This window comes from Enhydra lutris, unplaced genomic scaffold (assembly GCF_002288905.1).
Source record: "Enhydra lutris kenyoni isolate GAN:26980312 unplaced genomic scaffold, ASM228890v2 scaffoldscaffold10, whole genome shotgun sequence".
Lineage (NCBI taxonomy): Eukaryota > Metazoa > Chordata > Mammalia > Carnivora > Mustelidae > Enhydra > Enhydra lutris.
This window is the reverse complement of record NW_019154094.1, coordinates 10,878,591-10,938,494: the sequence shown is the minus strand read 5'-3', so window position 1 is coordinate 10,938,494 and position 59,904 is coordinate 10,878,591. Positions and strand designations below refer to the sequence as shown.

Genomic DNA, 59,904 nt, shown 5'->3' with positions numbered 1-59,904 from the left:
TCAGATTAGAATAATAATAACAACAGAATAATAGAATAGCATAAAAATAGAATAAGAGAATAATAATAACAGTAGTTCCAGCCCCCATGTATCAAGTGCCCATGACCTACCAGGCCCTGAGCTAACACTGGATGCTCTTTAAGTGACCAGCTTCTCACAAAGCCCTTACCACCTAGATACCGTCAGTACCCCCATTCCTCAGGAGGGGAAACTGAGGGCCAGGAAGGCTGAGTGACGTGTGCAGGACACAGCCAAGCTGAGCCTTACAGCCACTAGGCCAGGCTGCCCTAAAGCCACAGGAGTGAGAGTGGGACAGTTGGCCACTGGCCTGGGGGTGAACCAGACAAGAGATGGCGTGGAGGCACTGGCAGCTGGCCAGGGAAGGGCGGAGCTCCCCCTCCAGAAGGCTTCTTCTCCAGCTGCAAAGACTGGTGCAGATCTTGCCTACTTAGTCTCATGGGGCAGGTGTCCAAGGGGCCGCAGGGGGCTGGGAGAACAAGCACAGCACACTGGTCTGGGGCCTTCCTGTGGGCCCTGTGGTTCTGGCTACCACCCTTGGGGCCCACCGAGAGGGGCCATCCCGCCCAGCCCTGCCTGCTCTGGTCTTGCAAGATTCTCCCCCCACAACTTGGGAAGTTGTGTGAGGGCACCCGAATCCGAGTGCCCCTCAAACACCCTGGGCCCAGAGAGGATGCCCGGGTCTGTGAAACATAGAAGGTGTGGGCCTGCCCCTGGCAGCATAGGGCCCTGCTGCCTGAGCCCTTCCCTGGATTATCTCTGGAATTTGCCTTAGAAAACTCTTGGTTACAGCTGACTGGGGAGGGCATAGCCAGGCCTGCCAGGCCTGCCCTTGTCACTGGGCCCAGGGTCTCAGGCACACTATGGGGAAATACTGATGGGAATCGGACTGTCACTTGACCTCTGTTATTCTTTCCTGTTCTCTTCTCCCTACTCGCCTCTAGCTCTTGCAGATACACTGGTTAAGAGTATTTCCATCATATTTCCATCTCCACAAACAGTAACTCCAAACTGACCTTGTGGTTAATAGTCAACAAGGAACCTGCAACCCTTTATTTAGTCCTACTCAGTGCAGAGAGTCGTGGAGAGGTGAAAAGAGGAAGGGGCATATTCTGCGTGGGCTAGGACGCCCCACTCTGTGCTGGTGGCAGGTCTTACTAAATGATCACAGACCTTCTGGCTGAGCCTGGAGGGATACAGCTCAGAATCCTTCTTAACACAGTCTCAGGGAGCCATCAGCAACCAGTCACAATCGACATAACAAGTCGAAACTCATTGACCTTCCCTCCTGCAGCCCACCCCCTGCCAAGGATTGAGGCCAGGGTGAGGCCAGGGCTCCTGTGCAAAGCTATCCTTGTCCTGTCCCACCTTGCACTGCCTGTGCCCTGATTTCTTTGTCCTCATTCTGATGCCTAACACAGGACAGGGAGAGGGCAGACAGGATCGTCTGTCATCGCATCTCAGGTTCCTGTGAGGCACTGATGGCCTGGTTAGGGACTTGGCCCCACAGTGGTGCAGTGCCTTTAGACCGAAGATGTCTGGGTTGCTGATCCGAGCACCTTCAACATCTGTCTCCATCTGGAACCTGAGACCCTCCCCAGACACATGTCACATGTCTTCTCAGAGCTGCCCTGGGGCCTGGGGAACACAGATCCACTTGCCTGGCTTCCCACACCCCCAGGACTTCACTGTGCATTCCCTCCCAGGTTGAGGACAAGATCCTGACCACTAACTTGCTTTTTGTAGTCATTCAAACACGTGAATTAGCACCTACTGAATGCCAGAACCTGTGGCAGGGGCCAAGGGCTTCCTTGAGTGGAAACAGAGGGTCCCTGACTCAAGGAGCTTGAGGTCTGCAGGGGAAAGAGGTGTCTTCCAAGATGGTTTGTTGAGAAAGCATTAAACTCAGGATCAGACAGTTGGGAAGTCAGTCCCAGCACTGCCACTCAGGCCTCAGTTTCCTTGTCTGTGACATGAGGATTATAGTCATAACCCAGAAACACTTGCCTCACAGACTTATTAAAGGATTAAAGATAATTTATTCCATCTTTCAACATTGTTGAGAACTTCCTAGATGCCAAGCCTTGCGTTCAACTCAACGGATGTGATTGCTCTCTTAGAGCTGACAGAAGAAGTAGGAGCAGACAAATCACTAGGAAAAGACCACAAAGAGGGAGCAGAACCCAGATGGGGGAAGCCTAGGCACTGGGAGAGCCAGGAGAACCCCTAACCATTTTCAATCCAGAAAATCAAAGCAGCCTTCCTGGAGGAGGTGACTCCTGAAGGAGGAGAATGAATAGACAGGCTTAGGGAGAAAGGTGTTCCAGGTGGAGGGAGAAGCTTGGACAAAGGTTAAGCAGTGAAGATGGTGGACAGGAAAGTGCCTGGTAGTGGGCTTCGGCATTTGTTGAAAAAATGCAAGTCAGAAGGGACCAGACAGAGTGTCCTAGGTGCTGGATGTGGGACAGATGAACTGGGTCGGGTGTGTCCAGGGAGCTGCATTATTTATTGTCCCAGCTATAAAATATTTACACGGGCTTCCTGATGATTTATGGTGTTTGCTTTCCTACCTCTGGGCTTCTGGCAGGTAAACCACGTGCCCCAGAGCTCACCCCAGGAGGAGTCCTAAGGCACTGGCGCCAAGCCCCTAACTGGGCTAGGAGGAGGGCTCTGCTCCCTCCGGGCAAGCTGTTCAGCAGCTCTGAATTCTAATGAAGCGTGAGCCCCACAGGCCTGAAGCCCTCACCTGAGTCCCCAGGGCAGAACCAAGAATCCAGAGTGACAGAGATCCAGGCTGCGAGGCAAGGCAGGCCCAGACAGTGGCCTGGTGCTCACTGGCTATGTGGTCTTAGACAAGGTTCTGGACCTTTCTCCCCCTCTGTCCTCCCTCTGTAAAATGGAGTAAATAGTGCAGAGTTTTGAGGACACTGAGATCACATGGCACAGTATGTGATCTGGGTGACAGGAAGCTTTAAATTCCTACATGTTTCATTAAATGTCTGCAAAGGGTAATATTAGGACAACTTGTCTAATGTAGCACACCTCAACTCTTATAAAGTGATTCAAAATTGTCTTATGTGGGAAGTGGGTACGTTGTAACCTGCTTGGGTTGAGAGCTGTGCCTGCAGAAACCTTAGAAGGGCCTGACCTCTCTTTTCATGGGAGGGAGACCAGCCTCCTTTGCTCAACCCCTCTCTTGGATTCTTTCTAGAGAGCGGCCCAGTTTCCCATTCTTTTCTGGAAAGGAAGAAAGAACGAGCTCCAGACGGTGGGAGGTTAGTGGGGTAAGGGACTCAGGTGAACCTCTGTCCAGGCCAGGTTGATGCCTCCTCTTCCTCCAGGGAGAAGCAACCCCTCAGGCAGAAGGCAGAGCCCCCGACAGCGGGAATGGCTCCTGGCTGTGGGGGCGGGAGGTCTAGGCCATGGCTGATGGGCTCTCAGGTTCCTGCAGATCAGGCTACAGGGAAAAGTGGGCACATGACCAGGTGGGCTCTAGTCTGGGACAGCAGAATGGGCAGGACATCAGCTGAGCAGGGATGCTGAGGTCAGTAGGTTCCTGAGAGAGGCTCCTGGAGAATCATGGTCCAGTCATGGATGTGGACCAGGGTCTCCTTCCAGGGCTCACATGGACCAGCTTGATCAACCTCTCCACTGAGCAGACAGGCACACTGAGGAAAGAGAAAAGGGATCAGAGGCCACACCAGATCAGACTTGGGACAGGAACCCAGGGATATCATGCCCGTGTTCTAAGAGTCACAGATCTGTGGACTTTCAGAGAGCAAATGTCCTCAGGGACCACCTGGTCTGACCCGCCCCCCCCCCACCCCCCACCATCACAGTGCACAAAAGAGGAAAGTGCACATCCTGGACCTGTTTGCCTTTCCCAGCTCTGATCTGTGTCTGTGGAAGGGGGACAGTCTCTTCAGTCTGCCTTCTCTGCACTTTCCCTGTAGCTTGATTTAGCCTCTGGGGTTACTGCAGGGGAAAGTGGACAGGGACAAGAAGAGAGACGCTTTGGGCATGTCTCCAGCTGTGGCTGTGTCTTCTCCACAGCCTCAGGTCCCCCTGGACAGAGCCGATGAGGTTTTAGCTTCTTCTGGATGACATGGATATCAGTCAGTAATACTTTAGTGAGAATCAGCTAATGAGTTCCTTAAGCTGACTGCACAAAGCAGAGAAGCTAGCACAGAGCTAGGGTGAGGAATGCAGATCTCCAAATGGAGAGGGGGCTGAGGAAGAACATTGGGTTGTCCTAGGCACGCCCTTTCATCCTGGACAAGTGGCCTTACCTCTCTGGGCTTCAGGATCCAACAGGAAAAGAGAAGCCAACTAGGTATTTCAAATATATGGAATTGCAGGGAATCCACGACACAGGGGATGGAAGAGTGGAGATGTTATAGGGGCTAGGAAGCCCAGAGAGAAAGAGCCCAGAGAGGAGGACCAGCAGGAAGCCACCCCCATCCCCAGGCTAAAGGGACAAAGGGTAAGGGGGTGGTATGCGTGTGCTACCCCCCGGAGATCCCCTCCCCAGAGCTCCTCAGCCTGTTGGATTTTCCCCAGTACATTTCTCAACCCGGGTATTTGTAGCAGCAACTTCCCCATTTTGCAGATACTTCCCTCCCTCGGCCTCAGCTCTAGGACACACAGCTCTCTGGAGAATGGCTGCCTCTTCTGCCCAGCTTGTCTGAACCTGGAGAGGCTGGGACCTGTGCCTCACCCCTACCATGTCCAGAGGGAATGCAGGGGGCCTACTAGGCTGAAATGCCAGGAGCCTGTTGAGAGGGCTGAAGACTGATGCCCTCTGAGCAGGGCCCTGGAAACCCAGAAAGTTGAAATCTCCATCCCACTGTCTAAACTTCAAACAGCAGCAGCCCCTCAGGGTCTTGAGACCAATGCTCTATCAACCAGTGGACCTGTAAGTATTTACTGAGCACCTACTGTGAGCTGGGCATCATCATGTCACCTTGGTTTTACCTGACTCCAGACCTGTGATGTGAACATTCTGATATAAGTCCATTTTACAGATAGGAAATGGAGCCTTGGAAGGATCCTGGGTCCCTACACTAAGATGGGGCTGTGCTAGTTTACGTTTATTCCCTCACAGCTCTGAGGTATAGACGTGGAGAACACTTGGCATTCACCATTTCAACATCAAGGGTTTCAAGAATTCAAGAGTAACCCCAAAGGTCAGGGATTTTTCTGTCTTTTATAGCATGACTTGGAACCTTGCCTAGGTCAAAGCAGGTGGCGGGAGGCTGATTTGGAGGTTTAAGCAAAGCAAACCAGGCTGAGTTCCTCGGTAGCGCCCTGTGGGAAGGCATGAGGCGTATCAGGCCCTGGGATCAGGTTACCCTCCCCCCAACCATTACAGTTGCCTGACATTGAGCTGGTCCCTTTATCTCCTCAGTTGTAAGATGAGATTCATAATGCTGACCTTGATGAGTTCTTGCGAAGACTATAATCGCACATGTCAAGGTCCCGATGCTCCTGGCACATAGTAGGGGCTGTGAGGTCAGTGATGTTGACTGTGGCCTTGTAGATGGTGGACCCATAAACATTCATGGCTATACGACAAGCCATGAGGCTTAGTCAGAGGGAGCTCCAAGGTCAGGCAGGGTGATTCTAGGAGACCAGGGCAGTGAAATTGAAGGTCAGACAAGCAGGAGGGGCTGAGGTGTGTGCTCAGGGGCTCTGGCCTTTGGGATCCCAAGACGCCTGGGTACAAAGGGCAGCTCAGCCCCTTCCTGGGGGTATGATCTTAAACATGTTACTTCAATGGGTCCTTGCTTTCTTCTATAAATCAGAGGTATCATCAGTGCCCATTTCCTAAGGTATGTGGGGGTGGAGAAGTGCCTGGGATACCCCTGGCCCATGCTAAGTGCTCAGCCAAGTCCATAGACACTGTTCTCCAACATCCGTGTTTACTAGCACTTTCATGGCAGCGGGAAAGGAACTCCGGGGCGTGAGTAGAGGCTGATGGTCCTCTATGGTGCCAGCGATGTTTCCTGGGCCCTGAGCCCCACTTGCCTCTCAGCTCTGGCCTTCTCTGAGGGAGCATTCCTCTGGTTTCCCATCACTTCCCATCAGATTTGGGTAGGGCAGTGGCCAAGGCCTCCTGACCAGTGGCCTTCTGACAGTTTCATGCTCCCCTATGAGCTCGAATAGGAAATGGGTCTGGATCCCCCACTGGGAGTAGCTGGCTCCCTTGTCCTGGCCTCCGCACTAATGTCGCTCTGCACAGACTCTCCCTGACACCCCTCCACCACTGAAGCTGGCCTCCGATCCCACCACCCCGCCTTCCAGGGTCTGGAGTTATCTCACCCACTGGGTTATTCGCTTGCAGTCCCCCTCTCCACCCTGGGAGGAATGCTTCTTGAGACAGGGTCTTATCTGTACCTTAGCCCCCAGTGTGGTGTGTGGTCCTGAAGAGGTTCTTGGTAGACGATTGCTGAATGCATGAAGGAGGGATGCATGAAAGGGAAAGCTGAAGGTGTGTCTCTGTGGGAGGCACAGAAACCCGGACAGAGACGAGAAGGCCTGAGTTCCCAGCCTTGTTCCTCCCCAGCCATGTGACCCTGGGCCTGAGCCTCCCCACGCATACCATCAAGTCTTTGGGGAGAAGAGATCAGAGATCCTTTCGGGTTCCAACATTTTATGCCCCTGAGGGGTCCCCGCCAGGCTCCAGCTTGGGGAAGCCTCCCCTGCCAGGGGGTAACAGGAAGTTCCGATGACAAATGCAGCCTGGTCTATCATGAAACATGTTCTCGGATTGGCTATGTCTGAGCCATGAGTGACTAAGCCCAAAGAATTCTCCCTTTCCTCGGGGCCGCCTTCCAGAGCATGAGGCTTGGGGCACCCCTTACACAAGAGCATGTCCGTGCACACGCACACACACACACACACACACACACACACACACACGCATATGAATGCATACCAGTTCACACACGCACTCACACAATCTGCACACACAACTCTTACCTACACCTGCATATAAACACTCACGGGCACCTGTTCACACACACACGCCCCACAACACAGGTGAACACTCACCCACATATGTGCTCTGTACATTCTTACTTAGGCACATTCACGCTCAAACATACACATGCCTAGAGGCTTATTCACAAATTCATCCGTACCTACTCACACGTGCACACTCACACACACACACACACGCTCGCATTCACTGTCACACACACTTACTCATGCATCATGTACAAACTCATTCAGTCACACACATAGACACACACTCATACACAGTCACACACACCCTCTGTTGCACAAACCCAACCCCCACCTGTCTGGCAGCTTGTCCTTCTAGACCCACACAGACCTGGCCTCGTCTGGTGGCTGCGCCCTCCTCTTTTCCCTATTGGTTCTATTTATTTTCTTAGTCATGATGAGCATATTTGGAGAAGGATCTATTTTCACCCTATCTGGAAACATATTTCCCCTTGGCCATGAGCTCTGCCGAATAGTGAGAAGGCTACGGCTGCCGTGGTATAGGCCAGGAGGGCTGAGGCAAAGCCAGGGTGGAGACAAGAGAGCCACAGAGGCTGGAGGGTTTCCTGGGATGGTCTTACTGCCCACGCTGGGGCCGCACCTCTGAAGTTCTTTTTGGGTAGCTCTGAACTCAGGGCAGCTGCTCCCCACAGAGGCAACTGTGGCTGGGAGAGTCTGACATCCCTTTTTGCTGCTTCTGTCTGACCTGGGGGTGTCCCTTGATCCTTATCAACTTCTTTATTTCTTCCTTCTTTCCTTCCTTACTTCCTTTCTCCTTTCTCCTCCCTCCTTCCTTCCTTCCTTCCCTTAAGATTTTATTTATTTATTTACTTGACAGAGAGAGACAGAACACAAGTGGGAGGAGAGATGGAGGGAGGAACCTCAAGCAGACTCTGCTGAGCACGGAGCTCAGTGTGGGGCTCCATCCCAGGACCCTGAGATCATGACCTGAACCGAAGTCAGATGCTTTACCGACTGAGGCACCCAGGCGCCCCATCAACCTCTCCTTTCTATGAGGGAGTCAAGCCTTCAGAGATTATCTTGTCCCTCACAGTTTTCAGATGACAAAACAAAGAACATGAGTTGTACTTAGTGAACATTTCCTCTGCCTCAACCTCTGTATTATTTCATTTCAGCCTTATAATCACCTAGAGAATGTGCTAGTATTCTCCCGTTTCACAGATAAGGAAACTCAGACTCAAAGTGCTCAGTCTGAGTGGCTCAGTCGATTGAATGTCACACTCTTGATTTCATCTCTGGTCACGATCACAGGGTCATGAGATCGAACCCCGCATTGGGCTCTGCACTCCGCAGGGAGTCTGCTTGAGATTCTTTCCCTCTCCCTCTGCCTGTCCCTCCTGCTCATGCCCTCTCTCTTTTTCTCTCAGATAAATAAGTAAAATCTTAAAAAGAAAGAAAGAAAGAAAGAGAAAGAAAGAAAGAAAGAAAGAAAGAAAGAAAGAAAGAAAGAAAAAAAGAAAGAAAGAAAGGGGGCACCTGGTTGGTTCAGTGGATTAAGCCTCTGCCTTCAGGTCAGGTCATGATCTGAGGGTTCTGGGATCAAGCCCCACATCAGGCTCTCTGCTCGGCAGGGAGTCTGCTTCCCCCTCTCTCTCTGCCTGCCTCTCCTGCTTATGATCTCTCTCTGTCAAATAAATAAATAAAATCTTTAAAAAAAAAAGAACGAAAACTGAGGCTCAGAGAGGTCAAGGAATATGCAGAAGGCACACAGCAGTGGACGCAGAGCAAAGTCCTCCTATCTTCCTATCGCTCAGACCTCAGCAGAGCCCCACTGCTGCCAGCAGTCACCGTGCAGAGCTTCCTGAAGATGACCAGGGGTTATGTGGCTGGCCCTGGTTGGGTAGGAGTAGGTTTAAACTGAGAATCCCTGAGGGAGCATACTCAGGCAGTGCCTACCACTTGCAGTCAGCTTCGGGCTACATGGTATTGATCACACTGGTGTCAGGTGTGGTGGGGCAGCCAATGGGCAGGGTAGCCCCTGGGAGGGTGCATTACACAGACAGAGCCTCTGAAACCCGAGGCCCTTGTCCACTCTGTGCCTCCTCCCTTTTTTGGAGCCATGTCCCTTCCCCCACACACATGCTCCAATGTGATAGCCCTGGGAGGCTGGGCGGGGCAAGCTTTCATGCTCCAAGCAGAGTCCCTAAGTTTGCCAGCACATAGTAGGTGCTCCAGTAACTATTGGCTAAAATAAAAAAAGAATGTTAAAACGGGCAAAGGCTTTCAACAGACATGTGCCCCAAAAAAGACATGCAAATGGCCAATAAGCACACGAAAAGATGCTCAAGAACATTAGTCATTAGGGAAATGCAAATCGAAAGGGCATATTGCTTCATACCTGCTGGTGTGACTATGATTAAAACACGGACAATAGTAAGTATTGGTGAGGAAGGGGAGACATCGGAGCCCTTCTCTACTACTGATGGGGACATAAAATAGTGCAGTCACTGTGAAAATCAGATTAACACGGAGTTAGCACAACCTCACACCCAGATACCTACCCAAGAGAATGGAAAACATGTATGTCCGCACAAAAATCTTTATGCAAATGCTCATAGCAACAGTATCCTTACCAGCCAAAAAATGGAAACAACCCAGCTCTCCACCAGCAGCTAAGTGAATAAACAGAATGTGGTCAAGCTACACATAGAACAGGGTTCAGCCATAAAAATTACGAAGTACTGGACATTGCCCAACATGGACCATTCTTAAAAAACAAAACAAAACAAACCCCACTGGGGCACCTGGGTGGCTCAGTGGTTAGGCCTCTGCCTTCGGCTCAGGTCGTGGTCCCAGGGTCCTGGGATCGAGCCCCGCATCGGGCTCTCTTCTCGGTGGGGAGCCTGCTTCCTCCTCTCTCTCTGCCTGCCTCTCTGCCCACTTGTGATCTCTGTCTGTCAAATAAATAAAATCTTTAAAAAAAAAAAAAACAAAAACAAACCCCACTATGTTAAGGGAAAGAATCCTGGTGCAAAAGACCTGGCTCTGTACAATTCCATTTATATGAACTTCCCAGAATCAGCAAATCCAAAGACACAAAGTTGATTCTTGGTATCCAGGAGCTGCGTAGAAGCAAGAAAGGGGAGAGCCTGCTAGTGAGTAGGGGGCTTCTTTTGCGAGTGATGAAAACGCTCTGGATGAGATCCTAGTTGACCCTGGCACAACTCTGGCCATACGCTAATACCCCCTGACTTGTACACTTTAGAAGGGGTGAATTTAATGGTACGGAATTATGAAAATAAATTTTTAAATATTTCAATATATAACAACAGAAACAACCAGAAAAAAAAAAAAAGTCAAAAGAATCTCTACGGGGTGGGAGACGGAGGTCCAGAAAGATGGAATGTTTTGCCAGGGTCACAGGGAGAAATGAGGTCAGCCTTGCCGTTGCGAATCCGGTGGAAATGTCACTGACAGCGCCTGTGTGTGTCAGGCACGCTCATTCTGTGTGCCCAGCGGTGTGGAGAGCTCTGCACGTGTTACCTCATTTCATTCTCACTGTGACCCACGTGGTAGGGATTCTGGTTACCCCCGTTTTACAGATGAGGGTAGGAGACTCAGAGAAGTGAGCAAATGACTTCCCCAAAAGGCCTTTAACTTAGATCAGTCCATCTCCCAGTGGTAGGGAAAAGGACCCTGGGAGACCCTTTGTTTGTGGTCTGTTTTGTTTTTTAACATGGCAACCGGCACCCTGAACGCAACAAGAAAGACAGGGACACAAGGAGGGGTGCTGCTGCAGCCGACAGGCTGTTAGAGGGCAAGGAAGGGACGCTGGTCCCCAGTCTGGGATCCTGGCCTTCTGCTGCGAAGCAGCCTCCAAGAAACCAGCATAACAGAGTCTGGGGCAACTCTCCATGCTGGGCTGTTGTTCCAAAGAGCAGGACACAGCACATTGCTCAGGCTAGGGGCCTCTGCTGGCTCCAGTCCAAATTCTTTGGGGCTTGGGATAAACGAGGACTGCCCCATTTCACCTCTGTGTGACATTTCTACTTTGCAGCCCTGGGTCCCAAGGGCCAGGCCCCAGGGGCGGTCCCTTCCCACTTAGCCCATGAGGAGCCCTGGGTGTCTGTGCCATGTCCAGGCCAGCCGTATGCCAGTGCAGCTCCTCACCACGGATGGCCCAGCAGCAGCTTGTAGGAAACAGGAAAGGGGGGGCCTCTGAGGCCCCACAGCTTGGGCTTAGTCTTGGCTCTGCTACCTGCTGGCCGCATAACCCGAAGCAAATCACTTGACTTTCCTGAGCCTCGGTGGCTTCCTCTGTAAAATGGAGGTAATAACAGATAAGATGATGACATAACGAGTATAAGTCCACCTCGCAGGATGGATGAGAGGATGCCCCAAGGTGTCACATGGGAAGCGGGGGCCTGACTCCGACAACATTAACCACTGTTCCCCTTACGGGGGCTGTGGACCGCGACTCAGAAAGCCCGAATGCTGAGTCCCAGAGTATACTCGCAGGCGTCACGCCTTCATGTCCTCCCACATCACGCGCTCTGCACGTGACCACACAGTCATGCTTTCGTGTCCACACTCCCATATGAACTCACAAGCATGAGTCCGTTCATACACACGGGCACACACCTCCTCGCCCAGACTTTATGTAACTGAAGGCAGCCCCTGGCAAGCAGGCCTGCTCACACACGCAAGTGCGTGCTCCCCTCACCGTGTCCATGAACACATGTCGCTGAATTTGTATTCATTCACACATGCATGCCCACCCCCGTGAACTTGTTCTTCTGGGAGCCACTGGCCCAGCACTGGAGCCCAGCCCATTTGTAGGATTCTGCACTCCAGGGCAGTCAGAGCCAATGCCTGGGTCCTCCGATGGGCTCAGCCAGTTCCCTCCCATAAGCCCTCGCTGCTTCTGCTCCCTTGGCCCAGCACAGCCCTGTGTTTGACCCAGCTCTCTTGCCCATTCAGGCACAGCCCAAAAACAGCCTCTGCAGGAAAGCTTTGCTGATGCCCCAGCCGGAAACATCTGTTCCCCCCCGCTCCCCCGAATTCTCCAGGCCCATTTCTTCCACCCCAGCCTGCCTGGGATCACACTTGTGTTCTCCTGGAGAGGGACCCCAGGCTCTGAGAGCACAGTGATGGTGCCCCATTTGCCCTTGCTCTCCCTCCCAAGGCACAGCATGGGGTGGTGGCTTCGAAATCAGGATGGCATTGAACTGAACCATACTGCACGTGTGACAGGTCACTCTCCTGTCTCTGCACAAGTCAGTGCCCAGAGGAGCCAGCAGAACCCTGGGCCTATGGCAGCTCACCCTCAATGCATGGGCAGACCCTGGGTCCCCAGGGCGGCACGGTACACCCTTCCTGGCAAGGAATTTCCCCAAGGCCCCTCACCCAGGCACTGCCTCCAACCCCTGCTGCCCTGACCACTGACCCACAGCCCAGTCCTGACAGCAAGACCCCTTGCAGGCTGGACAAGCCTGGGGCAAAGCTCAGGACTTGCTTTGCCAGCTTAAAGCAGACAGACTCTTTTCAGCTCATCGAAGGAAGCAGTTTTGTTTTGTTTTTTAAAGATTTTATTTATTTATTTGAGAGAAAGAGGTAGGGAGAGAAAGCACAAGTGGGAAAGAGAGGGAGAAGCGGGCTCCCTGTGAGCAGGAAGCCCAATGCCAGGCTCGATCCCAGGACCCTGGGATCATGACCCAGAGCCGAAGGCAGAGGCTTAACGACTGAGCCACACAGGCGCCCTAAGGGAAGCAGTTTGTACAGGGTGCCTGAAGAAGTGCCCCCAGGCAGTGTGTCTCAGAGCCCGGTCCACTGTATCAGAACCAACCAGAGTGCTCGTTAATGCAAATTCCCAGGCCCATCCCAGCCTCTTGAATCAGAACTGCTGAGGTGGAGCCCAGGAATCAGCATTAACAAAAGACACTCTGGTTTAGTCCTGCTTGGGGTCTGAGAGCTACACTGCCAGGGGCAAATTCCAGCACCACCATTTACTAGACCTTGGGCAAGTCTGTTACGGCATTGAGCCTCAGTTTCCTGCGTCTGTAAAATGGGGAGAACAAGGGTGCCTACCCCATGGGGCTGCTGTGGGAATAAAATGAGATCATGAAAGCAAAATGCCTGATACCGAGCCTACATGGGCTCGGCAAATGTGAACTATTAGTTGCACCACCGGTGCTCTCACCCTCCCCCCGCCCCAGACCCTCCTGGGACTTCTGAGAGAGGAGCAGAGCCTTGGGGTTCTCCTTCTAGGAGCGGCCGTGGGGGAGGTTCTTGGTGCAGCAGGAAGGCTTGGGAGGGCAGGGCCCTCACCCAAGACACCCGCCACCTACTGGCTGGTGCCTGGGACCGAGCCCAGCTCCGCCTCCTCCCAAGGCACATAGCTTCCTCCCTCCTTAGCTGCCCCTGGCAACCTGCCCCCCCCACCCTGCCCTGCTTCTTGGGGAGACTAGCTGGCTTGGTGTCAGCCCTGGCACTCCCTCTAGCTTTGTAATGAAATAGCCTGCTTGGGTCAGCTTTCCTCTGCAGGGAGGCCACCTGGCAAGAAGGCAGGATGGAGGGGGGCAGCCTGGGGACACAGCTCCTTCAGTGACCACCATCTATAGTCTGGTGTTCTCCAAACCAGGTGACCCCTGGGGAAGAACCCGTCTTCCCTTTTTTTCCTAGTGCTTCATCATTCACTTATACCTGCATTCATTCATTCAATATCCAGATGTGTACTCCATGTCAGGCACTGGGGCTCGACACTGATCACCAGGACTGACAACCTCTTTCTGTAAAAGGCCAGATAGGATGTATTTTCAGTTTTGGGGGGGCACACTATTCTGTTCTGATAGCATGACCGTAGTTGCAGACGGTATGTGGACAAGTGGGTGGACGGGGGTGTTCTCCGAGACCATTTTATTTCTGGACATTGGAATTTGAAGTTCATATACTTCTCCTGTGTCATCAAATATTTTTCTTTTGATTTTTCCCGCAACCATTTGAAAATGTAAAAACCGTTCTTGGTTTGAAGGCTGTGTACAAAACAGGCAATAGCCAGCAGACAGAAGTTCACCAGCCTTGAGCTTAGCCTTCTACACAAAACCCACAGATTGTGCCATACCCTGTGGGTACCAGTGCTCCTAGAAGAGGCAAGGCCTTTGGGGAGGCTCGGCATGGAGGTGAGGGAATCCTCTAAGCCCACTGGCGCTTGACCACTGCAGGCCTCCCAGAGTCCATCCCCTTGATGCCACGTATGTTCTCTGTGGTTCAGATATGGGGACTCTTAGGTCTCCTTTGGGACCAGAAGCTTTTTGAGGGCAGGAACATATCCAAGCATTTAGGGTCAGAAAGCATCTGGGTTCAAATACCAGCTTGACTGCCCCCTCGCTGAATGATCTTGGGTGAGTCACTACCATTTCTGTGCTTCCTTGTGCTCATATGTAATACCCACCCCAAGAGCTGTTGAGGGAGGTAAAAGAGCTGAAACATACATGTACATTGCACACACGAGTGCCGTGCATGCCACGAGTACCACGGAGTTGGTGTTCAGTGCTCATTGACCCTCAGCAAGGTTCCTCCCCCCACCACCCCAGCACCCAGTACGGCTCTGAGCAAAAAGTGCATGCTCAGTCTCTCCTTACTAAGTCCTAACCTCCAGAATGAGAGAAAAGGGTCCCCTAATTCTGTGCCTAAGAACCCCTCAGAGTCTGTATCCTGGACTCCCCTGAGGCTTTGCTCTTTGGACTTAGCCTGGAGCATTTCCCTTTTGGCTTCTTTGCCCCCAGCAAAACGATCTCCTCGTCTCTGCTAGGCCAGCCCACCAGGATGCCCAGGGTTAGGAGTATGTGGACATGAAGAGCTCTTCATTGGTTCTGCTTCAGGGGCTAGCCATGGAGGAGGCAGCTGCTTGGCTGGGGATAAAGGGAGCGGGAGCCTACCTCATCTGCCAGCTCAAGCTCCATGGGGATGGGCAAGCTGCCCAGGTCAAGCCCTTGGGCATCTCAGCCATTAGACCAAATACATTAGGCTGACCCTTTGGCACTTTGCCCTCCTCTCTAGGTACAGTCCTGTCCCAGGTGGGTGCCTGATTTACCTTGCCCTCCAGAACAGCATGTCCCCTCCCCCTCCAAAAGCCTCTCTTACCTTATCTGGTTTCATATTTTTCATAGCACTTATCACTATGTGAAATTTTATTACCAGGCATGTTTCAATTGTTTTCCCTTCCACTGTATTTTAGGTTCCTGAAGGGCCAGACTTTTGTCTGCTTCCATTCTTATGATTACCCTCACAGGACAGATAGATAGAAAATATCTCCTATTCAATAGATGAGCAGATGGAGGTTGCCAGGTTAGTGAGTAACAGAATGAGGATTCAGGGCCAGGTCTGTCTCATAGTCAAACACATTCTGAACCTCTATCATTGGATACAGTTTGAGTAATTTGGCAAGATGGAGTGGGGGAGGAGAGGGGATCGGCCTTGAGCCCTGTGGTCTGTTTCCAACAGCACTAGGCAGCTGTAACAGGGCAGGAGGCATTTATGGAACTCCTAGGAGCCTTCCCCAATATTGCTGCAACACTCTTGCCTTCTTGAAGCTCATGGCTGTGTAGGCAGAGACACATATTCTAGACTCTTCACCGCAAAGCAGATTGTGCTAGAAGCTATAAAGGTCACAAAGTGCTTTCCAGGTGCTTAGGCTGCTGGAACAACATACAAAGGACTAGGTGGCTTAAATGACAGGCATTTATTTATTGCAGTTCTGGAGGCTGCAAAGTTCAGGATAAAGGCTGGCTGGTTTGTAGATGGCTGCCTTCTTGCTGTGTCCTCATATGGCAGAGAGAGAGCATTCCTTTCTCTCTTATGTCTTCTTATAAAGGCACTAACTCCATTCATGAAGGTACCATGCTCATAACCTATTACCTCCCAAAAGCCCCACCTCCAAGTACCATCACACTGGGGATTAGGGGTTCAACATGAATTTGGGGAGGACACCAGCATTCACTCCATAGCAGGTGTCGACTGTAGTACTCGGGAAAGTCGGGACAATGGGGTCTGGGAGAGTGAGTGAGAGGCTGGATGGGCCATCAGGGAAGGCACTTTGGGCAGAGGGCAACAAGAACAAAGTCTAATGAGATAGGGCCTGTTTGAGGAATGGTAAGTGTTCCGAATGGCTAGGACCGGAGAGTGTTGGGAAAGGGCAGTGGTGGCGTGAAAGGTAGTTCAGAAAATAGACTGGGGTCAAATCAGGGAAGGCCTAAAAGAGACTGGGAAAGTGGGCTTCCTAGGACTGCATAGTAGATAAGAACAAGGACAGAGCAGCCGATGCTGTGCGTTGTGCTTTATGTTTTACAAAGCGCTTCCTGCCCATTCCTCTGCTCTGTCCTCACAACGGGTAGCATGTAGGCAAAAGAGGAGGTTTTAGGATCTGAAGCCCAGAGTTGGCTCCACTCACGTCTCGTCTTACTCATCTGACCACAGGGCCCAATTCTCAGCTCTTTAGGAAGGATTACACGCACATGAAAATGCTGATTTAACTTCCGGTCCTTCAGTCCTTTCTGTGCAAAATAATGGTAATTCCTGTCCTGCCTAATTCTGGGGGTTGTGGTCCAGCTTTGTAAACCAAGACCAAAAGGCAAAAATCTTATGAACAAGACCAGGAAGTTTATGTTTCTTAGCTGGGAGGCTGAGAGCCTCAGGGACGGGACTTTGGCTACTTTTAACAGCTTCAATTAACTTACTCGGGACGGGAAGGGGCAGGAACAGAAACCTCACAAGCTCAGAGCGAACGAGAAGAAACGCGGCGCCGGCTCAGTGACGTCACTCAAGCCGGCCGCTTAATGGACCAAAACGTTTCGTGCTCCGCCTCCGCCGCCCCAAGATCACCAATCAAAGGGCGAGTCGCTCCGTGACGCTATCTCTTTGCGACGCGGCGGGTAGGCGGTGGCGTTTCCTGGTGACCGAGTTGGGGCGCCGAAGCTATGGGCAGCAGGGAGGTGCTGGGTCAGGCCGCCCGCCTGGCCTCCTCCGGTCTGCTCCTGCAGGTACTCTCTGCCCGGCCGGCCCGAGCTCGACCCGCAGCCGGGATGCTCGGGGAGGCGGCCCTGGGGCCCTTGTGAGCACGCCCCGGGGTACACCCCGTCCCGGTGTGGACCCCACTTACAGAGGAGTTGGACAAGAGGCGGTGGCGGCGGCGAAGGGGCGCCTGGGCCTGGAGCGCGGAGCGCTGGCTGGGAGATTGCAAACAAGTCACTTTCGTTCTGAGCATTGTATCTCCCATATGGTAGTAGGAGACGGGTCGGGTGGCAGGTGGTCTAGAATATGATGCTTTTAAGGGAAGGGGTTCACTTTCTCCATGCCCCATCGCTGACCCTCGGACCCCTTTTCAGACGCTCTGATTTCCACCGAGTTGAGAGAGACAGTATGGCATAACTAAGAAAAAGATACCTGGTGTAGGAATCCTGGTTCTGCCTTGTGCTAGTTGCATGACCCAGAACAAAGGACTTCTGCTAAGACTCAGCTCCTCATGGAAAAACTGGGGTCATACTAGTACCTAGCTCATAAATTTGCTATGAGGCTTGACTGGAGTCATAAAGATAATTGTACTTAATGCTGAACCTGACTCTTAGTATGCACTTAGTAAATATTGGCTCATTTTCCCTCTGGCTATGTGACCTTGGATAAGTCACTTCCCCATTTTGGCCCTAATTTTCATCATCTCAGATAAGGTACATGCCAGTTGGTCCAAATGGTCTCTAAAGATTCTTTTAACCTAGAAGCTGGTCATTCTAAGTCAAGGGGCTCAGTTTTTCCTGTGTTGCACTCTTGAGCCGTTTAGCCCTTACTCAGAAGAATCCTGAATCTGCCCTCCCCTTTATTTTAGAGGCAGCATTTCACTTGGGTAATAGGAGAGAGAACCGGGCACACTTGAGCTCAAGTGTAATCCTCCTTACTTGGCAGATCCCTGACCTTGTGAAAAATTGCTTTACTTTGAGCATCAGTTTTCCTCATCTTAAATGAGAACAGTAATGCAGCCTCATAGGGTCATTAGCAAGATTAGATGGCATGACTGTTAAGTGCCTGGCTCATTATGAGTACTTAGTAAATGTTAGGTATTTTTATTATGGTAATAAGGATTTTTAAAATGGTCCTTATAGGAATGAAATGAAATTCATCACATAAAGCATGTAGAAGAGTTCCTTGCACAAGATAAATGCTTAATAAACATTCATCTAACCCTAAAGTAGGTGAATCCTGAATTTACCAAGTCTTTTTTCTTCTATTCCACAACATAAATAATGGAGTTCGGTGTTTTAGCCATAATGCTGATCGTTCAATCTTTGATGATACCTTACCACCCGGATTGGCTTCATAAACAAACAAACAAACAGACCACATCTTAGCAGAAAATACAATGGACTAGGATTCAGGTGCCTACCTGTAAAGTGAAGCTGGTTCATATGATTGTTGTGTGACATTGAGCAAATCACTTTGCTCTGTCTTAACTTGCTTCCTGTGCATTTACCCAGTTGCTTTGAAGGGGCAAATGGGTACCAAATGTAAGAGCTATTTTTAAGTTGTAAAGCCCTTGAGGGAGGTGGGTGGGGGACAGGCTAGATGGGTGATAGGTATTAAAGAGGGCACTTGTGATCAGCACTGGGTGTCGTGTGAACATGATAAATCACTGAATTCTACTCCAGAAACCAGTATTGCACTGTATATTAGCTAAAATTAAAATATACATATATGATGCATGTAATAAATTCCTTTTAATTTGAAAAAATAAACTGTGAAGTCTTTTACAAAGTTAAATGAAGATTTTGTTGCTAATAAGGGCAACTATGTGGAGCAGATAGTGTGTGGCATGAATAACTTCAGAGCTTCATTAACTCAACTCTTCAACTACGAGATAGGGATATAGCCTGAGACATTTTCTTAGACAATGATAACTTTGACTCTTGTTAGCATAAATAGGTGTACGTCATTTTAAGAATACAGCCATAATCTAGGCTTCCTGAGTGTTTTAATCTGTGTATGTTTAATCTCATATGCGTCCTCACATTACGATGCAAATACTTGAGGTAGGTTTGCAATTACATTGTATTCTGCAAGAATTTGAGAGCTTATTCTCTCTCTTAATTCTGAGCTGATCATAGTGAAAGTATGAAGGTCTTTCATTTGTATGTGTTTTTCAAAATGTTTTCACCTTCACAATCTTGTCTGATCCTTGTTCTCAATCCTATGAGATAGGTAGAGGAGTTAGGAGATGATGGGTTTAACTGCTAAGTGGTGATTTGAGACTCTGAGCTGAGCGCTTTTTCCATTCAGGGCCCCATGAATTGGCTTCAAACGTCTAAAATTGAGTAAAGAATTTGGTGTGTGTGTGTATATATCTGCATGTTTCCTAGGAGAGCTACAGAGCTTTCATCAGGCGTTTCCCAAAAGGCCACCTTTGACTCCATAAAGGTTAGGACTGTGGTAGCTTGGCTTTGGAAACCTTGTTGCTCAATGACACTTTAGTGTTACAGACACTAACAGTGGTAAACTGTACTCTCCGTTTTTGGTCATATCTTTCCCCAGAGATTTTCAAACCGTCATGGCCTATTGGCATACTTTGATTGAAATCTTTCAAGGTTTAGCTGTTCAGGAGTGCTTAGGTGGCTCAGTCAGAAGAGCATTCCAACTCTTGATTTCGGCTCAGGTCATGATCTCACAGTCGTGAGATCGAGCCCCATGTCAGGCTTCACACTGGGTGTGGAGCCTGCTGAGGATTTTAAGATTCTCTCTGTCCCTCTCCCTCTGCTCCCTCCTCTTCCCTCTGCCCCCCCCAAAAGGGCACGTGCTCTCTCTCAAAAAAACAACCAGGGATGCCTGGGTGGCTCAGTCCATTAAGCGTCTGCATTCAGCTTGGGTCGTGATCCCAGGATCCTGGCATCAAGTCCAGCATAGGCTCCCTGCTCAGTGGGGAGCCTGCTTCTCCTCCTTCTGCTGCTCCCCCTGCTTGTGTGCTCACTCGCTTTCTCTCTCTCTCTCTGTCAAATAAAATAAACAAAATCTTTGTTAAAGAACCCAAATAACCAAAACCAAAAAACAACCAAACAAATTGCAGCTGTTCACACGTAACTCTGAGAGTGATTGCTGGGGAGCACACTTGAGTTCCACCTGCTGTGCTGCCTGGACGCAGAGGGGGCGCTGAGGTTTGCAGCTGGTCAATATCCCCATTTAACATTCCCACTTGGCACCCTGTTCTCTGTCTCCTGCAATAATTCTTTGCTCAGGTAGTTTTCTTGAATTGACAGGTTTGCAATCTTGGTATATATCCTCTTCAATGGCGATAGCTGGACTCTTTCTCCCTTTCCCCATTTTATATTATCTTATTATTTACAGTTATCATTTAAAAGTTACCTCATTGTGTGTTGGTGGTACTCAAAAATTTTTTCAAAGGATTTTATTTTTGGGGCACCTGAGTGGCTCAGTGGGTTAAGCCTCTGCCTTCGGCTCAGGTTATGATCTCAGGGTCCTGGGATCGAGCCCCACATCGGGCTCTCTGCTCGGCAGGGAGCCTGCTTCCTCCTCTCTCTCTGCCTGCCTCTCTGCCTACTTGTGATCTCTGTCTGTCAAATAAATAAATAAGTAAATCCTTAAAAAAATAAATAAAGGATTTTATTTTTAAGTAATCCCTATACCTAGCTTGGGGCTCAAACTCATAACCCCAAGATCAAGAGTCACATGCTCTACTGACTAAGTCAGCCAGGCACCCCTGTACTCAAATTAAAAAAAAAAAAAAAAGATATTTCAACTCCTCTCAGGAAAGTAGCAAATATTTTTTCTTTTCTAATTGAGAATACAAGTTAAAAGAGACTAAAAGTCATTATCAGAATCCCCAGATATTACTAGGCAGAGAAGAAAGAGAAATTAGGCCCTGTGATTCCTAGAGATTCCGCCGTACCCTGCAGGCTCCCACTTGCTAAGTGTGTGCTATTTCTAAACAGGCTGGAGGGGGGTGGCCAATGTGAAGCACTAACTAGAATTCTCTGTCTCCTGGAGCGCCTAACTTTGAACCCGTAGAAATTCACTGAATATGTCAGGGCCTCCCTCTTATCAATAAATTAGGGAGCCTTCCATGTGCCTTTGTGGGTTCTTGACCATTGCACAGGTGTGCTGAGGGACCCCAAGGAATGACATTTCAGCAGAAATGGAGACAGGTGGCGCATTTCTGAGAGGGTCTCTGGCGAAGCTGCTGTCAGTACGTTATTAGGGAGAACAGCCACATTGTTTTCATTTCACAAGTAAATGTTCCCAACATAATTCATTCTCGTGTATTTTCCCTCTTTTTCTGTAGGTGTTGTTTCGAGTGATCACCTTTGTCTTGAATGCCTTTGTTCTTCGCTTCCTGTCAAAGGAAATCGTTGGCATAGTGAACGTAAGGTAAGAAGAGATGAGCCCTGGCACTGCCCACAGCCCACACCCCGAGTCAGGGCACCTTTGTGTCACCCTCGGATTTTAGAAGCATGGCCCTTTCCCAGAAGCAGAGTGTTCTAGCAGCGGGCTGAGGGAGAGCGTGCTGGGGTGGGGGAATGAGCAGGCGATGTTGCTTCTAATGGCCCCATGGAGTGTTTTCCATTAGCGGCCTCCAAATGCACATTTCTCTGCCAGCTGTTCTGGTTTGGCTGCTCTGGGAACCCAGGAGAGGAGTGGGAGTAATTCCTTGCAAACCCTGTCTCAGGTATAATCCTGTGTTCTTGTCCTGCTGACAGCGAGGGAAGCAGGAATTCTGCAGTGCTTGAGGATGTGCTTCATAACTGCAGGCTTGGAGCAGGCTGCCTTCCCTCCTCAGTGACTTTTATAATTGGAGAATGGAAGCTAGGGTGAGAGCTTGAGTCCCTGTCACGAGTCCCTCAGCAGCGGCTCTTAGAGAGCTGCCTTGCTTTGTCTTTAAGACTCCATTTTTTTTTTTATTTCTCTCCTTTCCGTTCAAGGGCGCCCACACATATTCTGAATTCACAAATGACACGAAAGTATATGGAGTAATGTGAGTGCTCAGAATAGCTCAGCCTCTCAGGTGTAGCATCGTGTCCTGATAAATAAGATGGTATGTTCCAGACAGCATTTCACACAGAATACCCACCAAACAAGCTCTGGGCTCTGTTCTCCGAGCTTGCAGAAGGTTCTCAAACTTTGATGGGCAAAGGAATCATGTGGTTTACTGTAGGTGGGACTGAGGAGGGGCCCGGGAATCAGTATTTTGACAAGCTCCTCAGATAATTTTTTTAAAAATATTTATTTATTTGACAGAGAGAGAGATCACAAGTAGGCAGAGAGTGAGGCAGAGAAAGAGAGGGGAGCAGGCTCCCTGCCGAGCAGAGAGCCCAACGTGGGGCTCGATCCCAGGACCCTGAGATCATGACCCGAGCCGAAGGCAGAGGCTTAACCCACAGAGCCATCCAGGCGCCCCTCCTTGGATAATTTTAAAGTAAGGACCATACTTTAAGAAATACTGTGAAAAGCAGGAAGAGGGGCACCTGGCTGGCTCAGTGGGTGGAGCATGTGACCCTTGATCTTGAGGTTTTAAGTTCGAGCACTATGTTGGGTGTAGAGATTACTTAAAAATAAAATCTTTTTTTAAAAATGTAAAAAATGTGGGCACCTGGGTGGCTCAGTCAGTTAAGGGTCTGCCTGTAGCTCAGGTCATGATCTTGGGATCCTGGCATGGAGCCTTGCCTGGGGCTCCCTGCTCAGTGGAAAGTCTGCTTCTCCCTCTGCCCCTCCCCCCACTCGTCTTTCTTCCTCTCAAATAAATAAAATCTTTCAAAAATCTTTTTTAAAAAAAGCAGGAAGGAAGGGGACCAAATCTCCTCTTAGGTGCTCAGATTTGAAAACAGTTTGGGCCTCTCGCCATCTGGTCTCCTCCAGATTGGCAAGTCTCTGCTTTGACAGCCATGGTCTAGCCCGCCCCCTACTTACCATATGGTCCAGTCTCCTCATTGGCAGTGGTGGACGGAAGCCTTGGGTGGCCACATGATCCTTGGACAACCTCAGAGAGACCTTAGCCGTGGGCTGTCCCCACTCTAGCTTCATCAGCCACAGCCTGTTGATGAGGGAAAACCTCAGCTACCACTCACCCAGGTGCAGGAGGGTCCACCTAGGTACTGCCCACCCAGCAAGTATGCAGACAAGCCTTGCTGACCTGGGTTGTGGTGACGTGTGTAACAAGTCTGTTGGCTGTCCTGAGAAAGCTTTTGGCCAGAGCTTCCGCTCAGTAGAGCCTCTGCTTCTCTTATAAGAACCGATAGGTCACCGGTCTCAGTGTGACCAAGAGATCCGATTGCTGTGTGCAGTCATACCTTGTCCTTTTCTCCTTAGTGTCAGAGCCACACCTCTGTTACTTGCTCTGAAGCGGTAGGTTTTGGGGGCCACTGCGGCAGTGTCTATTCTGGCATAATGCTCTGTAGACACACTCTCAGGTGTCCCTTGTTCTGTTCCTAACTCTGCTGTTCAAGTGGATCAGATTAGTATGGGGCCCCACAGGAACTCACTGCTCTTCACATCACCACCAGTGACTTATACCCAAGACTTTTCCTTCCTGTCGCTGGCAAAATCTCAGAAATTCTCTCTGTGAAAAAAAACCAGAGTCATTATTGATTTCTGCTTTTCCTTTACAGGCTAACACTGCTTTACTCGACCACCATCTTCTTGGCCAGAGAGGCCTTCCGTAGAGCATGTCTGAGCGGGGGCCCCCAGCGAGACTGGAGCCAAACCTTTAACCTCTTGTGGCTAACGTGAGTTGTGGTTTGGCAGGAGACAGTGCGAAAGCAAGTGTCTTAAAGGTTAAACAGCAACATCTGTCCAAAGCTGAATTGTCTCCAGCTTCGGTTTAACGGGGTGTTTCTGGGGCCTGGGCATGGGGCAAGAAGGAGAGAGTGTCCAATTGGAGTTTGTTGGCTGTTCTCTCTGTGGGTGGCCAAGAGCTCCGGGTGGGGGTTTCGGGGCCAGGTTTCTAGCGCTGTTTCTACCCTCTTGGGAGGTTGTTTCTGCCATTCCTGATGCCCATTCTGGGCCCCACTGGGACTGTGCTATCTTCTTCATTCGTAATCTTTGCCCCTGTAGTCTTTTCCAAGCTTTTAACAACCACTTAGTATTTTTTGAAAGCCTTTTAGGGCTTTCATTATATCTTTCTTCAATTTTGTTAGGTTGACTTCAGTTCTGAGCCTTTTAGAATAATCCTGAAGGTCAAATACATCAGCTAAAACTTGTAATGGCTTTTCTGCAGTTAGATCCCTGCAGAGAGGGCTGGTGCTGGCTTACATGACTCCTTCTTGCCCCATGGAAATGACTGTCGTGAGGCTGGTAGGTGTTCATTTTATTCGAGGCCTGACAGTTAACTACTCAGTCATATTGAAGTGCTCTGTGGTGTACGTGTGAAGGGATGCTGCGCACTGGACTGTTGCTTATCTGGGTGCAAGAACCAACGGGATACTTTTAGTCATTCGCGGTGCCAACAACAGGCACGTACTTTCCGGGAATTTTGCTTATCTCCTCAGTGTAATACACTTGATAGGAGTGTAGGTTTTGGCGTTAGATGGGGATCGGGTTCTGCTTCTGCCCTTGACTAACTGTCCATGACCTTGGCCAGATTACCCAGTGCTCGTCATCAGCTTTAGTTCCCTCATCACTTAAATGGGGATAATGACAGGATCATTGGGAGGTGTTGGAGACGTAAAGGGAGTGAATCGAGTACCTGGCGTATAGGAAGTGCCTTGATAAGTGGTAGCTATTTTTATGATTATATTTCCTTTCTGTTCGGTGCGACTATTTTAATATATATTTATTTTTATACTTAGCATATTAAAAAAAAAAACATTTTTTCCCTTTTCTAGCGTCCCCCTGGGTGTGTTTTGGTCCTTGTTCCTGGGCTGGGTGTGGTTACGGTTGCTTGAAGTGCCGGATCCTAATGTCGTCTCCCACTATGGAACTGGAGTGGTGGTGTTTGGCCTTTCGGCCGTGGTAGAGCTTCTGGGAGAGCCCTTCTGGGTCTTGGCACAAGCACAGATGTTTGTCAAACTCAAGGTCAGTGTGCCCTCTGCTTTGATGGGAAGTGTGAAAAATAAGAGAAAGAGTGGTTTCTTAAAAATGTTTTCTAGGAGAGGATGATTTTTTTCAGATTTGCATCTAAAAATGAATTTGGAAAAAGATAACATGATCGGTTTAGTTCATTTCCTTGAAATTTGGCAGATGGGCTGGGATATATATATATATATATATATATACCTCTGCTATATACTAATAATGCAAAATAGATTTACTAATAGGGAAGTTACTAGTTTAGATTAGAATTTAAGAGGACTGTAAAGGTTTTTCAGATTTTTCTAGTGATTCTGTTCGTAATTGCATACTAACAGTAACTTTTCATCTTGCAAAATAGGTAACTTGATATGTACAAGAGAATATATAGCATATGTGTGAATCTTAAAGCATGATAGTATACTGAAGGTCCATGAACAAACCGCCCAGCCCACTAGAGCATTATGGGTGCTGTGTCTAACCCTGTGCCCCATCCTCACTGCCAGGGTGGCCACTGTCCCAGGCTCCTATTTGTCATTCCTGTGCGTCTTTAGCTTTTATTAATGTGAAGTGCCCCCTTTACCCTGTTCCTGCAGGTGATTGCTGAGAGCCTGTCCGTCATCCTCAAGAGTGTCCTGACAGCTTTTCTCGTGCTGTGGTTGCCTCACTGGGGGCTGTACATTTTCTCTTTGGCCCAGGTAAGAGTTATAGCTTTTCACTTTTGTATAATCTATGTTTCTCCATTTTATTTTTTTTCTTCTTGTTCCCATTACTGTGTGATTTACATCTGGAGTATTCATGCATGTGAGGCAGGCTGGGAGCTCTAAAAAGACAGCCTTGATAGTGCTTTTCCTTTGGCTGTCCCTCCTGCTCCTGGCGTCCCCAGGGGCCTGGTGAGGTCCCTGCATTAGACTTCACTGTCAAACATAGCGACTCCTTTAGATGTTCTGTGGGCAAGCCCGCTCCAAATTCACCTTTGATTGTCTTATGGAGGAGGGGAGAAAGCAGCGAGGGGGTGGGGTGGGAGTCAAATTGCATGTGTGTGATTTTTCCCTGGATTTCAATCAGGTGTTTTCAGAATAGGAGGAAATTCTGCCAAGCCTGTTCGGAGCTTGGACTGTGATCTCACACAATGCAGAGCACAGGAGCCAAGGTCTGGCAGCACACTCTCACTTCTGGCAGGCCTGGCCTCGTCGCCATCCCATGTTCTAGTTCTAGTTCATATCCCTAGCTCTAATGAAAGTACAACTGGAGTACAGTGTTCATTTTAAAAATGAAACCTACGATCACATAGTTACTGGAACAGCTTATAGTACAAAGCAGTTTGTAATTTTTCTTAATGTATAGGAAGATAAGTTAAAATTTTTAGTAGTGACTTATGTGAAAGTCTTTCCTGTATCTTAGCAAAAACTACAAATATTGTTGTGAAACACAGAAAAAGTAGATTGCAAATCAGTGGTGTAAGAATGAGAATTGCCTCCTAAAAGCAGTTTGCGAATAGTTGAAATAGTTGCATATCTTAGAGGAGTTATTTGTGATAATTTTTGCCATGTTTTATTCGATCTGGGACTACAGTTCTCCACATTCATCATGTTTTTTATATACTCTCCCTAATAGGACAGGAGGCCATGAAGATGCCCAATTATTGGTTGACTCCTCTTGGGAAAGACACTTGTGTTAGGACTTTCTGATGCTCCCACCCAGGATACATCCTAGGTCAGCAAGGCCCATTCGGAGTTTACTTGCTTTCTTATTATAAGACTTGGGAGAGCTCTTCTCTGGCATTTTCTCTGTCAGTGTCTGTGTGAGAGGTCTAAGAGCCAACAGCACTTCATATCAGCAGGCGATCCCCACCACTGCTCTGGGATTCCCCTTTGTCCAACCCACTTCCAGGTTCTTCCTTAAACAGTCCCTTACCCCATGGCATCATATGTCGAATAAAAGGGTCACTCTAGAATATATAAAGAATTCTTACAACTCACCAACAAAAAGGCACACTACCCAAAAAGTAGGTAAAGGACCTCAATAAACATCTCTCCAAAGAAGATACCCAAATAGCCAATAACCACATGGAAAGATGTTCCATATCATTAGTCATTAGCAAACGTAAATCAAAACCACAATGAGAGGGGCACCTGGGTGGCTCAGTGGGTTAAGCCTCTGCCTTCGGCTCTAGGTCATGATCTCAGGGTTCTGGGATCGAGCCCCGCATCGGGCTCTCTGCTCGGCGGGGAGCCTGCTTCCTCCTCTCTCTTTCTCTGCCTGCCTCTCTGCCTACTGTGATCTCTATCTGTCAAATAAATAAATAAAGTCTTTAAAAAAAAAAAACAAAACACAATGAGATACTACTTTGCACCCATTAGGGTGGCTGTTACCAAAAAATAAGAAGATAACAAGTGTCGATGTGGATATGCAGAAATTGGAGCCCTCATATCGCTGGCGGGGATGTAACATGGTATAGCCATTGTGGAAAACAGTTTGTCAGTTCCTCAAAAAGTTAAATGTAGAACTGACGTATTATGCCCAGCAATTCTGCCCCTAGGTATATCCCCAAAAGACTGAAAACGTGTTCGAACAACTCATACACAGATACTCACAGCAACGCTATTCACCACAGCCAAAAGGTGGAAACAGGCCCGATGTCCATCATCTGATGAATGGATGAACAAAACGTGGCATACGTGCACAGCGGATTAGTCCTCAGCCATAAAAATGATAACGTGCCACGGCACCATGAACTCGGAAACCATTATACTAAGTGGATGACGCCAGGCGCCAGGCCACTGATTGCACACTTCCATTAATATGCAGTGTCCAGATAGGCGAGTCTATAGAGACAAAGCAGATTTTCATTGCCGGGGTGTGGAGGACGGGAGCGTGATGGCTTAATGGGCACAGAATTTCCTTTTGGAGTGATGGAAGTGTTCTGGAATAAAGTGGTGGTTGTACAACACTGTGAATGTACTAAAAGCCACTGAATTGCATGTTTTAAAATGGTTATAACACTCGGTGTTATCCTATGTAAATTTTTCCTCAGTCAAAATAGGGGAAGGATTACGTAGTTAGGATGTCCTACCTGAAGACTGCCCATGGACTGTCACTCTTTCCCCAGGTGCTGGTCTGCGGGAAGGTGCAGGGAGGTGGAGGAGGGAGTCCTCTTGTCATAGGGGCTGTTGCATCTGGTGGCATGGCTCACAACAGAGCTGCCATGTCTTCTTACAAGGCATGAAAGGACGGTGGACTCTGCCTTGGCTACAGGAGCAGGTTTAGCATTTCCAGATTGTAAGCAGGACCTAGAGGGCCCGTTCCCTTCCGAGCTAGTGTGCATTGCATTCACAGCATGGAGAGAAGGGAGCCTGTGAAAGGGGCTGTTTGGATACTCCTCCCAAACTGCAAACAAAACCTCAGGCTGTGGCTCCTGGCCCCAAGCCACCCTTTTGTCCTGGCTCTGTGGAGGGAAGGGTGGGCCCTCTTATCACCCCCAACCCCGACTCCCTCCCCCGTCCTGGAGTGGCTCTTGCCCTGCCCATGCACCCGGCTGAGAGGAGGGAGCTAAGAGCTCAGTTCTGCTTTGTAGTCCCCGTCACAGCTTCTGGGTTTCTGGGAAAGCCCCTGTCATCTAGAACGGGGGTCTCTGCATGTAAGCACAGGACATGTGGGTCCTTGCAGGGTGCTGTTGAGGCAGGAGGGTCGTTCCTTTGAGAACATGTCTGTCCTTGCTGTGGTGGTGGCACTAGGGGATGTCTGTCAGGGAAATGATGCTCTGCCTGCCCAGAGCCGTTCTCCCAGTCAGCTGCCGTGTTTGGAGCCCTTTCCCCAGAGATGCCGCAGTGGAGCTGGCTCTTCCCCGGAGCGGGAGGCACTGCTGACTGGAAGGTGCAGTTAATGAAGACAGTTCTCTTTGTTACTTGGCCTTTGAGGTCAGATTTCCAGGCAAATCTTAATTCTGCCTGTATTAAAAGCATGCCACTTAAATCCACTATTTTCTCTTTTCAGCTTTTATATACTACCGTCCTGGTGCTCTGCTATGTTATTTATTTCACAAAGTTATTGGGCTCTACAGAATCAAGCAAGCAACAGACTCTTCCCATCTCCAGAATGACAGATCTGTTACCCAGTGTTACAAGAAATAGAGTAAGTAATACACTCTGTCTCCTATCATTTTAATCACAGATGCTGATTATCCTGGAAGGGAGGAAACTATTACTTTCTCACTGATTGCTGTCATCGTAAGGATGATTTCATAACTCACACTTATTGAGTGCTTGCTGTGTGCTGGGGCAGGGTTTCTCAGCCTGGGCACTACTGACATTTGGGGCTGGATAATTCCTTATTGTGGGGGCTGGCCTGGGCATTACAGGATGTTTAGCAGCACCCTTGATCTTTGCTCACTAAGTGCCAGTAGCTACCACCTCTCAGCTGTAATAACCAAAAATGTCTCCGTGGGGGACACATGTCCCATGGGGACAGCACTGCCCCCCGTTTAGAACCATTGTGTAGCCACAGTGCTGAATGCTTTACCTGCCTTATGTTTAAAGTTTATACTGACTCTGTGAGGCTGACCTTATCATTTCTATTTTAGGGTTGAGGAACTGAGGTTTAGAGACTAACCCTCTGGCCACGGTGAGGGTCAGAGTGAGGGCAGGAGCCTGGAGTGGCTTGAATGCCCACAGAGCACGGACTGTAACCACCGCATGCATCTCTATTCGGCTGTGTCTTGGTTTTTCCCAGGACTGACTTGCAGCACAGGGAGTCCAGTGCGCCGACAAAGCAGGGATGATCTCTGCGTTGCTCCATTACCTAGAGCCGGGCCGGTCTTTCTGGTGACGCCCTTTCGCATTGAGGGAAATCCCACTGAGGATTCCAGGTGCTGATGTGTAGGAGCAAGGCATAACCTTTTTCTTCTGAACTCTTCAACGCTCAGTCCATTTGACTTTTATTTCCTGACTCTGGTGGGGTCGTGGCTACTGTCTGCAGCCCCTGACTTGTGCACGTGACGTGACTGGCTCACTGCCTCTGCTCGGTGCTCTGTGAATGGGGCTGACCCACTTTCCCTTTTTCCCATGCTTGTTGGCTAGATGCAGTGCACGTAGCTGAGGTAAGGCTTCAGCTGGACTTCTCCTTATTCCTGTTTTGTGATTACTTGAGAAGGTAGGAAAGTATTTGAGGCATATATCTCAGAACTTCTGGAATCCTATTATACAGCTTTTCAAGAAAGACCAGATATTATGTAACAAAGAAAGATAAGTTCTCATTTGTTAGATAAGAGTTCTCCATTCTGATCAAACAGATCTCACCTTTAACCTAAATCACCGTGGCAGTTTTGGGATACCACAGTGCCTCATCTGTGGGCTTAGAGGGTATGGACTTGGGATTACTTCTGTCTGGTGCTGCTGCCGCCTGCCCACAGAGCAGGTCTGAGTGTCCAGGAAAGTTCCCCTCCTGAGTGCTCCCCAGTGTTCATCTGTATCAGGCCTGGCCAGCTTTTCATACTGTGCTGGTCCCTGTGCCCAGCAGTATTTTGGAAAGGAGCATTTAGTCCATTAATATAGGAAAGGGGACAGTGGGTAGTGAAAAGAGCCTTAGTGTGTATTTAACCCGGTGGTGGGCTCACAGCTCCAAGCTGCGGTTTCCTTATCTGTCAAGTGGGGATACTAAGAGTATCTCTCTTCTAAGGTGCTTGTGTGAGTACGATGAAATGGGGCATGGCTGACACAAGTGGGTGTCCATAAGTGACAGCTGATACCGTCCCCCCTGTGCTGCTGCTGCTCTAACAGGGATGGGTCCACCGGCATAGCCTAGCAAGGCAGTGTCTGATGGCTTTGGGTGGGAACTCAGTGGTTTAATCTGGCATTCCATCCTGCAAGTTCCCAGGCTCTGACTGCTGGTACAGAGCCTTGACTGTGAGAAGGGATGTGTATCTGTCTTTAGACAGTGGCACCGTCCCTGCTGATAGATAGAACACAGCCCCATGCTGTGTTGGGGGATACGGACATGTAGGAAGGTGATTACTGGGCCTCGGGGAGTTTCTTGTGCATTTAGGGGGCAGTGAGTGCAGATATAAAGCCTATAGAACTCTCTCCAGACCTCAGGGTCCTTATTTTTAAGGTGAAATTATTGGGTCTACACGACCCATGAGGCCCCTTTGAAGACTTAAGGAATCGTGAAGGTATTTGAACTTGCACAAAGCTCTTTACAGTAGCTACCATTGACTGCACGGTTATCGTGGGCCTGGTGCTGTGCTGAGCACTTGGCATGGACTTGTGTGTTGAGCCATCCTGGTAGCCCTGTGAGGTACTGTCTCCATTTGCCAGTGAGAAAACTGAGGTTCAGAGGAGTCAAGTGACAAAACCAACATCACCCACCTGACTTGGGACCCATTTCTCTCTAACTTGTGTCTGTGGACTAGCCTTAGTCTATGGTTCAATCTCTCTGCTGTGCAGCCTTCCAAAAGAAATTGGCTTATTGCCCAAAGTAGTTATTTGTAGATTTAACGATTAGGAAGTTCGAGGTAGAACAATCCATGATTCAAGTTTATTTTTTGTAAAAGAGGAAGGAAGTGAATTGAATCTGAATGCATTGGATGACTTTCCCACCAGCAGTGTGCCCACCTTGACTCTTGGGAGCAGCTTTGTGCCCTGGGGGCTCCCTCAGACAGCTCCTCAAGCAGTTACACCCAAACCGCTTTGACCAAATGGGGAGATTTGTTTCTGTACTTGTAGAATTCCATCTTCTGTAGAGACTTACTTAGCCTTAACATAAATAAGTGGTACCTCAGATTAATGGCTGCCTTTTCTATCTTTTTTATTCTTTGACACTTCTGAGTGGTTTCATAGGAGAGATCTGCTAATATTTAAGTAAAGCCGAAGAATTTAACCCAGCGAGTATGTATTAGGCAGTACTCTGTGGTAAGCACTGTTCCAGGTGTCCCGAGTGGGGGCCCCGCCCTCAGAACTTGCCTTGTGGAGGGGAGATAAGGTGTGGACTCAGCTAACCACTGCCAGACAGTGTGTGTGGAGTGTTAAGAAAATAGAAGCACAAAAAAAGGGATCTGAATTCCCTGGGGAACATGGAGGAAGGCTTTTGAGCTGGGCCTCACGTGGGCAGGCAGAGGTGAATGTGCACGTGTGGTGGAAATGCGTGTGTGTGGCTGGGGGAGAAAGGACATTTGCTTGGGGCCGTTACATGCCCATCGCTGTGTTGGCATTGGGATTGTGGGGATGACTATGGAGCTTAGGTAAGCTGGACAGTGGGGGTGAGGCGAGGAAACAAAAGTTGGAAGGAGGTTCTGGCCTGCTGGGCTAGGGCCAGTGGTAGCAACCTTGGTGCCCTGGAGTGTGGGCTTGCTTCTGGGGCAGCAGAGCCTGATGGAAGATTCGGGAACAGTGCTGGGATCCAGTTGCCTATGTGGCGGCGCTTACCATCTGCTTCACATTTATCGAGGGCCTCATTTCTCTCATTCAGTCCTTAGACCAGCTCTAGGAGATGACTCCTTATCTCATTTTGTGGATGGAAGAATGGAGACCTAGCAAAATTAAGTGTCTTGCCCGTAGCTTTTGCACTCAGAAGTTGGGAGCTGCACCTTGAGCCTCAGTGTCTGAGCTCTACTCCAAAGGCCAGACCCTCCCGGGAGAAGGATGGGCTAGAGAAAAGTTTGGAGATGAAAGAACTCACGAGGAGGCAGGGGCAGTTGTCCAAATGAGAGTGATGAGGACAGTGGGTGGACATGGGAGTAGGGATACAGCTGGGGCAGAGTCGATGGCCCCAGAGCAAGAGGGAGGTGAAGGGGTCCTGTGTGGGATGTGGAGGTGATACAGGGTAGGACACAGGACCATGGCTGTAGACCCCCGGCTGACTCTTGTCAGTGGAGGCACATGGCTACTGGACCATTCTGAGGCTGAAGAGTTTGGGAAGGGGAACACTGACTCACTCCATCCTGGGTCCCCAAGTTCTGACTGCAGACCTTCCCCCTAGGGCACTGCCCATCACCTTTTGCCATCCATGCCTCAGTTTCTCTACTAGTACAGCGAGGCAGTGGAATGGCTTGTTGATGAGAGGATTCCAGAGAAATGCACAGTCATGAAGACCAGCTAAGCAGTAACAACCTAGCTCTTGTGAAATAGGCTTCTTTTGACCTCCCAAATGACAAATCTGTTCTAAAGAAAATGGTAAAAGCCCAAAGAATATGCTACTTCTTTCCTACTACTTAGCAGACACCTCGGAGAAGAAACCCAATCTCTGATCAGACTTCCTGCCTCTATGCCCTGAGCAAGCATTTTGGAGATAAGCACTTAGTGTGACCATCCCTTCTAAACTGTGGGCCCATTTAAATTGAAGCCATTAGGAGAATGGAATGCTCCCGTATGAGCTTTCAGGTCAGACGCACTGTCAAGATTACACTCTGATAAACCTTTTTTTTAGAGAGCTCCATCCATCACGTTCCCAAACCCATTCACAGCCTCTGGCAAGTGGGCGCCACGGAACCCCATGGCCAGCTGTAACTGTTCATTTTCTTGGAAGACAGCACGGGCACTGCTGCACAGATCTTCCCCAGGGGACCACCTCGTGTTGGGGTGTAGAGTGCGACAGAGATAGAACGTTCTGCGCTCGACTACCCTGGAGCAAAGGGACTACCCTGGAGCAAAGAGCCGATGGGTGCTGGGGATGATGCGGTTCACAGTGCCCCCTAGTGGTGGTAAATACTAGGGTACTCTTTGTTCTGGGGAAAGGAGACCTAATTTTCTCCTACAGCAAGAGGGGATATTTACCCCTGGACTAGAGCTCCCGGTAGCATCTGCTCCAGGTCCAGTGATGCTCTGAGGGCAGCATGGTTTGGGAGGATTCAGGCCCGTCTTCACAGTGTCTGGAAGAAAGGCTGTGAAATCAAGGGGTGAAGAGATTTGAAGACGGAAAATGACCCTTGTTTTCAAGGGATTCTCTGGACTTACTCTGTCCTAAATGGTAGCCGCCAGCCAGCTGTGGCTATAGAGCATATGGGATTGAGATGGGCTGTATGTGCAATGCAAACACTGGATTTCAAAGACTTAGTATGGAAAAAACGTGAAATGCCTTTAATACTTATATATGTGTTGAAATGCTGGTGTTTGGGGTTAAATAAATATACTAGAATAATCCTACTAAAAAATTAAAATAATCTTACTTTTTTTTTTTTTACTGTTCACTGTGACTGCTAGAAAATTTTAAAATTCTATGTGTAGCTTGCATTATATTTCCAGCGGACAACAGTGCTCTATTCAGCGGGGTTTGGGCGGAGGTAAGGGGACCATGTGACTAGAACAGGTTCTACATCTACCCTTCGGCCAACTTCCATAGCTGTAACTGATCTCTTAGAGAGGTAAAATGGGCTTGGCCTTTGTGACTCAGCCCTTTCCTCCCAAAGAGCCCCCTGAAATTCTACCTTTCAAAGTCATCACTTTGAGTTAATAAGAGTTTTTCAAAATGCAGGTGCTCTGAGATTAAAAACCTAATACCTAGATTAAACATTCCGGGATCCAAGGATGCCTCCGTGAGAGAGGAGGAGCCTTCAGAGGGTACTGCGGGAGATAGAAGTCTTGTTCGGCTGGGTGCCTTATTTCTCCGTTTTGTGGTCAGCAAGCTGCCTTTGAGATGGCCTCTCTCTTACAGGTTGACCTCTGCCCTTCCTGAGTGTTTGCTTTCTTCTTATCCTCCTTGTCCTTAGGAAATGGACAATTTGGGAAGAGCCATATCAAAGCTCTGGGCTTGTTTTTTCTTTTCCTCTGTCATACCAGTTCTGAGCAGTTTGGCTGACCGAGGAAGCCTGGTTTCCTTTTGAAACACACAAACAAATCTCATATACTTTGTGTAAAGGGACCCTGAGTGGCTAGATATAGCATTAAATTAAATATAGCATTAAATGTAGTGGGATGTGTGGAGCAGAATTTGTTCTGCACCATGGCGTGCTTCAGACATTTTTAAAGGCACGAAATGACTCTGTGTGTGTTAGATACGGCTGACTTACCATCTGGGCAGCGAGGGGACAGCTCAGTTCCTTAGGGGTCTCAGATAATGACTCTTGGGCAGGATCCTTCCATGGGCGCTGTTTCCACCTAGAGACTTTGTTTTTGTGTTAAGCAATGGAAACCCTTTGCCTGGGTTCACTGGTTCCCTTCTGTGTGCTTAGTATTAAATGAAAAATGAGTGGGAACTCTCCAAGTTGGGATTTAGGGAACAGGATGAGTTTGCCTCCCGTGGAGGCTTCTTGTACTCGTAGACTTGGAGTGTCTGGGAGCTTTTTGTTTTGTTTTGTTTTCTCTCCTAGGCTTTTGTAAATTGGAATGAGGCTAAATTGACTTGGAGTTTTTTCAAACAGTCTTTCTTGAAGCAGATTTTGACAGAAGGTAAGTAAAAGTCACTCTAATCAGTCAGGACACCATAGTATAAGGGAGGGGATTCCACAAAACTGCAGATTACCTAGACCCAGACTTCCTACTTTCTAGAGCCCCTGTGGGCAGAGGAATCTCAGAAATGGAAGCTTTTGAAATAGGGAGAGGGAAACTAACATTGATTTAGTTTGATAGTGGGGGACAGTGCTGTTGTATAACTTCTACGGGGTCCTACAGTAATGAGGAACAACTTGCCTCTTCTTTCTTTCTTTTTTAAGATTTTATTTATTTATTTGAGAGAGAGAAAGTGAGAGAGAGCATGAGAGGGGAAAAGGTCAGAGGGAGAAGCAGAATCCTTGCGGAGCTGGGAGCCTGATGCGGGACTTGATCCCGAGACTCTGGGATCATGACCTGAGCCAGAGGCAGTTGCTTAACCAACTGAGCCACCCAGGTGCCCCAAACAACTTACTTTGAATCCAATTCTAATTCTCAAATGCTGTTTTATCTTTGAAGAAGTGTATTATGAAGTTTTATATCAATTAGAGAAAATTTGGAAAATAAAGAAAATTATCCATAATCTCATTATCCTATTCTTTTTATACATTTCTTTTTTTTTTTTTTAAAGATTTTATTTTATTTATTTGACAGAGAGAGAAGGATCACAAGTAGGCAGAGAGGCAGGCTGAGAGAGAGGGGAAAGCAGGCTCCCTGTCGAGCAGAGAGGGCAATGTGGGGCTCGATCCCAGGACCCTGAGATCTTGACCTGAGCCGAAGGCAGAGGCTTAACCCACTAAGCCACCCAGGCGTCCCTACATTTCTTTTTTTGAACATCACTTTTAAGAACAGGATTCCCTCATTTATTTTCTTAAATAAGATTTACCTGTGTGGTGGTTTGGCCAGACTTCCAAAATCTTAAGCCTTTCCAGTTTAACAGTGACAGAGCTCTCCACATGGAGGGCTGACATGGAGCTGAAAGTTCATCTAGTTTTTCTACGTATGTGTATTGGTTTATTTGTGCCCAGCATTAATTCCAAGAACGAGATGTGAAGCATCTAGAAGTGGGTAAAGGTAGTGGTTTCTCTCTGTATAAATTTCATGTGTCTATGTCCATATATCTATTACCAAATATATTTTTAAATCTTTGCAAAAATTATCTTTTTTTTTTTTTTTTTTAAGAGAGCAAAGGGGAGGCCACATGTGCACGAGCTGCAGGGCAGGGAAAGAGAATCTTAAGCAGGCTCCTCCCTGAGCACAGAGCCAGATGCAGGGCTCAGTCTCATGTCCCTGAGAGCAGGAGCTGAGCCAAAATCAAGGGTCGGTCCTTTAAGTGATTGAGCCACCCAGGCGCCCCTCAAACATTGTCTTTTTATTATAAAAATAGTATAACTTCATTATAAAACTTTTGGAAAATAGAAAAAAGTTCCCTACAATTCTAGCATTCTAATACAACCGTCATTATTATTACCTTATTATTTCCTTTTCTCCCCCTCTCTATCTTTATTTTTCAATAATTATGCTTCCAAAGGGAAGGAACTCCCCTAAGCCTCACTTGCCCCATCTGTGAGTTAAGAGATAGGACCAGGAGGGTTCTGAGGGCTCTTGAGCCTTGAGAGTGCTTAGTTCTAGCCTAAGCCTGTAACATTGCCATTTCAAAGTGGAACTTTGGGGGAAACCAGGACCCCTGGGGGAAATAAGGGTCACAAGCCTTTGGAGAACTGAGTGAAGGTGCCTTAATTATATGTTTCTTGGGAGCAGGATGTGCCATTTACCACTGTCTCTCCAGTACCCTGCTGGAACTGGCACACGGTTGGTGTTCAACAAGTATCTTTTGATAAAGGTGTCTGTAGTGAAATTGTATATTGTGATAGTTTATATTGTTAGAACAGGAAAATAAGTAGAGGGAATTTGGAAAGGGCATTTGCTTTATGCACTTTCTTTTCCTTCCAAAGTTTTAGGAGCAGTTTAAATGAGTTGAGGAGTGGACCCAGTCCAAACAATGTCCCGAAATTGACTGTCTGGACCATAGTAGCTAGACGGCAGCAGGTGTCAGTGAGCCAGGTCTCAGTGTGGTGCCGATAACTCACTCGCCCCGCGGCTGGACCTCTCTGGCCTGACTGGCAGAGGGCTGTTAGGAACCATCTCCATCTCCATACTGTAAAGTAAGGAAGTGACTGGACAAGAACCCTTCCCCCCCACCCCCAAATTCTTTTTATGTAAAAACTACAATGCTAAAAAAAAGTTGAAATCATTCATTGTAATAGCAAAAATATAGATGCTTTTACCTTCTGTCCCCACATTTCCTGAACACTGTATGCCAGGTGCTGAGAATACACAGATGAATGAATTATAGGCCACAGCCTCAAGGAGCTCATTCTCTCACTCAAGATGAAGACTTTTGTGTGGTTAGTTATGAACCAGGGCTGTGAGGACTGTACTTGGAAACATTAGTGTCTTTCAAGTGCCATTGCATTTCCTGGAGCTCTGCTAGGAGACCAGGGACAGAGAAATGAGGGAGATGTGTTTCCTGCCTCCAGGGAGCTTACAGAGTGTGGGAAGAGAGGCCAGTTGTACCAGAGCACAGGGAGATACCTACGGAGAAGCCAGTCTAGGTAGCCAGCAGTGCTAAGAACAGAGGCTGGGAGCAGGAGGGGCTCCAGACCCGGAGGGGCTAAAACCTGATCAGGTAAAGCAGAGGATGACAATGTAATGCCAGGAGGTGGGGATGAGTTTGCTGAAGAAAGGCCAAAAAGATAGTCTGGGGTCAACTTATAAAAGGCCTCAAATGCAGAATTAAGGAGCCTGGACTTTTTGTAAACACCAAAGAGCAATTTAAAGGTATGGAAGCAGGGGTTGCCTTAAGATCTGTATTGCTGAAACTGGGACTGTTAGCAGTGAGGATGGATCAGGGCAGTGCAGAGAAGTGGACAAGAGCGAGTACTGTACTGTGGGCCATGCCCGAGAGGGCCTGCAGAGGCCCTTGCCACTGATGCAGTGCTGGGAGAGTGCAGGGAGGCTGGGACCGAAGGGAGACTTAAGAGAAGATCCTCACTTCTTCTGGTCTCTGAAGATTGCTTTCCTTTTTGAGCAGGTTGTGAGGAGGTGAGAATTTGCCCGTTAAGGCTGTGGTCACTCCAGAGCTCCGTCTCCACAGTGGGTTGTGTTTTCCACTGACAGATAATAAAATGTGTGGAAGGTGGGGGAGGGGCTCTGGACTGGTGTCTTCGCCTTGAAGGCATTAGCCTGTCTTATATTTGAATCATGAGCTTGGGCTCCAAAGCCTTTCCAGTCTCCATAGAGCTTTCTCCACCCAGGGAGGCAACTTGACACATTTGTGCATATGAACATGGACCTCTCATTTCACAGAACTTACACTTAAAATTTGGAACAATCATTTTCATTATTAACATTTTTGTAATCTCCCCCCTCCCCGCTTTTTAAGTTATTAGACTAGTTTTATTGACTTTGTTTCGTTTTTAATTTAACTGGTTTGGATATTTGCTGTCAGTAAATGCCCCACCACTTTCCCAGTTGTTACTATTTTGAGATTATTTGAAATCAACATTAGGACAAGGAAGATATTTTCAATTGATTATATAATTTTTCTCCTTTGAGAGTATCTGCCAGCTGGAGAGTTGCTAGACAATAAGAAAAAAGGAAACAAGAATATTACGTCCTCTTAAAATGCTAATTATTTTACTTCTCTGTTTGTAGGCGAGCGATACATAATGACGTTTTTGAACGTGTTAAATTTTGGCGATCAGGGTAAGATGAAAATTCTGTAGTGAATACCATTAGTAGATACTTTCTAATATTTTTCCCAGCAGTTTGACTCATTTAATGAAAAATAAGCCTGATGATGATAAAAAATGGAGACCGTAATAAAATGATGCCTGAAGATTGAAAATTGTAGGTGTCTGCAGATGTCTACAGTGTACTGACTACCCGCTCTCGTGTGACTCGGGTGGCAGGTCCTCTTTAGAGGTCCCCTGGTTTCTGCAGAGCTCTGGTGCCCGTTGCAGGGTTGGGGTGCTAAGGGAAAAGGGAGCTTCATTATCACAATCACAGATCTGCCCTGTGTTTGTGCAGCTAGATAGGTCTTGATATTTTCTTATTTATTTATTTATTAAGGATTTTATGTATTTATTTGAGAGAGACACAAGCAGAGGGGAGGCAGAGTGCTGAGTGCAGAGCCTGATGCAGGGCTGGGTCCCCGGACCCTGAGATCGTGACCTGAGCCGAAACCAAGAGTTGGATGCCCAACTGACTGAGACACCCAGGTGCCTGGCATTAATGATTTTTTTTTAAAGATTTTATTTATTTATTTGACAGACAGAGATCATAAGTAGGCAGAGAGGCAGACAAAGAGAGAGTAAGGGAAGCAGGCTCCCCGCCAAGCAGAGAGCCTGATGCGGGGCTCGATCCCAGGACCCCGGGATCATGACCCAAGCTGAAGGCAGAGGCTTAACCCACTGAGCCACCCAGGCGCCCCAGCATTAATGATTTTTATAGAGAGGGGCCAGTGACGGGAATGTTCTGTATTTGACCGTATCAGTGTCAGTACCCTAGCTGTGATATTGGCCAATACTGTCACAAGATGTTACTGTTCAGGAAACTGGGTAATAGATCTGTTATGTTTTCAAACTTCATGTGAATCTATAATTATCTCTGTGAATCTATAATTATCTCAAACAGCTTAATTAAAAAAATTAAGTCAGAAAAAAATGTTAATGGTGCTGTGAAATTCAAATAGAAAAACCAGAAGGATTGTTGTTTCTTCCTTTTTGTCTTCTAGGTGTATATGACATAGTGAATAATCTTGGCTCTCTAGTGGCCAGGTTAATTTTCCAGCCAATAGAGGAGAGTTTTTACATATTCTTTGCTAAGGTGCTGGAGAGAGGAAAGGATGCCACACTTCAGAAGCAGGTAGTCTTGGTTCTAATGTCACTATCTCTCAGGTGAATTCCCCAGTTGCGGGATAAACAGACAGAAATGTAGAGCAGTCAGTTTCCCTCTGTTTGGAATTTCCTTCTAGGTCTCATTCTTCCATCTGAATGGAATGATGGCGGGACTCTGAGCTCACTTCTTTCACAGCCTCCTCCCTTTGCCCTGCCTGGCCCTTTCCTTCTTACCCTTACTCCTTGTCTGTGACCTCATTCTTGATCCAGAACTCTCTGCAGCTGTTCCCAGTGTGGCACAGACCCCCCTTTCCATGGTCTAGGCTTAGCTGGAAGATTGAGATTGCCTCCTCCATCCTCAGATTCTCAAGATCCAAGCATGAGCTGAAGGACGCCAGGGCTGGAGCAAGGCTCATATACAGCGTGGGGAAGAGAGGACATGCTCATTTCATTTCGCTCACCACACCAGTTGGTTAAGCTTCTTAAAGACTATGAAGTGCCCACACTGCACTCTGACCGTGAGAACCTACCTACTCTGATTGGCAAATGCAGAAGAGATTTTAATCCAGGCGTATCTGGTTGTAGAAACTTCCCTTTTCTGAAACCGTTGAAAATGTCTGACTTATCTGAGAATTAAAAGGAAGCGAAGTTGGCCTCTTACATGTCTTAGAAGACACTTTGCAAAATACAATTTATGCACAATGTCTGGAAACAAACTAATCTGGTTCTCGGTTGATTTAGGAGTATTTTCCTCAGCATACTTCGACAAGAACGTCAGGATTTGGAAACGTTTGTCAGGAGAAGCACTCTGACGAAGCGAGCCATCTAGCAACGTAAAAACTTGCTCTCTATTTAAGAATAAATATCGGAGATGAAAGTGAACATTTCCTAAGCAACCTTTGAAATAACGTATCCCAAATGAGCTAAAAACCACACCTCTCCCGCACTACCTAAGGAGGAACAGATTGGCTTTTCCCCTTCATTTCCTTCGTGCTAATTGACATGAAAACACACACAGGCTGCAGAGAAGCAGGGTTGCCTCTCAGCGGTTGAAAGAGTGATCTGTGAGACAGTAGAGAGAGAAGGACAAATGTGAAGTTTGTCTTTAGCTCATGATTCATCCAACTTCCTTCCTTCTCCCCCCTCCGCCCCAGGAGGACGTTGCTGTGGCCGCCGCGGTTTTGGAGTCGCTGCTCAAGCTGGCCCTGCTGACTGGCCTGACCATCACCATTTTTGGCTTTGCCTATTCTCAGCTGGCTTTGGATATCTATGGAGGGGCCATGCTTAGCTCTGGATCAGGTATGCACAAGAGTTTTGCCAGATTTGTTCTTTTGTGCAAACAGGAAAGAGTCTTACGAAATTCAAAAACTTGGGTGCATACAGGTTGGTGTCTGTCGGTGTCTGTGCCTGGGCCTCTGAGACGGTTGCCCTCAGATGAGGTCAGAAACAGCTCAGTGCCGTCCGGGGCTTTAGCACTGTCTGTTTGGGCCGTCAGTCCCCCAACCTCACTTGGAGAAGTCATTATGAATCCTTGGCTTTCCTCCCAGGCCTAAAATGTGTTTTGCTGGGTACTTCCCTGTGCACCCTCTGGAGTGAGGGAAGAAGGCAGAGAGCAGGCTCTAATGAGTCTCCGCTTGATATTAAACATGTCTGAAGGTAGTAAATGCCACATAAATCTCCCAGCCTGATGCATGAGCCTCTGAAGGGTAACTCAGAGCCATTTGCAGAGAATAAAATGGATCTCAGCAAGCAAAAAGGGATATTTAATCCAGTGACTCTTGGTTTTTGAAGACAAAAGTATGGAATGTATCTAACTTAGAAGCACCTGGTACCCATGCCACTGAGTTTCTCATGGCACTTGCTAGGCCCTGGGGACTTTACCAGTTTCAAAATGTGCTGGGCCATAGGCTGGCAGTCCATTTGCAGTCCGTTTCATCTTGGGTTCAGCAAAAATGCTTTCAGTTCCTCGTGTCACTAGACAAGAACTCTGAAGACTTCTTTCTGCTGCTCTGTCTCAACATAAAGGCCTTTTTCAAATGTCATTTTACAAGTTTGCTGACCTGTTTTGGTCTCTGCCATAATGGGCCCAGACTTTGGTATTAGGGGACGAAGGACCAAGTTTCTACCCAAGAGCAAAGGTCTTTCAGTTTGTAGAAACACCTGTTATGAAACCATGATGTGGTTGCAGCTGTCTGGGGCTCGTGCTGTGAGACCTGCGTTTCCATCAGGCAGGCAGGGAGGCTCATCAGGAAGCCATTAGTAAGTCGCGTGCAGACACTGGGCACTCAACCGTTTTTGCAGACGCACAGCCTCTCCAGAAAGGTGATTCCCCAAGGAACAGCCTTGATTGTCACGCAGTCACAGGACATGGTCATGCGGAGAAGGCTGTCCCATCAGCACAGTGGTTCACCTGGTGGAGTACTTAGTCTAGAAGGTCTAGAAGCAGACTGCTGTGCCCGTGTGGGCCTTTGGTGCAAGTGAGAGGCTGGTGCCAGTTTTCAGCATTGGGAGTAAGAGTTACCAGTTAAAAGGGTCAGTGGTAGTTGATTTTTAAGGTCGTAAATTCTGTTTCTAATGGCTTATGTCAGAGCCATTAATAATTTTAGACTCAACACAACGAGCAGTGAGTAATGTATAGAGTTGTTGAATCACTGTATTGTACACCTGAAACTAATACAGCACTGTAAGAAGAAGAAGAATTTTAGATTCAAAAAGATATTCTCTTGGTATTGTCTTCTGAAAGAGGAAAGTCTTAAGAATGGTCTGGTTTCTCAGCCTCTGGAAAGAATGTGCTGTCTGGTGAGCCAGGACCACTGTCCTCTCTGGCCCAGGGCTCTATCATTGTCACTGTCCCAACAGGGTCTTCTAGCATCTGTCTCCTTGTTGTAGCTGCCTCACACTTTGACCAAACTTCGGGCTCTCTGTAACCCACAGTGGCTCCTGGTAGTCCGTCCCCTCTGGGCCCCTGCTGGCTTTCTTCCCTCATCTCCATGCCACCCTGCATCTCCTTGCCCTGTTCCTAACTCCTCAGACTAGTGCTGTGGATCCAAACATCTTTCCTGTGCTGGAAAAGATGAACGCTGGTGCTCTCCCCTGCTAGTCTTCATTCACCTAAATACTCCACACAGCTTGGGGCACCTCGGGGGCTCAATCAATGAAGCCTCTGACTCTTGATTTTGGCTCAAGTCATGATCTCGGGGTGGTGGGATTGAGCCCCGCATGGGGCTCTGCACTCAGCATTGGGTCTTCTTGAGATTCTTTCCCTCTCCCTCTTCCTTCCCCTGTCTCGTGTGCTCCCTCTTTCCCTAAATAAATAAATAGAATCTTTAAAAAAAAAAAAAAAAACCCACAAAACTTGACTGTCTCTAGCCTGAATTTAATAAGAAAAGAATGGCAACTTTTGTGGCTCAACCGAATCACCTGAGTTTTTGTTTTTTTTTTTTTTAAAGATTTTATATATTTATTTGGTAGAGAGAGAACACAAGCAGAGCGGCAGGGAGAGGGAGAGAGAGAAGCAGGCTCTCCACTGAGCAGGGAGCCCGATGCGGGGCTCAATCCCAGGACCCTGGAATCATGACCCAAGCTAAAGGCAGCTGCTTAACCAACTGAGCCACCAGGTGCCCCAACCTGAGTTTTGTGAAAGTGAAACTTGCAACACTGCTGTCCTCAGTTGTCCCAGTTGTGTATTGGTCTTTGTCCTCACCTGGGAAGTGGACTTACCTATGACCTGAACTGGCCTCTTTGAGCCCCTATCCCCCGTGCTGTCATCTCCATGTGTGGGACCTGGACGCTACATCAGTGGGGGCCAACATCCTGGTTAAGATCTGCAACCTTTCCTTTACCCAAGAAAGCTCTTTCAGGACTCTTTCCAGTCAACTGCCTATCCTCCATCTCAGAGGCAACCACTCTTCTGATTTCTATCACCATAGAATAGTACTGCTTCTATAATTTTTTTCACTTGAGCGAGAGAGAGAGCCTGAGCAGGGGGAGGGGCAGACGGAGAAGCAGACTCCATGCTCAGCGCAGAGCCCGTCATGGGGCTTGATCCCATGACCCCAAGATCATAACCTGAGCCAAAACCAAGAGTCAGACGCTTAACCGACTGAGCCACCCAGGCACCCCAGATTAGTATTGCTTTTAAAAGGGACTTCCTTGTCCCAGATCCTTGTCCCAGTGAAATCATACACCATGGACACTTTGATGTTTGGCTTCTTTCTCTCAAGATATATTTTTGGGGATTCATCCATATTTTTGCATGGATCAGTACTTTTTTCCTCTTGGATTCCTTCTCTGAAAGGTATTTCTTTATATGGATGCCCACAGTTTATTTATTCTTTCTCTTATTGATGGTCATTTTGGACTATTATAGGTAAAGCTTCTATGGACATTTTTGTACAAGTGCTTATGTGAACATGTACATTTATTTTTGTTGGTTGTATATTTAGGAGTGGGATTGCTGGGTCCTAGGCTGTTTTGTTAGAAGTTGCTTGGCTGCCTCTTGGTAATGGCCCTCCCAAAAGAGAGGACCCATTCCATTTTATTTTTTTTTTTTTAAAGATTTTATTTATTTATTTACAGGCAGAGATCACAAGTAGACAGAGAGGCAGGCAGAGAGAGAGAGGGGGAAGCAGGCTCCCCGCTGAGCAGAGAGCCTGATATGGGGCTCGATCCCAGCACCCTGAGATCATGACCTGAGCCAAAGGCAGAGGCTTTAACCCACTGAGCCACCCAGGCACCCCGACCCATTCCATTTTTAAGGCTCCCAGTCTTTTGTTAGCAGATTTTTTCATCAGCTATAGGTCTGCATCACCATGTTTTAGAAGAAAATGTCATGGTTATTCTGATTTTCTCTGCAGATTTGTAGGTGTGTTCTGTCTCTAGTGTTTTGCTGCTCCCAAGTCCTGGGCTTCTCCCCATGGTCTTGTCTTCAGGACCCCTTTAGCCAAATTCTCTTGCTATGCAGGACCCTTGAGTGCTCAAACCACCAGACCTCTTCATGCTAGTTTAAGAAGCAAGAAGATTTGCTTCCTGGGCAGATAACATTTTGTTAAGCGAGACCTTTGTAGACCTATTCCTTTTTTTTTTTTTTTTTTTTTTTAAAGATTTTATTTATTTATTTGAGAGAGAGAGTGCACACAGCAGGGGGAGGAAGAGAGACAAGCTGCTTCCATGCTGAGCAGGGATCCCAATATGGGACTCAGTCCCAGGACCCCAAGACCATGACCTGAGCCGAAACCAAGAGTCGGACACTAAGCTGACTGAGCCACCCAGGCCCCCCTGGAGGTTTATTCTTAATTGCCCTTTCATTGTTTTTTTTAATTATTATTTTTATTAACATGTATTATTTGCCCCAGGGGTACAGGTCTGTGAATCATCAGGCTTACACATTTCACAGCACACTCCATATCACATACCCTCCCCTATAATTGCCCTTTCTTTTTCAACTGTTTATTTTAATCAGTGCCATAGAGTACTAGAAGTCCTTCCAGGATTAAGACCACAGGCTCAAGTGTGTGTCTGCCTATTGAAGACACCAGCCGGGATCCTGACCCAGTTCTGGTACATGCAGACCTCCTGTCTGGGCTCTAGAGTCTAGAGAGACTCTAGAGTCTCAGTGGGTTGTTTCCTTATAGGTCCTATTTTGCTGCGTTCCTACTGTCTCTATGTCCTCCTGCTTGCCATCAACGGAGTGACCGAGTGTTTCACATTTGCTGCCATGAGCAAAGAGGAGGTCGACAGGTAGGTACCCAGAAAGACCTGCCTTTAATCACGGCCTTGGGCCAAACTGAAGTAACTTGCCCGTCTTCTTTCTTTTCATCCTGAACATGCGTTCCTAGAAAGCCTTGTAGAGGTAGCGCTCCCCGCCGTTGCTGGGTGGCCAGTGCTGGCTCGGGAGCCATGCGGCGAGTTCTCCCCATGCAGGACTGGGGCGGCAGCTGCCCTTCACAACTCCCTTCGGAGGAGGGAGGAAACCTGGGCCCTGAAGGGCTGTGTTAGCCTAGGTTTGCAGCGACAGGCACAAGACAAGCTCCCCTCCTCTGCCTCCATGCCCAGCGCCTCAGTGGGTTATCATGGATCTTCTTCAAGATACAGCATCCTATCCCCGAGACTCTCCTAGGCTCTGGAGAAGCTCAGACATCTATGTCGTCTCTCCTCCAAGAAAGGCCCAAGTGCACATACACATTTTGCCACCATTTTTTCCTATCCGTTGACCCCAGATCAGGACCTCTGCCCTGGTACGTCAGACAGTGGTGCCTGACGCTGCTTGTGTGCCTGTCACGGTCCCCTGTGGAGCTTGTTAGACGTGCAGATCCCTGTCCGCCCTTCCTCCACCCCATCTCCTAGCCACTTGCAGACCAGCATCCCCCTCAGGGATTCTGCGGGAACTGGCTTAGAGCTTCCGACGCACACCCAGGGCGTGTCCCAAACGCCAAAAGTGGCATGGATACTCCGCCGCTGGCAGATGAGGTTGAGGAGAAGGATAGAATTGACGGGAAAAGGAGAGGAAGAGAAGGCAAAGACAGCAGAGGGGTGGCTAGAGGGAATCGGGCACACGGTCCTTGTTATCCCTTTGCCCCCTGACGCCTGGGTCTCCTGGGGGCTTTCGTGCTGTCTCTGTAAGGCCTTGAGTGGCTAGACCAACTGTACTAGCACTGAGGGGCTTGGGCCAAGGAACCTGTCATCACCTGTCATCACAGCCCCAGGAGATTTCCGATGATAGGGCCTTAGAAACCTCGGGCCCAGACCAGCTTATCAGTAAAACCTCTCGGAGCCCTGTGACTCTCTACATAGGCCGGTGGGCATGACTGAGTGGAGCTTTCACAAAGCAGTAATGCCCCAGTTACGTGCAGGATGCACTGATGGATTTTACTTCCGTTTTATTTCATTTTTCAGACTGCCATGTCATGACTCATTCCCTGAGTCAGTTGATTTCCCTGCCCACTTTTAGCTCCCAGCCCATAGTTTTCAAATATTTGTCCAGATAGGGTTTTTACGTCAGAGAGTTAAATATATAGCTGGCAAACTAATTTGAGGCCATCCTCCCCACCCCTTATTTTTTTTCATGGATGAAAAGGCCGATTTAAGTTTGATTTTGAGATAATGTGTTTTTATTTAAAACGTGCTTCAAACATGAGAAAATTTTTAGATACAATGTGAAATATACTAAAGGAGACACTGAGCCCCGGTGGAAAGAGCTCTGGACTAGGAATCTATCTCTTCTAAGGGAATTTTGTGGTAATAATTTCAGTGTTAGTGTGGAGGGGGAGAGTCAGCATTAAGCCTGCTTAAAATGTTAAAAATGGATCTTACAATCAAATCATGAGGGAATAAAGACAGTGGCTAGTTGCTTTCTTTCCTCTTACATAGCATTGAACCAAAAGAAACAACTTTTTAAGTTAGCTGTAATAGGATTTTGATGATACATAAACATCTGGAAAATTATTTTCATGATATGAGTAGTTAACATAGAGAAAAGACAGACCCAGAGCGCCTTCTTTTTTTTTTTTTTTTTAAAATTTTTTTTTTTTTTTAATTTATTTGACAGACAGATTACAAGTAGGCAGAGAGGCAGGCAGAGAGAGAGAGGAGGAGGAGGCAGGCTCCCTGCTGAGCAGAGAGCCCGATGCGGGACTCCATCCCAGGACCCTGAGATCATGACCTGAGCAGAAGGCAGATGTTTTAACCACTGAGCCACCCAGGCGCCCCCCCAGAGCGCCTTCTAATGCACTTTTCATCTGCAGTAACGCACTTCCCCAAAGAGTTAAATGTGACTTTAAACATGGTCTTCCTATGTGTATAACCATAGCAACCTAGGTCCTGTCTGGGCCCCTGGCCCAGCCCCCAGCTGTGGTCTGAGCACATGGCACCTGGGCTCGTCACAAACCCCAGCATTTTTTCATCTCTGTGAATTTAACCAGACTACCAAACTACCAGACTACCAAACTTTAGTAAGGATTTTTATGGTGGGATTGGGTGGCTTCATTAAATGCCATCATTGATTGACATTTCAGATTCTGAATTGAAAAAAAATACCATATTGATAAAATCATGGGCTTTTACTTAACTTCAGGTCAATCCGTGTTTTTCTAAATAAAAATAGGGCATTTGATTGGATGTGAAATATTAGGACATCCTTCGAATTCCAAGTTGCTTTTTTGTTAATAACTGCATAATATATATCGAATATGACTGACGGGTTTTTCAACCCGCCCCATTGAAGAATTTTGTTCTGTTTTGTTAAGGGTGTCTGTATCAGTTTCTTTTGTTCGTTTGACAAGTGCTTTTTGAGCCTCTACTCTACCGGGCCTCATTTTAAGTCCCAGGAATATAGCAGTAAAAAGACAGACGAGATCCCTGCTCTCCTGGAGCTGATGTCGGGGAGGCAGACAGCAAACAAGTAAATAAATAAGGAAATATTGCACCGTATGGATAACTAAAACAAGGTTATGCAGTGAGAGTGGGGGCTCTTTTAGGTTGGGAGGCCCCTCTGGGAAGATGGCATTTGGGCTGAGGCTGGATGACCAAGCAGAGTCTGCCAGGCACAGAGGTCAGTGATGCAAAAGCCCAAGACTGTCTGATTTGCTGGCCCGTGAATGCCCACCTTGGAGCTGGACTCCGTAACTCAAGAAGTGAAGGGTGAGCACGGTCTTCTCACTTTGGCAATGAGAGGCTGGCGCCATCCCTTCCGTGGCTGCCGAGGCTACACTGATGGATGGCGGGTCTTGATGTGTTCAGCCAGCACCCACTGGGGGGCGCTTTGGTTGCTGCCATGGTCAACATCCTTGATAAGCCTGATTTTAATCCCAGTATCTTCTTGGGGCCATGGAAAAACTAAGCGTTGACTGTTTTATAAATAAATAATAACTGACTGTTTATGTTAACTGAACCTTAAAAAATAGTCATTATTGTCACTAATTTTGCACTGATTTTAAAAGTGGCTTTTTTTTTTTTTTTTAGTTTAATAAGCATTTATTCCTTTAGGTAAACAGTCTATACACACAATATATATATGGTTTAGGATCTCTTTCTGAGTGGAAAGGAATTTAGGTCTCAAGAAGTTTTGAGCCTGCTGTGTTTTCTGGAAATCATTTAACTGAGCTTAAGACCCCTGGAAAAAAATACAAAAACTGGTTCAAGGAAACCGGCAATTAGATTTTGAAATCGAACTGCGGGTTGGGTCAGCAAACTTAGAATTGGGGCAGTTCCTCTTTTGTGTTTCCCACACTCAGATTCACCCTGGGAAACAGAAACCTTGTGTACTGAAGATAGATAGAAACACAGTGTGGTGCTTTGCTTGACATCAAGATGGGCGCCGTTGACAGGCCAGCAAGTTTATGGTGGAATGGTAAGGATTTTGAGGGGTTGAGCAACAATGAGAAAAGTGACTGTAGACAACACCTAAGGTGAGATCTGAAACTATAAACTGGTATTGACACCAACTACATTATTTTTCTCGGTAGCCTGTAGGAATGGATAAGGTGAGTTCACCCAAGATGACTTAAGACTTGGAATGAGCAATGGTGTACTTTTAAGTAAAGCCAACCATATTTTTTCCACAAGGTGGCTTGTGGATTCATAATGATCACAGACACCACAGATAAAGCATTTAAAATTCTGATCAAAGCCAACTTTAACTTTTTATCTTCACACTTAAAAGGTTATCTGATGGCCACCAATCTCAATCCTAATACTGGTTGCTAGCTTACAAATCTCAAGGTAAATTCATCTCCTTTACCTCATGTTCAGTTTCCATCAGTTTTAATATACACCAGTATAAATATCATTACTGACTATTTTGTATGAAATTCAGTATTCTACAGATCCCATGGAGTTGTGGGATAGAACCAGGAACCTCTGCCTTTTATGTGAACTTGAGTGGTACTGTGGAGATCAAGGCAATTTTGCTTACCTTTATTTATTTTCATTTGTAAGAGAACCCTCTTGCAACAGGTTTATTCAATTTAAAAAAAGTGGTATTTTAATTGCATCTTTAAATTTCTTTTTTTCCTGAAGTGGATTATGCTTTTAAGGCTCTAGATTTGTGAGTTCTGGAAAGTTCCACAGCTGCAGAGTCCTATTCTAGTGAAAAACAGTGGACCCCATTATCAGCTCTTCCCAAATGGCTACACCAAAGAAGCCACACTTTTGAATTAGCATAAATTAACTACCGATTTCATTCATTACTGACATTTTACTTGGAGCTGGGTGAGGATGACTTTGAAAGTTTGTGCACCTATAGTCCCCACTCCAAGGATTTGAGATGGTTTCTGGGGGAAAAAGACCATACATCTCTGCTCTTTTTTGGAAAAGAGGTCAGATAACTAACCCATCTGGGATGGCCCCCACCCTCAGTGGCTTGTTATGAAGTTGGCTGTTCTGATCATTGATCAGTAGTTAGGGAAAAGCACACCTCCCCTGTTGGGGGATAGTGTGTGTGTGTGTGTGTGCGTGTGTGTGTGTGCGTGTGTGCACGCGTGCGCGCGCACGCGTGTGTTAGTAGTAGTAGTAATAGTAGTAGTAGTAGTTGTTGTAGTATCACCCCCTCTGATAAAGTATATCTCCATAGCACCTTGGGCTTCGTCAGCCCAAGGACCAATACCTGGGCATTCAGCAGACACGTGGCTTTCTTACCACCCCTCATGTGCGGAACCTGAGTGGCCTCCCTAACCTAGCAGACAGGGCTGGAGGACCTAACAGTTTGCTTCCCTCAACAACTGTGTACTTAGAATTGCCTGCTGCTCACTAAGCAGAAACCAGATGCTGGAAAATTTTGTGCATGGCTATACCACAAGCCTCTTGGAAGACTACAGCAGCTGTTTCGTCTTTGCTGAGACTCAGTTTCCCTTGGTGAGGACTGAAGGTAACTAAGCTAACTAAGTGGAAGGGTAGTGTAATCTATCCAGTGAGGAATCCAGAGAGCTCTGGACAGGGGAAAGATGTGTAAGAGTCTGAGGGTCACTGTCATGGTTCTGGCCTTACTCCCTAAGTGCATGTCATTTTGAAGGCGGGTAACTTACTTTAAGTGAGCGCCACAGGCCAAGGTTACAGGGTTTCTCCATTCCCCAAGGGAAATGGTGTGCATTTCCCTAAGTTGAGGGACCAGAGTCAGGTCACTCCTTAGGCAAATTGCCCAGCCTCCTTGTGCCTGGTTTCCTTGTCTCTAAAATGCAGCCAGACCTCACAGGGCAAGGGCCACGTGTGTTCACTCATCAGTGTAGGCCTGTGTTCCTGACGGGCTGTCACAGAGTTTGTGTTCACGTATAATTATTATCCGTGTCATATTCTTGTGCCTCACATTCAATACTTGGGCTGAACAGGATTTTTATGTGTTTGGATCACAAAGTGTCACTTAAACTAACCAGTTATCCTTAAAAACCATAATACCTTGAGTCATTCATTTCCTCACTCTTCTCCATACAGTGTTCACAGCTAAGAAAATCAGCTGGGTTACTGCTGCTCAGAGGTGCTCTCTGAGATTCCATGGTCATGGCCGCTCGTTTTGGAGCAGGCTTTTTCGGGACAAGGCACCCACTCCCCCGCTTTGCCGCTCTTCCTCTCCCCAGGTACAATTTCACCATGCTGGCCCTCTCGTCTTCATTCCTGGGGTTATCCTATCTCCTGACCCGATGGTGCGGCAGTGTGGGCTTCATCTTGGCCAACTGCTTTAACATGGGCGTTCGCATCACACAGAGCCTTTGGTTCATCCGCCGCTACTATGGAAGGAGCCGCCATAGGCCTCTGGCGGGCCTGTACCTGTCACCAGCCCTCCTCGGGGCATTCGCCCTCAGTGGTGGGATTACCGGTGTTTCTGAGGTGAGACCCCCTGCAGGCCCCCCACCCCATACTTGTGCAGTCTGCCCATTGTTCCCTGGCTCTGCTCTTCCTGGACCAGCTGGGCAAGTAGCTGCCTCCTCTTCCCCCTTCCCCAAGCCTCAAAGACAGCATGTCTTGATAGATGTGGCCAAACTGAGTCACTAGTGGGAACAGAGTTAGCCCCTCGGTATGCAGCCATCACACCTTTTATCTGACTCCAAGCTGGAGTGGCTGGGCCTCCGCTCCCCCAGCTTGCCCCCGATGTCCAGGTGGAGGGGCCCGAGCGGTGACGGTGGTATCTCTCTGCAGGTGTTCCTCTGCTGTGAGCAGGGCTGGCCAGCCAGGCTGGCACACATTGCTGTGGGGGCCTTCTGTCTGGGACTGACTCTTGGGACGGCGTTCCTCACAGAGACCAAGCTGATAAACTTCGTGAGGACTCAGTTGGGTGTGTCCAGACTGGCCGACAAAACCTCGTGACCTCAGAGGCATGGACACCTGTGGCACCTGGACCAGCTGTGGGGCGGTTTTGTGGGCAGAACGCATTAGCTGTGCAGGAGAGCCCTGCTGAGGGGTCTGCAGTGGGGGAGGACTGACCGCACTGGGGGAGAACCGACCCCGGTGGGCAAGACGTCGGAGAGAAGCGCCAGCCTGAACGCCATCCGTTTGAAGACTCAAACGGGAAGGAGGAGTTCCAGTTCTAAGGGAAGACCGGAGACTCTTTTAAAATAGATACATTATTTTTGTCACCATTTTGTTCTCATCAACATTTTTCTTTTTGGTTAATGTATTCCTTTTGGGTGTAATTGACCTAAGGAGCTCCGTAAGGCAACAAACTATCTTGGATATGATAGTTAACAATAATCTGGCCCAGAAAGAGAGAGGTAGCCATTTTACATGTCACAGGAACATGCCACTGTAAAAGCAGGAAGGAGACCTGATGTGCACCGAATGAGACCAGAGGTGGCCCAGGAGTGTGGCTTCCCCCATGCAAACCCTGTGGTCTGGTTTTTTAGAGAGGGAATGACATTTCTCAATGAGAAATCCAAGAAATGAACACAAAGTTTTTCAGGTTGCTTTTTCCAGAGTTAGCTGGGGAGAGTCTCTCCCCTCATCGTCATTGTACGTGCCCTTGACTGCGTGCCTTCCCAGAGCTGGTGCAAGGCTGGCGCCAGACCCCCCGGCCCGCCACCTGATAGAGAAGGCTCTGAAGGAAGCAGAGATCTGGTGTGAGCTACCTTCCTTCCCCGAAGGAAACACTGCTCATGTGGGGATTGCAGGGATGGCAGCCGACGGTGAAGTGTATGTTTTCCCCTCAAACAAAATGGGGTAAGTGCTATATGGCAAGCCCTTCCCACTGACCCATTGCTTCCTGCACTGGTCAGTAGACCTGAATGCCAGCTTCAGGACCAGTGTGGCAAGCCTGGGGGCCTGGTGCTCCAGCCAGCAGTGTGAGCCCAGGCCGAGGCCCACCTCCCTGCATCCCGCATCCTGCACCCAGCAGGCAACGTTGTTTGGGCATTGTTCTGAGGTGACAAGGCATCTTTTTTCTTTCAATAATGTATTCCTTTTGGGTGTGATTCACCTTTGCAGCTACATGCACAGACAATAGGATGATAACAGTAATCATCTGGGCCTGATGTCCCAAACTTGCTGTTTACACCCAGAGAGCAGGGCACCATGCATCAGAGGGAGGTTTGGCCAGAATGCACACATTTAAATCCACTGGCCAGGAGCCAGAGCCGAAGGGCCAAGGATCAAGACCCATCAACACACTGAGACTAGCACCCAGGCACTTGGGCATTTTATATGTTCAAAGGGAGAATGCTTCCCGCTAATTGGAAAAATAGCTACACGTAAGGTATCATGACCAGTCAGAGACCCTCCAAAAGCATGGCCGTGGTTATGGTCTTATGAGGCTCGGTCAGGCTATCTCAGAAGAACCGATTGTCCCATGGTGGGGAGCCCCGGGGTGGGTGGGGGCGGCACACACGGAGGCAGCCCTCCCTCTCTCTCATGTAGTTTTGTCTCTTGATGCACAGAAGTGAACCTTAGCCTTCACACGTTCCTTCCCTGCCGCCCTGGAGACCCACTGCCTCCCCCAGAACCCTGTTACCCACCCCATGCCCACTCGACCCCAGGCCCCAAGCATGGCCCTGCAACTACCTGCCTCAGAAGTGCTGGTGGTGATTCAGAAATGTAGGTTCCCGGGACCCATTCCAGACCTTTGCAACCATTGTCTCTGGGGGCAGGGCTCTGGGATCAGCTTTTTTAGTGAACCAAGGTTGGCACACCCCATCGCCCTCACCTGCTTCAGGGCCTGAGACCTGTTGTCCACAATGTCCATCCTCTGCTCCAGGAAGAGTCGCTGTGGCCTGGACATTGCCAGCCCCCCAGCTCTCGGGAGCAGGCCCACTCAGGTTTCTGCTCTGCTCTCTGGCGTGGAGAGAGGCTGTGCCTGATGGTGCCCGCCTGGCCTTGCCTCGTCCCAAGCCGTCCCACTGGCGTTTCTGTTTGCACGGGGCCGCTGGAGGCAGGAGCAGCTCCTCTTGAAAGACGGCCAGCCGGGCCAGCAGACTGGGGCTCCTTCCCACATCCTACTTCCCTGTTTATAGGAAAAGCCCCATGGGAAGCGGTTATTTACTTACCACTAGCACCTGCCCCCTGGGCTGTCTGCCCGGAGGTAGTGGGCCCTCTGCACTTCACCAACCTCTGCCACCACCCCTTGGCCGCCTCCAGGAAGTGCAGTTGGGCCTGAGCTATGCCTCTGGAACTTTCCCTCGCTGACTCCCTGAAGCCACACGGGTGCCCCAGGGAGCTTGCATACACGTGTGCCGAGCTGCCTTGCTTTCCCCAAAGGGCTTCTGGGGGGATTCACACGTTTGGCTTTAAGTACCACTTAAGATATCGTGAGGCTACTTCTCCATGGAAACAAGTCTGTAAAGCACATCCTTTTATGAAACGAAGAAGCTTTGATGGTGGGAATAGCGGCATTCCTTCTGTGCTGCTCTGGCCGCGCTTTCAAGTTGGTGACTTCATATTGGGCCTCTTGGGTCCCTCTGTGAGGGGCTGCTGCTGCCTTGCCAGTTCCTGCTCACTCCTGGCTCGGAGGTGCTGTGTCCCATTCCCGCCCACCCGCCAGCCTGATGCCAGCAGGGCACGCCCTCCTGCCTGCCTCCTTTCATCATAAGTTTGTGTTGCTAGTTTCATGTCAGTCTCCTGATTTTAAAACAAATCAATTATTTTTGCATCTCTTCCTTTCAAAGAAGAAAAAAATTCCCAAAGGAAGGTAGGCCAATGGCTCGAGTACATGAACCATCTTTATTCCTTGTGGTAACTTTTCTCCGCACACGGATGCTGTGCCTGGGCTGTGGGTCCTGACTCACAGGGGGACCGTTGCCTGGCCTCTGTGAGGGAGCCTTCTGTGTCCAGGGCAGAAAGGCCTGGCAGCGCACCCCTGCTCTTCCCTTCCCTCCCTGAGTGCTGTTCCTCTTTGCTTAACTGTGCACTCCTCTCTCCTGTCTTCTCTGTCTGGCCTGGACCTCATCTTGGTCTTCTTTTTTTTTTTTTTTTTTAAATTAAGCAGCCATTACTTGACAGGTGAGTTCATATATCAGGCCAGTAGAGCAAGTGTGTTATTTTAGTGTGATTTGGGGGGAGCCCACAGTACCCTCTCACCTTTATCAGGTGCTGGACCATGTATTTACTTTGGACATTGGACTTGTGAGCTGATCAGATGCTATTGTTTTCTTCTGCCCTCCTTGCTGTGCCTGGGTGAGGGAGCTTTTAATGTCAGTCAGTATTTCATTTGCTAATTAACTTTCAAAGGAAGTGGGGAAAGATGCTTTTTTGGAAGAGTTTGAGGGGAAGGAAGGACTTCTGTTGATTTGCACCATCTCTCTGACCCGTTACCATTGCATTATCAGTCTTGCTATTTAATGTCAATTCCTTTTTAACCAGAATCGTCTGGGTCCATCGCAGTAACATTGGAAAACTGGGCTCCTAGTGTCGTTCGGCCTCCTTTAGGGGCCTAATGAAGAAGACTTATAAATACTTTTTTTTTTTAAGATTTTATTTATTTGTTTGGCAGAGAGAGATCACAGGTAGGCAGAGAGGCACGCAGAGAGAGAGAGAGGAGGAACAGGCTCCCTGCTGAGCAGAGAGCCCGATGCGGGGCTCAATCCCAGAACCCTGAGATCATGACCTGAGCCGAAGGCAGAGGCTTAACCCACTGAGCCACCCAGGTGCCCCAATAAATACTTTTTTTTTTTAAGATTTTATTTATTTATTTGTTAGAGAGAGAGAGAGAGCGTGAGCACAGGCAGACAGAGTGGTAGGCAGAGGCAGAGGGAGAAGCAGGCTCCCCGCAGAGCAAGGAGCCCGATGCGGGACTCGATCCCAGGACGCTGGGATCATGACCTGAGCCGAAGGCAGCCGCCCAACAAACTGAGCCACCCAGGCGTCCCCCCAATAAATACTTTTTAATGAACAGAAGTTGCTGCGTGCCCCTGTCCCAAAGTGCAGTCAGTTTTTTGCCCAGCAACTTCATCATCCCTGGGCAGTGCGTCTTAGGTGGAAGGGGCTGGAGGTGAGGTGTAGGGCGTTCGGTCTTGCCCTCGTGACTAGATCCTCCCCAGAGTCAGTGCACCCAGACCTCCGTGCCACCCCCTGCAGGCTCCAGCGCCCTCATGGAGACCCTGCTCCCAGCTTGTCAGAGCTAGTGCCGTGCACTGTGCCCCCGCCATCGAACACAGCGAGTGTACACGTGCACAAAATTGTGGTTGGCAGATTGGCACACTATGTTGTTGCTGGGTCAGGTTCCTCCGGAGTTGAGGGCCCCTGGGTGCTGCACCTGAGAGGTCCAATGAACACGGGGCCCTGGGAGCCAGGGAAGGAGGGAGCGGTGCCCGCGAAGCCACCTGGCTGGGAGGCTGGAGGCCTGGCGCGGGCACCAGGGCAGCTCCCGGGCCTCTCTGCTCTTTCTGGCCTCATGCTGGGGTGATTCTCGCCTCTCCTGGGGCCCAGACAGCGGGGTGGAGGGGTGCTTAGGCTGGTGGGCGGTGCAAGGAGTCATCCTCAGAACGGGGTGCTGCCTCAGGACGGGAGCCTGGGCTTTGCCACTGATGAGACCTTCTCTTTCACCTTTTCTTTTGTCTCCAGCCCCCAGTCCTCTCAGCTTTAACTTCTGTTCCCAATGCAAAACCCCTGCTGGACAAAGAGAGCTGGCGCACATTATCCCTACAGGGCTGAGTCCGTGGGTCAAGGCCATAAGTGAGCCAGTGGCTGAGCCACCCATGGGGCAGCTGAGCCCAGGTCAGTCCGCTCTCACCCCACCACTCTGGGTGGGGGCCAGGCAGGGTGGTACGTGCCATCCAGGGTTGCCCCTCAGCCTCAGAAGCTGCGTAAGGGCCCATGATAGAACAGCTGACTTGTGAAGGAATCTTCTAAAGCCCCATTGGTTTTCCTCATTTCCTCCCTCCCTCCAGTGGATGTGTCCCAAAGTTATGACCCTGTTGACCTCGCTGTGTCAGTGTTGCCCTGGCTGACAAATGCATTTGGCCGAGGCCACCTGGTTCACAGCGCTTGGTGGGAAAGGAGCCGAGAAACCTGGGGGGGGGGGGTGGGGGTCTCAGTCCTCGAATCTCATCCCTACCACCCTGTCACAAACCGGGGCCTTGAGGCAGGGCTCTGAGGCTGTCAGAGCAGGCAGCGTGCAGGGACAGATTAAGACATGACTGCATTAGTCACACTGGACGTGACAGCTGAGCAGTGTGTCTCTGGTTCGTGTCTGAGAGACCCTGACACCCTTTCCAGTGATGCAGAAGTAATAGTGTGTGGCTTCCATAAGCCTGTGTGGCAGGGAGAAGGCGGTCCGGAGTGAAAGCATGACTCACTGGGAGCAGCGCCGGTTTTGTTCCTGGCTCATCTACTCCTCACTCACTTCTTTGCACCTACTTTTGAAAAATCACAAAAAGTGACACAAGAGAATGACTTATGGGGGACCAAAGGGCCTCTCCCAGATGGCCTTTTCACTTCCACCCCATACCCCAGCAAACTGTGGGACACTTCAGGTGACCCAGGTGCCTCCCTCCTTCCGTAGGTGTGCGGACCCACCGCCCCCCACAGCTGGTTAAATCTCCCCAGTCTCGGACCACACTTCACGCTCTTATCCAGGCCTCCTCAGGGCCTAGCATGGCTGTGCAGGTGGCGGGGGGGATGGGGGGGGACGATGAAAACACAGGAAAAGCAAACCTCTGTAGCCATGACAAAAATGGGAATGTTTTCCTCCGCACATAATCTCAACCAAACTAGGGAATGTTGCGAAAATAGCTTTCTGTTTCCCCTAGGGCATTCACAGTTTTATGAACAAACCAGATGAGCAGAGTGCATTTTTATGTTCCTGAACTAGAGCCCAAGATTCCTTCTTCCCCATGTAGGGCATGTGATCCCCGAGTGGTGTCCCTCCAGCGACAAGAGGATGTCTTGCAGGCATGCAGATGTCAGGCTGTGGGGGGCAACAGAAGGGACAGAGCTCCTTGCCAGTTTTTCTCTTGTATCCTTGAGTGAAATCCGGTGGCACTCCGGCTCCCCGGCGGGGTGATGGCATGACGCCCAGGCACTCTGGCGACTCGGCCTTGCCTCCTCTCAGCTCTCCTGCAGCAAACCTGCAAACACAGGGCTGAGAGCCAGGCTCCAGGGGCAGGACCCCAGAGGTGTCCTGCCTGCGCCGTTTCTTCCATCTGCACGGTCACTGAGGGAACCCACTGGCGGCTTCAGAAGCACTCGAGCAGGGTTTGGTTTTCTAAAGGGCATGTGGCAACGCACACTTGCTGTCGGTTATACTGCAGCCTAGCAGCCCTTGCCTAACTCACTGGGTGACCTTGAACACACCCCTCTTGCTCTGCCAATTATGGAGCACTGACCACGTGCTGGGTACTGGGCGACCGCACACCTGATGAGTGTCAGTGGTTAGATCTTCACAGCAGCGCCGTCTGTTGTCTTCGTGATGCAGGTGACGAAGCTGAGGCACAGGGAAGTCACTTGATTTCCCTGGGCCACCCGCTAGGAAGAAGGTGGCGGAACTGGGGGTCTGCCTGATTCCTGAGCCCTGCCCGCAGATCCCATCCTCCCTGATCCTAAGGCCTGGTGCCATCTGTGGTGGGAACGCCTGAGCATGAGTGGGGGCAGGCACTGTCCTGCTCCTGCTCTGCTCCCTGCCCCCCCCACCCCTCTCCAGAAAGAGCATTGCTGTCTTTTATTCATTTTGAAATTTGGTCATTAGTTTAAGAATTTGCTTGAAAAAAGAGTTCTTTTTGTTAAAAAAAACAAACAAATGAAAAAATCCACTTTGAAATCTACAGGACTTGATGTTTTGAAGCACTTTCCTGACCTTCTCCGGCTCATTTCCCCCTACAACACCTGCCTCAGCCCCTCAGTCTTCATCCCATCTTAATCTGAGATTGTCGCTTTGCATAGTCATTAGCATTAGCTCGAATAAGAAATATTCAAGAAAAATCAATCTTAACCAAATAATGATGTTGCATTACAAAGAAAAAGCCCCCCCCCCCCCGCCCAGACTGTGGGTGTCCTTCATCCCGGGGGATGCCACCGAGGAGTGGGAAGGCGGCTGACTTTGGGAGTCCCAGGCCACTTCCTCACTTTGCAGGAGAGCTTGCCCGCTGTGCTCAGCTTTCTCATCTGTCACTAGCCACCCTGCATGGCCCAGGGAAGGTGAAAGAACAGAGGCAGGCCAGCAGAGGCATCTCTGAGAGCCGTGGGAAACAGGCCTCAGCAAG

The 59,904-nt window shown here is 48.7% G+C and overlaps 1 protein-coding gene across 1 annotated transcript; it reads left to right on the top strand.

The window, feature by feature from the left end:
• The first annotated feature begins 16,907 nt into the window (after nucleotides 1-16,907).
• LOC111144285 (RFT1 homolog) lies at nucleotides 16,908-52,854 on the top strand. Its single transcript, XM_022498526.1, has 13 exons — nucleotides 16,908-17,021; nucleotides 21,320-21,405; nucleotides 23,640-23,756; nucleotides 24,855-25,044; nucleotides 25,635-25,736; nucleotides 29,035-29,172; nucleotides 35,339-35,417; nucleotides 39,114-39,164; nucleotides 40,195-40,325; nucleotides 41,452-41,596; nucleotides 45,931-46,036; nucleotides 51,862-52,111; nucleotides 52,421-52,854. The coding sequence occupies exons 1-13, from the start codon at nucleotides 16,959-16,961 to the stop codon at nucleotides 52,586-52,588; spliced, it is 1,626 nt and encodes a 541-aa protein (XP_022354234.1). The 5' UTR covers nucleotides 16,908-16,958; the 3' UTR covers nucleotides 52,589-52,854.
• The last annotated feature ends 7,050 nt before the right edge of the window (nucleotides 52,855-59,904 follow it).

Coding starts and splice junctions, on each gene's coding strand:
- LOC111144285 (XM_022498526.1), top strand. CDS start 16,959: ATGGGCAGCAGGGAGGTGCTGGGTCAGGCCGCCCGCCTGGCCTCCTCC. Junction 23,757..24,854: donor TTTAACCTCTTGTGGCTAAC/GTGAGTTGTGGT, acceptor TCCCTTTTCTAG/CGTCCCCCTGGGTGTGTTTT. Junction 52,112..52,420: donor GGATTACCGGTGTTTCTGAG/GTGAGACCCCCT, acceptor ATCTCTCTGCAG/GTGTTCCTCTGCTGTGAGCA.